We start from the raw sequence: 72,089 nt of genomic DNA on the forward strand, positions 1-72,089 counted from the left end.
AAAGGAATTCCGACGAGGGGGCTGGACCACTCCTCCCACAAGGCGTGCTCACAGGCGAATGACGTCACCGACAGGCGTGAAAAAACTCTTGCACGCCCACGAGGGTTCAAGCTTGGCTGATGTAATCACACGTGATTCAAATCCATATGGTTTTTTACAAAAATAATAAGGTCGGATACTTTTCTAATAGACCTCGTACTTTACTCAATACATTCCAGAGTTTAACACCATCTACAGAGGGATACTTCTGTTCTTCGAAAATTATATTTTCTTCTATCCCTTAGCAAAAAGTAGTATACTTAAAGTTCATTTTATTAAGTATGCTTCAGTATAATTATAGGTATAGCAAGTAAACTACAGACCGTGTACTGTTAGTATACTAGAAAGTACACAAATTTAATACTTTTTTGGACTAAACTGGAACATTTCAAGTTCATAAAAGTATATTTTAAAGTTTGTTTTAAGTTTGCAAAAGTACACTTTAAAGTATACAAGTACACTCATCTATATACTATCAATGTACTTGGTATATCCCTCTTGTATGCTTAAAGTATACCACACGTACACTTATCAGTGTACTTGATATATCCCTCTTCTATGCTTAAAGTATACCACAAGTGCACTTTCAATATACTGCCATTGTACTACTTGTATACTTTGAGTCCCTATTTTTAGTTTATTATCAAATACTTAAAGTATACTGTTATACACATTGGTTATTTCACTATTTTACTTTTTATACTTTAATTTTGCTTTGCATATTACTTGTAGCTTACTATTTATATACTGAAAATATACTCCTTAAAGTATTCTTAAAGTTTACTCATACTGTATGTACACAAGAGTGTGATGCATTTAAAAGATCACAAGACAGAATGGTGAAAACAAGCTTGATATACGAGGTCTGTGATGAAAGTAATGGACCTTATTATTTTTTTCAAAAACCATATGGATTTGAATCACGTGTGATTACATCAGACATGCTTGAACCCTCGTGGGCATGCGAGAGTTTTTTCACGCCTGTCGGTTACGTCATTCGCCTGTGGGCAGTCTTTGAGTGAAGAGTGGCCCACCCTCTCGTCGTTTTTTCGTTGTTTAGGAATGGCTCGGAGACTGCTGCTTTGTTTGATAAAATTTTTTTCAAAAACTGTAAGGCACAACTGAGTGGACACCATTCGATAAATTCAGCTGGTTTTCGGTAAAAATTTTAACGGCTGATGAGAGATTTTGGTCTGGTAGTGTCGCGTTGAGGATGGCCCACGGCGCCTGAGGGCGATCTGCGCTTCGAGGCGGCAGCGTCTCACCGTTTCAAGTTTAAAACTTCCACATTTCAGGCTCTGTTGACCCAGTAAGTCGTCAGAGAACAGAGACCTTTCAGAAGAAGTCGGCATCAGGAGTTTATTCGGACATTCCATTGTTAACGGACATTTTGTAATGAAAGAACGTGCGAGCAGAGTCGCATGTCGGGCCGGACCCGACTGCGGGGGGTCGCGACAGGAAAAACACCTCCATTGGAAACCTTAATGGGCAAGTTGGAACATGCCCAAGCTGTTAAACAATTTCTCAGTTACTCACTTGTTGAAAGCCATCAAAAGCCGCCTGAATTTTACAAATGGTTTTCAACACGGAGGTGTTTTTCCTGTCGCGGCGCACACAGATTCGCTGAGTCGTCACGGAACCAACTCGGCGAATTTGCGCGCACGTCTTTCATTACAAAATGTCCTTAAACAGTGGAATGTCCGCATAAAGTCCTCATGCCGGCCTCTTCTGAATCTTCTCTGTTCTCTCACGACGTCCTGGGTGAATTAAGCCTTAAATTAGAATGTTTTCAGGTTGAAACAGGCCGACGACGGTGCCTGGAAGCGCTGCGCGACGTCCCGCTCCGTGGGAAGTCCTTACACTGACAGAAACACCCCATAATCTCTCATCAGCCGTTAAACTTTTCACCGAAAACCAGCTTAATTTGTCGAATAGTGTCCACTCGGATATCCCTCACAGGTCCAGAAAAAATGTTGGTAAAGCAACGCGCGCCGTCCGCAGCGGCTATTCAGACAAAGAGATTCCGACGGGCGGGGTGGAGCACTCCTCACTCAAGGCCTGCCCACAGGCGAATGACGTCACCGACACGCGTGAAAAAACTCACGCATGCGCACGAGGGTTCAAGCTTGTCTGACGTAAAAACATATGAATCAAATCCATTTATTTTTTGAAAAAAATAAAAAGGACCGCTTTTTCATCACAGACCTCGTATTTTCAAACATTTCAAAAACAAAGACCTATGAAATCAAGTCCTTCCTTTGTGAAGAAAATTAAAGGAAAAAGTGGATGTAAAATGTAAACATAATGGTTTCTCCAAGATCAAGTCCTTAATTGTAAAAATATAAACATAGCTTCTTCAGCAGAGAACTGAAGTCCTTCCTGGTCAAAAAAGGTAAAAGAACCTTTGGAACCAAAAATAAATAACTACATAGAAAAAAAAAATCTGTACTTTTATGACTTCTTTTCAGTTACTTGAGTCAATGGCTTGACTTAGTATATCTTGCCCCAAGTGCATAATAAGTGTTAGTACTTTGTGGCAGAAAGATAGTATAGAAAGTATACTAAAGTATAAGTATACGTTTTAGTATTAAAGTAAGTGTTAATATTAATGTACTTAGACTTAGACTTTTGTTAATACTTTTCAGTATAAGCCAAGTATACTTCACTATACTATTCTTAAGTATATAAAACATAGTTTATAAAACGTCACCTTCAAGTATACTTCCTCAATTTTAGTAAAAAATAAGTACGAGAGTACAGTAACACTCCTTATTCTCTACCAAGCCCGTAACATTTTCACCGATAGCCAGATAAAATTTTCTAATGGTTTCCAGCTGCCAGTCTCTAACAGTTTCTGAAAAAATTCTGATGGAAAAAAAGCCCAAATCATTCCGCCATTTCCTGACAATTAAAATCCGCTGAGGGGGCTGGACCACTCCTCACTCAAAGCCTGCTCACAGGCTAATGACGCAACCGACAGGCGTGGAAAAACTCACGCATGCGCACGAGGGTTCAAGCTTGTCTGACGCAATCACACGTGATTCAAATCCATATGGTTTTTGAAAAAAATAATAAGGTCGGATACTTTTCTAATAGACCTCGTATATCATTTCTTCTCTTACTCTTTCTGTTATATCCAACAAGTTACTTTCTTAGTGATATATACTGGCATCGTCAGCAAACAACAAAAAATTTTACATGTTAGATGATTCACCAATAACATTAATAAAATTTAAAAAAGCAAAGGCCCTTAAAACGGACCCTTGTGGGACTCCCCATATAACCTCTCTATGATCAGAGGTTAACCCATTAATATGTACATACTGTTGACAGTTTGTAATGTAACTTTGGAGCCACTGCTGTGCTGTTCCCCTAATACCATACTTGTATAGTTTTATAGTAACAATTCATAATTTATGGTATCAAATGCTTTATGCAGATCGATAAACACTCCCATTGCATACTCTTTTCTTACAATTGCAGCTTTAACTGTTTCTACCAATTCTATAAGTCAAATTAAGGCAGAAGAACTTGTCAGTTGTTGAGATCTGAATACAAATTGTTTTTTGTGATATAACTTATGTTTCTCTAAAAAAATTGGTTAGTTTGTGAGAGAATAATTTCTCAAAAACTTTAGAAAACTGTGAGAGCTGCGACACAGGTCTGTAGTTGTTACATTTTTGTTTGTCCCCATTTTTGAAGATAGGGATTATTTTAGCAACTTTCATTTGTTCTGAAAAACACCAGCTTGTATGGAAAGATTACAAATGAAGGTCAGTGGTCTACCAATGCAATCAATGGTTCTTTTAATAATTGTCATATATAGGCCATCACTGTCCATAGGTGTAAATGTTTTACTTTTACATTTCCTTACAATAGATAAGACTTCCTGGTCACTGACCTCATAGACTGCATGATTCTGCTTCCCATTACAGTTGTTTTCATTTGGGTGGTTGTATTCATGGAATTAGCAATATTAGCTCCAATATTTGTAAAGAACAACTTCAATTTATTAGCAATATTTTTGCTGTTGATATACACACCATCATTCTCAATAAAATAATCCAGTAGCTGTTTATGTTTAGAGTTTAATCTCATTGTTTTATTTAATACATTCCATGTTGCCTTCATGTTTCTGTGATTTTCCCTCGGTTTTCTATTATAATAATCCTTCACAGCAATTCTCATAATCGTTGCTACTTTGTTTTTATATATTTTGTATTTTATCTCACTGTTGGGTGTCAGTTTTTAAAATAATTTCTATACAGTTTGTTTTTCTTTTGGCATGCTCTCATCATTCCTTTCCAATTTTAGAGATATTCTTATATGGTTTTAGCAGACACCATTTATTATAATGTAATAAATAAGTGCTTATTAAAGATTTGTAAGCTTCACTCACATCAACCACATATACTCCAGACCAGTCTTGCTTTAAAAGTTCACTTCTAAATTCATAAATTGTTTTCTCAGTTCTGACTCTGAAGTATGTGGGCTGTTTTAAGCTCTCATATTTTGTAGACTGCAAATCAAGGAAAGTAAAAACAGGCAAATGATCATTATGTCATTTGTCAATAAACTGCTTTGAAGAATATGCCCTATATAATTTGTAATGATATTATCAATTAATGTGGCACAAGACGTGATCCTGCTTGGATGTGAAATCAAAGGAAAAAGGGACTGAGTGAATAATGCATCTAAGAAATCAGAAATAACCCTATATTTGAATTGGTTGGAAAAAATCAATATTAAAGTCTCCACCTATTAAAAGTATCTTCTGGTTATGTTGTGTATCTAGTAAACTTTAGATATTGTCCCGAAACGCATCCACATTTGAGCCTTGCACTCTGTAAATACACGCAGCAATCACATTCCTGCCTTTCAACATCTCAGTTTCAACTGCCACACCTTCCATGATTCCATCTACAGCAACATACATTGTTTCAACTAGTTTGCATTTCAATTTACTATCAACATACAACACCACGCCTACCCCTCTCTTTCCTGGAGGGTTTGTATTTTACAGATTATATCCTTCAATTTTAAAATCTGCATGTTCCCGAGCAGCGCAAGGACATTTTTAAATGTTATGGGAACTGATCATTGATTAAAAAAGAAAACAATAAACTTTCAATCATTGCCACATACGAGGTCTGTCCATAAAGTAACAGTCTTTTTTATTTTTTTCAAAAACTATATGGCTTTCATTTATATGTTTTTACGTCAGACATGCTTGAACCCTCGTGCGCATGCATGAGTTTTTCCACGCCTGTCGGTGACGTCATTCGCCTGTGAGCACGCCTTGGGAAGGAGTGGTCCCGCCCCCTCGTCGGATTTTCATTGTCTGGAAATGGCGGAATGAAAAGGACTTTTTTTCCATCAGAAGTTTTTCAGAAGCTGTTAGAGACTGACACCTGGAAACCATTCGAAAAATTTGTCTGGCTTTCGGTGAAAATTTTACGGGCTTCACAGAGAATAAGGACTTTAACTACAGCTTTAAGGACCCCTTTAAGGACGGTCGGTGTGCCGCGCTCCGAGCTGCGACGACGAGGCACAAACCACTGGATCATTTCTAAGCTGATGGCTCTGTGGATACGAGACCGTCGTGTGTTCTTTCTCTGGTTATCACAAGAGCTGGACATCAGCTATTTTCCGGCAGATTTCACTTTTAACAAGAGATTTTGTCATGGAAAGCCGCGCGGAGGCTTCGCACGTCACGACCGATTCGCTTTGGAAGCGAGACAAAGGAACACCTCCGTTTAGGAGTGTTAGAGGACAAGTTGGGACATGCCTATCTCGGCTTTCAGTGCTTACCAGTCAAGTGAGTATAAGAGAAATTGTGGAGAGCTGGACATGTCCCAACTTGTCCTCTCATGCGCATGAGGGTTCAAGCATGTCTGACATAAAAACATATGAATGAAATCCATATAGTTTTTGAAAAAAATAAAAAGGTACATTACTTTATGGACAGACCTCGTAAATTCAGTATTATTTCATCATAAAAGATGGAGGTAGCGATCTGAGCACACAGCTGACGTGCTGCTGCTGCTCCTACAACATTTCAGGGTTTCAGCTGTGGTTCATCGATTATCGCCTTGTTTCTGCTTAAAACGGCCTCATTTCTGCTTAAAACTGACATTAGAATGATTTAAGAGGTTTTACTTTGTCATCTGATGGTTAATAATCACATTAATCCATTTGATTGCTTTGGGTGTAGAGTCAGTCTCAGACTCATTGTGGTGGTCTGAAATGATGCATGTGCAGTGAAGGCAGGGTGGGCCGATTTTTAGGGGGGACCGTTTGGTTGGCGACACCGGTCTGCAGCCATGTTTCTTGGGAACCCCTGCCATAAATTAATAAAATGTACAACCTGAAGAATCTCTTAAGAGACACATTGGAGCAAGCATATAGCCAACTACTGCCAGTTTTAATGGAAACTAATATAACAGAATTTCGGGTGTTGTTTCTGTTGTTGTTCTCCTTCACACTCCAGTCCACTATGAGGCGATACTACACTTATCAGCTGGTTTGTCAACTCTCATTCAAGCTAAAAGAAGAAGAAGAAGAAGCAGCAAACAGAAACAGCTCGCAGCATCAGTAGTTTGTATACTGATTTATGCTCCTTTTTGAAAATGTTATCGGTCCCTTTGCTGAGAGCTTTTGTCACCCAGAGGCTGACTCTGGCAGCTGACGACATAATTCAGATGTTTGAAAGGACAATAGCAAGTTACGAGGAGGAAATTGATCGGCAGCGAAGCCTTCTGGGAGCCGAGCAGCCGGTGGACATCAAAATGATTTCACACAATCAAACAGGTTCGTATTTGTTCTTTTCTTTTCTTTTCTTATTTGCCCTGCCCTGCTTTAGGTCTCCTACGAAGTAATGTGTGGTTATAGTTTTATTTATTTTCGTGACGTAAAGTGTGGATACTACGGAGTGCTGAACATAGACATCTCGCGGTACACAGAAACACTGACAGGCAGAAAAGTAATCTGTGTTGTAATTAAGGAAAAAACCTGATAGTGTGGAAATAATCCCTTTAAAACACAAAAGACGAATAATTTCTGTACTATTTAAAGGCCCAGTGGAATAATTTTACATCCCTTTTGTTAGAGGGCACTGAGATTGAACAGAATAAAAGTGGATTGACTACTAGTTGTATGTAACTAGGTTATAGTTGTAAGTATGAATATCTTTCATCTTCAGTCTACTGAATGGGATCAGTTATGACCCCAGCCACATATCTGTGATATTTTTAATCACAAAAATTCTACCATAAATTTGTCAATCTATTTCTCTGACAAGCTTTCATACACACACACACACACATATATATATATATATATATATATATATATATATATATATATATATATATATATATATATATATATATATATATATATATATACGAGGGCTGTCCATAAAGTATAGGTCCTTTTTATTTTTTTCAAAAACTATATGGATTTCATTCATATGTTTTTACGTCAGACATGCTTGAACCCTCGTGCGCATGCGTGAGTTTTTCCACGCCTCCACGTCATTCGCCTGTGAGCACTCCTTGTGGGAGGAGTCGTCCAGCCCTCGTCGGAATTCCTTTGTCTGAGAAGTTGCTGAGAGACTGGCGCTTTGTTTGATCAAAATTTTTTCTAAACCTGTGAGACACATCGAAGTGGACACGGTTCGAAAAATTAAGCTGGTTTTCGGTGAAAATTTTAACAGCTGATGAGAGATTTTGAGGTGATACTGTTGCTTTAAGGACTTCCCACGGTGCGAGATGTCGTGCAGCACTCCCAGGCGCCGTCGTCAGCCTGTTTCAAGCTGAAAACCTCCACATTTCAGGCTCTATTGATCCAGGACGTCGTGACAGAACAGAGAAGTTTCAGAAGAAGTCGGTTTCAGCATTTTATCCGGATATTCCACTGTTAAAGGAGATTTTTTTAATGAAAGACGTGCGGGCGGATTGCAGCGTTGGCTCGCAGCCGCCGCGACGCTCCGCCACAGGAAAAAGACCTCTGTTGGAAGCCTTAAGGACAAGTTGGAACATGTCCAGCTGTTAAACTATTTCTCATATACTCACTCCACTGAAAGCCATCAAAAGCCGCCTGGATTTTACAAATGGTTGTCAACACGGAGGTGTTTTTCCTGTGCCGCCGCACCGCGCCGGCTGCGTCCTGACCCGTGACCCGTTGTTGATCAAACAAAGCACCAGTCTCTCAGCAACTTCTCAGACAAAGGAATTCCGATGAGGGGCTAGACGACTCCTCCCACAAGGAGTGCTCACAGGCGAATGACGTCACCGACAGGCGTGGAAAAACTCATGCATGCGCACGAGGGTTCAAGCATGTCTGACGTAAAAACATACGAATGAAATCCATATAGTTTTTGAAAAAAATAAAAAGGACCTATACTTTATGGACAGCCCTCGTGTGTGTGTGTGTGTGTATATATATAAATATATATATATATATATATACGAGGTCTCTTAGATAATAAACCGACCCTTTTATTTTTTTTTTTTAACTATATGGATTTGAATGACATGCAATTACACCAATCATGCTTGAGTTTTTTCACGCGTGTCGGTGACGTCATTTCCCTGTGGGCAGGCCTTGAGTGAGATGTGGTCCCGCCCTCTCGGCTGAATTCCTTTGTTTCACACGCTGCTCGACGGCGCGCGTTGCTTTATCAAATTTTTTTCTGGACCTGTGAGGAATATCCAAGTGGACACTATTCGAGAAATTAAGCTGGTTTTCTGTGAAAAGTTTAACGGCTGATGAGAGATTATGGGGTGTTTCTGTCGGTGTAAGGACTTCCCACGGAGCGGGACGTCCTGCAGCGCTTCCAGGCGCTGTCGTCGGCCTGTTTCGAGCTGAAAACATCCTAATTTAAGGCTTAATTCACCCAGGACATCGTGAGAGAACAGAGAAGATTCAGAAGAGGCCGGCATGAGGAATTTATGCGGACATTCCACTGTTTAAGGACATTTTTTTAATGAAAGACGTACGCGCAAATTCGCTGAGTCGTTTCCGTGACGACTCGGCAAATCTGTGTGCGCCGCGACAGGAAAAACACCTCCGTGTTGAAAACCATTTGTAGAATTCAGGCGGCTTTTAATGGCTTTCAACAAGTGAGTAACTGAGAAATTGTTTAACAGCTTGGGCATGTTCCAACTTGCCCGTTAAGATTTCCAACGGAGGTGTTTTTCCTGCCGCGACCCCCCGCGGTCGGGTCCAGCCCGACATGCGACTCTGCCCGCACGTTCTTTCATTACAAAATGACCGTTAACAATGGAATGTCCGAATAAACTCCTCATGCCGACTTCTTCTGAAAGTTCTCTGTTCTCTGACGACTTACTGCGTCAACAGAGCCTGAAATGTGGAAGTTTTCAACTTGAAACAGCGAGACGCTGCCGCCTCGAAGCGCAGATCGCCGTCAGGCGCCGTGGACCGTCCTTAAAGCGACACTACCAGACCAAAATCTCTCATCAGCCGTTAAAATTTTTACCGAAAACCAGCTGAATTTATTGAATGGTGTCCACTCAGTTGTGCCTTACAGTTTTGAAAAAATTTTTATCAAACAAAGCAACAGTCTCTGAGCCATTCCTAAACAATGAAAAAAATCGACGAGCGGGTGGACGACTCCTCACTCAAAGACTGCCCACAGGCGAATGGCGTAACCGACAGGCGTGAAAAAACTCTCGCATGCCCACGAGGGTTCAAGCATGTCTGATGTAATCACACGTGATTCAAATCCATATGTTTTTTGAAAAAAATAATAAGGTTGGATACTTTTCTAATAGACCTCGTATATATATATTTCTGGGCGAGAAAAAGAACATAAACTCTGCATAAAATAAAATATACATTTAAAAAAGTGATTGAAGCCCTTGTGAACAGGAAGTCAACGTCTTTACTGTTTTGATTTTTTTTTTTTAACGCTGAGCATCACGTGTCCTGTTTGATGGACGGTTTGACAGGATTGTTTTTTAACCTTTATATAAACCAGGTTAGTCCCATTGAGATCGAGATCTCTTTTGTAAGGGAGACCTGGACAATTCTGAAGTTTCCAATTCACCTAAACTGCATGTCTTTAAAGTGGATATGACACTTAAAGGAGACCTGCATTGAAAAAAATGCAGTCAGATTTTTTGAACAAAAAATGACTTACATTTACACATGAGATCCTTCTGAATGTAGTAAAGTAAATCTGCAAGCCCAGATCTGTCATTCAACGGAGAAATCTTCATTTGAAAATGACAAATTTACAGCTAACATTTAGCAGACCCTCTCCCAGCATGCATTGCGCCAATTGTAATTTGTGGATTTACGTCAGTTTGCATTTGCACCTTTTTCTTGTCTTATACGGAAGGATCTACTTTTTTTAAAACTTCATATTGTCTTGCGGCACGTTTGGTGAGTACACATTTCTTTTATTTGTGCTTGAAAATTATTTTGGGGGACTTTTTCATACACCCGTTTGACTGAGTGGTGTCACATTGAAAATCTATTGTCTTTCGCCTCCGGTACCGTCACGGGGTACGGAGGCAGGACCCGCAAAGAATCCAAGTCATTAAAAAGTTATAAACCTCTCTCAGCGGCCACGGAGCTCTGCAGCTCCGATTACCGAGACGTGTGGCGCTGCGGAAAGTCTGTCCTTGCAGCAACAGGTGTTACCGGCCGCTCGCATCAAAACAGCGAGCGTATTCTCTGGACTTGTGCCAAGTTGGCTGCACCTCCATTCAGTAGAGAGGGACGTGGTGCTGGCTGCACAACAGACACGGACGATGTGAGTGGCCCGCTTCTGTATTTACCGAGCACGACTCGGTAAGCGCAGCGGAGGCAGAAAGCGAGGCGTCGGTGAAGAACGGCGCCCGCTGTCGATGTCGTTGCTGATCTGAGCACACAGATCTGTATCTCACATTCATTGCAGCTTACTTTTGGATGTTGAAACCAGGACGTGTATAAGTAACATTACTAACAGATAAAATCAATTTCAATGCGGGATCAGACTGAAGGCGGAAGCGCGTCGTCTTGTCCCTGACGTCATGGAAATGATACGGCTGTACAAACTGTTTTCACAGAGGGCTAAATTTTAGCTGCAAATTTGACATTTTTAAACGAAGATTTCTCCGCTGAATTACAAATTTGGGCTTACAGATTTACTTTACTGCATTCACAAGGGTCTTATAAATACATTTCAGCTATTTCTTTCTGAAATCTGACCACATTTATTTCAATGCAGGTCTACTTTAAAGACAACATAGTCTTATTACATGTAACAAAGGTTATATAATTCGGTCAACCTAAGCATTTTGGGAAAATGGACGCAAATTTTCCCATTATATACAACATTTGAACGTCCCGCCACTGAAAAATCTGCACACCCCGTGACCAGCTTCCCGCTAAGCACCAAACCTGAAATACGTCACTACGTGTAGACCGTATCGGCTTGCGAGCTTAGCGGCCATTGTTTACAATTTTTTTAGCGGCAGAAACTTTGATTAAACACAGCTCTCAGGGACTTGTTTGTCGATATGCCTGACCAGTGTGTCGCAGCATATTGCACAAACACAAGGGCGAAAGGTTTTAGCCTTTTCAAGTCCAGGCAGATTGATCGAAAGCCGCGGTGTTGTGCAATGCACAAAATGTCAGGCTGCCGCTCCCTCCGCTCGCACACCCGCATTTGCTCCCGACAGCAGACACTTTCCTCTACCGTCTCCATGTTCTCGCACTGCTCACAGGAACACCTAAAATGTCAACCCCAAATAATATGTTCACAATAATCTTGAAATAGTCAAGGAACTTGTAAAAATATCAGTGCAATACGGAGTAAATACGGCGGCGGCATGTTCACTGTTGTTTTTGGCAATCTTTTTCAAAACTTTCGCAGTTTATTTCCTATTATTTTGTGAAAATAACATAACTAAACACGGATGAATGCAATACCAGACACTCAAAAACGGCAAAAACCCGAAGGTAATGACGGTGGTCCACAAGTAGTAGCTACACTATCATGGCTCCAGAAAAATAACAAAGGCAGTAAAGATAAAACTAAAAAGATGAAAGATAAAACTTTATTGATGTCACAGAGGAGAAATTCACAAGTAAACAAAGTAAACAATTCACAAATAAACACGCTAGAATCGAAAATGCTATAATTATAGTGTTATAAACAGCAGCAACAAAAATCAAAGCCTCCCTTACCATTCCGTATTCTGCATCCTTTCAAAATCCATCGGAATTGGCACATCTCTTGCCTCTACTTCGGCTCTGCCATAAGCACCATCTGCATTATTTTTGCTGCCAGAATGCTCCTGGTTTGAATGTACATCCGAAAGATACGGCTCCGATCTGTAGGGTCTAATCACTACTGCAACATCCTCAGGATCGGAGTCAGTCTCTATTTCCTCACAGAAATAATCCACACTGGAAGAGAGGTCAGAAAAGTTCTCCATCTCGTCACTGTCCATGCTGAGGTCTATCTGTTCCTGTTGTCAATCGAACAGACTCTACACGCTGTGACGTCATGGCATCACGTGACCGCTGATGGAACGCTGCCAGCGCGCTTTCCAAGAAACACACTTTTGAGAAGCTGTACAAACTTTATTTCTCAGAGATAATGATTAAAACCACTTTCAGCTTACTATACTGTATGTACAACCCCTGGCAATAATTATGGAATCACCGGCCTCGGAGGATGCTCATTCAGTTGTTTAATTTTGTAGAAAAAAGCAGATCACAGACATGACACAAAAATAAAGTCATTTCAAATGGCAACTTTCTGGCTTTAAGAAACACTATACGAAATCAAGAAAAAAAATTGTGGCAGTCAGTAACAGTTACTTTTTTAGACCAAGCAGAGGAAAAAAAAACATGGACTCACTCAATTCTGAGGAATAAATTATGGAATCACCCTGTAAATTTTCATCCCCAAAACTAACATCTACATCAAATCAGATCTGCTCATTAGTCTGCATCTAAAAAGGAGTGATCACACCTTGGAGAGCTGTTGCACCAAGTGGACTGATGAATCATGGCTCCAACACGAGAGATGTCAATTGAAACAAAGGAGAGGATTATCAAACTCTTAAAAGAGGGTAAATCATCACGCAATGTTGCAAAAGATGTTGGTTGTTCACAGTCAGTTGTATCTAAACTCTGGACCAAATACAAACAACATGGGAAGGTTGTTAAAGGCAAACATACTGGTAGGCCAAGGAAGACATCAAAGCATCAAGACAGAAAACTTAAAGCAATATGTCTCAAAAATCGAAAATGCACAACAAAACAAATGAGGAACGAATGGGAGGAAACTGGAGTCATCGTCTGTGACCGAACTGTAAGAAACCGCCTAAAGGAAATGGGATTTACATACAGAAAAGCTAAACGAAAGCCATCATTAACACCTAAACAGAAAAAAACAAGGTTACAAAGGGCTAAGGAAAAGCAATCGTGGACTGTGGATGACTGGATGAAAGTCATATTCAGTGATGAATCTCGAATCTGCATTGGGCAAGGTGATGATGCTGGAACTTTTGTTTGGTGCCGTTCCAATGAGATTTATAAAGATGACTGCCTGAAGAGAACATGTAAATTTCCACAGTCATTGATGATATGGGGCTGCATGTCAGGTAAAGGCACTGGGGAGATAGCTGTCATTACATCATCAATAAATGCACAAGTTTATGTTGATATTTTGGACACTTTTCTTATCCCATCAATTGAAAGGATGTTTGGGGATGATGAAATAATTTTTCAAGATGATAATGCATCTTACCATAGAGCAAAAACTGTGAAAACATTCCTTGCAAAAAGACGCATAGGGTCAATGTCATGGCCTGCAAATAGTCTGGATCTTAATCCAATTGAAAATCTTTGGTGGAAGTTGAAGAAAATGGTCCATGACAAGGCTCCAACCTGCAAAGCTGATCTGGCAACAGCAATCAGAGAAAGTTGGAGCCAGATTGATGAAGAGTACTGTTTGTCACTCATTAAGTTCATGCCTCAGAGACTCCAAGCTGTTATAAAAGCCAGAGGTGGTGAAACAAAATAGTAGTGATGTGTTTGGAGCGTTCTTTTGTTTTTCATGATTCCATCATTTTTTCCTCAGAATTGAGTGATTCCATATTTTTTTCCCTCTGCTTGGTCTAAAAAAGTAACCGTTACAAACTGCCACAATTTTTTTTCCTGATTTCTTATAGTGTTTCTTAACGCCAGAAAGTTGCCATTTGAAATGACTTTAGTTTTGTGTCATGTCTGTGATCTGATTTTTTTCTACAAAATTAAACAACTGAATGAACATCCTCCGAGGCCGGTGATTCCATAATTGTTGCCAGGGGTTGTATATGTTTATATGTACGTATATCAGTTTTACCTCATTTTTTAGGTGTCATATCCACTTTAAATGTGGGAGGAAACTGGAGCACCCGGAGGAAACCCACGCAAACACGGGGACAACATGCAAACTCCACACAAAAAGGCCACAGGTGGGACTCGATCCCATGACCTTCTTGCTGTGAGGCAACAGTGCTAACCACTAAGCCACCGTGCTGCCAGGGAGGTGATTGATTTAGGAAGGTCATAGTCTAGTGGTTAAGTGTTGGGCTTCAGACCAGAGAATCCTTGGTTCAAAACCTAGCCAGACTGGAAAATCACTAAGGGCCCTTGTGCATTTTCCTTAATCTCCTAGTTGCGCCTGGGGTGTAGTGAGCACCTTGCATGGCAGCACCCTGATATTGGTGTGTGAGTGTGTTTGTGTGAATGGGTGAATGTGAGGCATTATTGTAAAGCGCTTTGAGCTTCTGATGCAGATATAAATGCAGTCCATTTACTCAACTGCACATGCACGAGCTTACGCTAAAATGTGGTCAAGCAGACCTGCAGTCATCTCTTTTTTCCAGACTCTTTTTAACCAGACTTTTGATTGCTATGACTGCAGCCTCAGCTTGTCGGCTCGACTGATGGCTCATCATTTACTAGCGAAACCATTCAGCTGCCATTCACCAACCAGATCCAATTTCAAATTATTTCTATTTATTTTCATTTATATAATGCCAAATCACAACAGAGCTGCCTCAAAGCGCTTCACACAGGTGAGGTCTAACCTTACCAACCCCCAGAGTAACAGTGGTAAGGAAAAACTCCCTCTGAGGAAGAAACCTCAAGCAGACCAGACTCAAAGGGGTGACCCTCTGCTTGGGCCATGCTACAAAACATAAATTACAGATACAATTCACGGACAAATATACAAGAAATGCTATTGGCGCACAGGACAGGAGGATCGCCAACAGGAATACAACTCCCATCTCTGGATGGAGCTGCACCTTAAACAGAGAGAAAAAACAGAATCAGGCATCAGAAATACAAAAAATACTTTATAATTTGCCAGCATTAAACAGCAAGAAAAACAGAGAAATGCTAAGGTGATCGCCGGCCACTAGCCCTAAACGTCACTAAAAGACCCAGAATTTAGGTAAAGTTTAGGCTGCAGCCCGCTCCACTTACTAATAAATGAATTAAAAGAGTAAAAAGCGTAAAACAAAACTGTACCAATATGCTAGCCATATGAAAGGGAAAATAAGTGCGTCTTAAGTCTGAACTTGAAAGTCTCCACAGAATCTGACTGTTTTATTGATGCAGGGAGATCATTCCACAGAACAGAGGCACGATAAGAGAAAGTTCTGTGACCCGCAGACTTCTTATTCACCTTAGGGACACAAAGTAGTCCTGCACCCTGAGAAGATAAAGCCTGGGCCGGTACGTAAGGTTTAATTAGGTCATCTAGGTAGGGAGGTGCCAGTCCATGAATAATTTTATACGTTAGTAGCAGAACCTTAAAATCTGATCTCACTGGGACAGGAAGCCAGTGAAGGGATGCCAAAATGGGTGTAATGTGGTTGTACTTTCTGCTTCGTGTCAAAAGTCTGGCTGCTGCATTTTGAACCAATTGGAGACCCCTAATGCTAGACTGCGGTAAACCAGAAAATAGAACATTGCAGTAGTCCAATCGAGAAGAGATAAATGCATGGATCAGGGTCTCAGCATCAGCCATAGACAGGATGGGACAAATCTTTGTTATATTTCGCAGGTGGAAGAAAGCAGTCCTAGTAATATTTCTAATGTGGAGGCCAAAGGACAACGAAGGATCAAAAATTACCCCAAGGTTCCTCACTTTGTCAGTGTGATGTATGACACACCAGCCGAGGTTGAGCGTTAACTGGTCAAATTGATGCCGATGTCTCACTGGACCAAGAACCATCATTTCAGTCTTATCAGTGTTTCAAAGTAGGAAGTTTCTAGACATCCAACTTCTCACTGCTGCAAGGCAATCTTCTAAGGATTTTATGTGAACGAGATTACCAGCAGTTATCGGTATGTATAACTGAGTATCGTCTGCATAGCAGTGAAAGGTAATCCCAAAACACCGCAATATGTGCCCAAGCTGTGCTATATAAAGGGAGAAAAGCAGGGGGCCTAAGACAGACCCCTGTGGAACCCCAAATTTCATGTCACTAAGATTAGAGGTAGTGTTACTGTACAAAACACAGTGACAACGACTGGTCAAGTATGACGTCAGCCATGCAAGGGCACTCCCAGTAATCCCAAATTGATTTTCCAGCCTATCAAGTAGAATTTGATGATCCATTGTATCAAATGCAGCACTGAGATCTAACAGCAACAGAACCGTAGTGGTGTCCGAATCCATTGTAAGCAGAAGATCATTCACCACTTTAGTGAGAGCCGTCTCTGTGGAATGATATTTTCTAAAAGCAGACTGCAGTGGCTCAAAGAGATTATTCTTAGTAAGATAGTCTATGAGCTGCCGTGACACCACTTTTTCCAGAATTTTAGAGAAAAATGATAGATTTGATATCGGCCGATAGTTTTTCAATACACTAGGGTCAAGATTAGGTTTCTTAAGTAATGGTTTAATCACTGCAGATTTGAAACATTTAGGAACAGATCCAGAAGTTAAAGAAAGATTAATAATTTCCAGAACAGTCGGCCCAAGAGTGGGCCACAGGTCCTTAAACAGTTTTGTTGGTATAGGATCAAATAAACAGGTTGTGCTTTTTGTTGACATTACGAGGTTTGTCAGCATGCCAAGTGAGATAATATCAAACTCTTTAAATCTAGGTAATACCTCAGTAATGGTGCCCACCTCAATAGCAGGGTGTAGTGGCTGGGTTAAGGCATGTCGGGATATGTTTAACCTGATGTCTTCTATTTTCTTCCCAAAGTAATCCAGGAAATCTTGTGCTGTAAAAGGAGAGTGAACTACAGGTGGTTGTCCATGCATAAGTGTTGCCACCGTGTCGAACAAGAACTTTGAGTTATGCTTGTTTTTGTTGATCAAATCAGAGTAGTACGTCCGCTTTGTAGCCAATAATGCATACTTATAGTCTAAGATAGCATCACGCCACGCAAGGTGAAATACTTCTAATTTTGAACGACGCCATTTCCGTTCTAGACCTCTTGCTTTATGCTTGAGGTTACGCAGATAATCATTGAACCAAGGTGACTGTGATTTGGGGGAGCGTGGTTTTAACACAGGTGGTGCAATCATGTCGAGTGTAGTTTTGAGCACTGAGTTTAAACTATCCACAAGTCTGTCTACTGACTGGGTATTTGTCAGATGTGAAGCTAAGACATCAGGCAGTCTAGCTTCAAGTTCAGTCTTAGTTGAGGAGTTGATGCATCGCCGTAATGATATACAGTGGTCCCTTTCCGTGATTCACCTTCCGCGGCCTCACAGTTTCGCAGATTTTTTTTGTGCAATTTTGCATGCTTCTTCTTTCTTTTTTTTAACAGCGCATTGTTTTCTGCGTCCTCATCAGGCAGGCCGGTCGGCATCACCGCGATTGCTCTCACTGCCTCCGATGCGCTTACTGAGTCTGCGGGCTCAGTAAGCACTGCAGCGGGCCACTCACACCGCCCCACTGTCTGCTGTGCGGAGTTGCCACCAAAATCTGGCAGCAGGTGCAGAGACTACGCTTGCTGTTTTGATGCAGAGCGCTCCAGCAGCACGCAAGGATAGAATTCTTGCGGAAAAATCCGCAGCACTGCATGGTCTCGGTAACCGTAGCCGCAGAGCTCCGTGGCCACTGAGAGAAGTTTGTATCTTTTTAATGACTTGGATTCTTTGTGGGTCCTGCATCCGTCTTGCAACGGTAACACCAGAGGCAGTGAGCGAAGGGAGAGCACGCACATTGTGTTCTGCGTGTGTCTGTTTATAAGAATCTTCTTGTCCAGAAGAAAAAAGAGCACCACACTACCCATAACTGTGTTCTTCACTCGGAAAAAGACACCTGTCACTCAGTGGAAAAAGGGGCGACAGTGGAGCGGTGCCAGGACGAAGAGGCGCAATCAGAGGAACTGTGAAATACTGGTCAGTCACTATTAATACTTTCTTATGTGTCCAACCTCGTAGGTTGATCGTTAAAATTAAATTCGTTAGTTCTAAAAGCCATCATAGTTATTTATAGGAAAACGTTCTATTTTTATTTCTCAAACAAATGTTTGTGCCTGAAAACAGGTTTTGAACTTTGGATTCATTCTATAATACTGGACTTATTTTCTACTAAGGTTTGAACTTTGAGAGTGTTTACACAGGAGAGAAAAGTGAGAAAATGTTAATGCCTGTTTGAGAAAAGTGTGTAGTGAGGGGTTTTACACCCTTAAAACATCTATAATAATTGTAAAAACTAACGCTGACTACTTCGCTTATTTCACCTATCGCGGGCTATTTTTAGAACGTAAATCCTGCGATAAACAAGGGACCACTGTATAAGGTTGTTGTTCCACTAAACACGGCAGCGAAACTGTAAACTTAATAAGTGAGTGATCAGACACCACTGATGTAAGAGGCATGATGTCAGTATTCGTGACAGCAATACCACGTGTGAGAACCAGATCCAGGGTATTTCCACTAATGTGTGTCGAATCCTGAATGCATTGCCGAAATCCTAATGCATCCACAATTTCCATAAATGATTTGCAGAGGGGATCAGAAGGCTTATTTATATGATTGTGAAAGTCACCAATGATCAGAATGTTATCTACACTAGTTGACAAGTTAGAGATGAACGCACCAGAATATGGGCCAGGAGGCCTATATACAGTGACAAAGTAATACGACTGATTTTTATTTGCCTGACCTTGGCAATGTGTAATATCCTGAACAGAGCGGAGAATCAGATGCTCAAGCAAGTTATATTTGTGACCCCCAACAGCTAATAAGCTACACCTTGATTTATAAATAAGATCAACACCCCCGCCTTGCTTCGCATCACGAGGGACGTGACTAAATGTATATGCTGGTGGGTAGGCCTCATTTAAGGGGAGGACAGCTGTAGGTTTAAGCCAGGTTTCACATAGTCCAATCATATCTAAGTGATGATCAATAATGGGCTGTGATTCAGGCCAACTCGGATTTCCACGAACCATGGCTCAGAGATGGAACCTACCAAGAAACAAACTTTGCCAAAATTTTTTGACCGAAAACCAAACAGTGACCTTGTCAGGGGTAATCAAAGTTCAAGGCAAAAATACGCAAAAACTGATATTTCATTAAATTCCCATCTTTCAAGTGGTGTAACATTCAGTGCCATCAAGTCCCCAAGCCAGTTTAACTATCAAATGACATAGGGAGGCAAACTCTTTCATGTTACATACATATTAGGATGGTGGATCGATGGAGTTGAATATAGGGGACACTCAAAAACTGGTCATTTTGCGAAATAAAGGCCCATAACCCTCTGCGCCATTAAGACCCAACCAGATTTCAATGTTATCAACAAATATAGGCCCTACTCTATCAAATAAAAGTCCCTTTGGCTGCTCCCTTGTTTTCACTCGGGGTCGCCACAGCAAATCCAAGATGGATCTGCATGTTGATTTGGCACAAGTTTTACGCCGGATGCCCTTCCTGACGCAACTCCACAGTACATGGAGAAACATGGCAGGGGTGGGATTTGAACCGGGAACCTTCTGCACTGAAACCAAGTGGACTAACCACTTGGCCACCACCCCTGCCTGCCCTACTCTATCAAATGCAACTGAAAAAACATTGGGGTCTTGATGGCGCTGGCCACCAGGGGACGCCAAGGTACTCGACTTGCCCAAAGTGCTGCACCCTCAGCCTTTTTTTTAACAAAATTTGCAGGAGTGGATAAACCAACATCTCTACTTTATATAACAGTTTGCAGAATTTTAGGCACTCCTCTTACACTGGTTTGATACCAGTATCAAACCAGTATACCTTTCCTTTCCACATTAAAAGCAGTTTTCCTTTTGTGAATAAGTCCCCTAATGTCTTTATAGAGCCATGGTTTGTTATTAGGAAAAATTTTTACCTCCATAGAAGGGGTCACAGAGTCTCTGCAAAATGAGATGTAGCTACACACAACATCAGTAAGTTCATCAATATCCGAGCAGTCCTCCTTGTTGTGAAAGTGTCGTGACACGGACCCACAACAGGGGGCGTTAATGAACCGACAATGGATAAGCCAAAAGTAACAATTTAATGTTGTGAATCGCACAACGACGTACAGACAATAACAATATGGTGGACTGTCAATCATACACCAGGTGACGTGTGGGCAGGCTCGACGATAGAAGACACCTGGCGAGAGAAGAGCCGGATCCCCACACAGCTTCCACCACCAACGGAGCTGAAGAACACCGGAGCCGCCAAGCCCTGCACCCCAGGTGGCCGCTGTCTTCAGCAGTCAGACCCGGTACTGCTGGCAGAAAACAGAGACAGTCCTGATGAGTGTGAGTTCGCACACTCAGTAATCCCACAGTCAGTGTTTAGTTAGGAGGGAGCACCTCCACCTCCAATCACACACTCGTGTAGCTCCTGTTTCACCACTTATCTGGTTTGGGGTGTGAGGCGAAGCCGTCGCAGATCACACCAAACGCCAATCCCACAGATAAGGACACACCAGGAAAACGGCTGCAAAGAAGTTCAGATTAATACTCAATGTGTTGAGTCAGCAGAGAAAATTACCTGAATGGTAGCTGATTTCTCGGCGGGGAGGTGGAGTTGCAGTCCGGCCTTTATGGTGGTGGTGATGAGTAGTGGATGAGTGACAGCTGGTATGGATGATGTGTGACAGCTGTCACTCCTGGTCGCTCCGACGCCCTCTCGTGCTTGAAGCCCGCACTTCAAGCAGGGCGCCATCTTGTGGTGGTGGGCCAGCAGTACCTCCTCTTCGGCAGCCCACACAACACTCCTGGAATAGAGACCAGTCTATGCAGTCAAAATACCCTTGTAGGGCAAGTGAACTGTCGTTGCTCCAGACTTTGACCTAATTTTTTGCAAGTCTTTTCCCTCCTCAGCACAGATTTATACGTGGGAAGGAGGTGAACAGTGTTATGATCTGAAGAGCCCAGTGCAGGTCCTGCCTCAGATTTATACGCCCCTTTAATAGATACATAACAAAGATCTAAAGTTTTGTTGCGCCTTATAGGACAGGTGACGTACTGATAAAAATTATTCAGTGATTTCTTAAGATTGCAATGATTTAAATCACCTAAAATAATATTTGGAGCATTGGGAGAAATAGATAGCAGGTCGTGTATCACTTTAAAGATTGTGTCTGAAGCATATATGATGTCAGCTTTGGGGTGGATGTAGACCACCATGACGAATATTTGAGGAAATTCCCTTGGGAGGTAGAACGGCCTCAGTGACACAGACAAAAGCTCAATATCAGGTAGACACAGCTGCTCACACACACTTACCTGACTGCACCATCTGCGATTTATAAGATAAGACTTTATTGATCTCACAATGAAAAAATTCACTTGTTACATCTGTTGTGTGGGCCGCCAGAAGAGGAGGTACTGCTGGCCCACCACCAGAGGGCGCCCTGCCTGGAGTGCGGGCTCCAGGCACCAGAGGGCGCAGCCGCCTCACAGGAGCAGCTAGGGTGACAGCTGTCACGCATCACCTGCAACAGCTGTTACCAATCAGCAGGGGTACATCAGCAGGACGATGTCTCCACCTCTTTGCCGAGATATCGTTCTACCTGGAAGGTAATATTCTCAGCTGACTGCTTGACAGTAACCTTTTGTGATTTTTGTGAGTGATAACAGACCTTTTTTCCAACGAGAGGTGGAGGTAGCTTTCCTGCCGTGCGGATTACTGGGTGCAAACGCACCCACCTTTAATTGTGTTTTTGTTCCTCGCCAGCAGTACCAGGTCCGACACGCAGAGGCAGTGGCCACCTGGGAGTTCGGGACTTGGCGGCTCCAGTATTCCCGGGGTCTGGTGGTGGAGGAAATCGTGTGGTTCCGGTTCTGCTTTGGACAGGTGTCTCCTATCTTCGAGCCTGCCCACACGACACCTTTGTGAATTGATTCTGATCTATTGTTGTAATCTGTTGTATTTGTTGTGCACATTCACAACAGTAAAGTGTTGTTATTTGACCTACTCCATTGTCCGTTCCTTTGCGCCCCCTGTTGTGGGTCCGTGTACCGACACTTTCCCAACAACATCAGCTCTTAATAAACACACAAGATGAGTGCAAGTAGAAAGGAAATGTGCATCAAACAGCGTGTGCAAAGATAAAGTAATAGTAATAATACTTGTAACAATACAATAAAATAAAATGAAGTAGAAATAACACACATATATATATATATATATATATATATATATATATATATATATATATATATACGAGGTCTCTTAGATAATAAACCGACCCTTTTATTTTTTTTTTTAACTATATGGATTTGAATGACATGCGATTACACCAATCATGCTTGAACCCTTGTGCGCATGCGTGAGTTTTTTCACGCGTGTCGGTGACGTCATTTCCCTGTGGGCAGGCCTTGAGTGAGATGTGGTCCCGCCCTCTCGGCTGAATTCCCTTGTTTCACACGCTGCTCGAGACGGCGCGCGTTGCTTTATCAAAATTTTTTCTGGACCTGTGAGGAATATCCGAGTGGACACTATTCGAGAAATTAAGCTGGTTTTCTGTGAAAAGTTTAACGGCTGATGAGAGATTATGGGGTGTTTCTGTCGGTGTAAGGACTTCCCACGGAGCGGGACGTCCTGCAGCGCTTCCAGGCGCTGTCGTCGGCCTGTTTCGAGCTGAAAACATCCTAATTTAAGGCTTAATTCACCCAGGACATCGTGAGAGAACAGAGAAGATTCAGAAGAGGCCGGCATGAGGAATTTATGCGGACATTCCACTGTTTAAGGACATTTTTTTAATGAAAGACGTACGCGCAAATTCGCCGAGTCGTCACGGAAACGACTCGGCAAATCTGTGTGCGCCGCGACAGGAAAAACACCTCCGTGTTGAAAACCATTTGTAGAATTCAGGCGGCTTTTAATGGCTTTCAACAAGTGAGTAACTGAGAAATTGTTTAACAGCTTGGGCATGTTCCAACTTGCCCGTTAAGATTTCCAACGGAGGTGTTTTTCCTGCCGCGACCCCCCGCGGTCGGGTCCAGCCTGACATGCGACTCTGCCCGCACGTTCTTTCATTACAAAATGACCGTTAACAATGGAATGTCCGAATAAACTCCTCATGCCGACTTCTTCTGAAAGTTCTCTGTTCTCTGACGACTTACTGCGTCAACAGAGCCTGAAATGTGGAAGTTTTAAACTTGAAACGGCGAGACGCTGCCGCCTCGAAGCGCAGATCGCCGTCAGGCGCCGTGGGCCATCCTTAAAGCGACACTACCAGACCAAAATCTCTCATCAGCCGTTAAAATTTTTACCGAAAACCAGCTGAATTTATTGAATGGTGTCCACTCAGTTGTGCCTTACAGTTTTGAAAAAAATTTTATCAAACAAAGCAACAGTCTCTGAGCCATTCCTAAACAATGAAAAAAATCGACGAGCGGGTGGACGACTCCTCACTCAAAGACTGCCCACAGGCGAATGACGTAACCGACAGGCGTGAAAAAACTCTCGCATGCCCACGAGGGTTCAAGCATGTCTGATGTAATCACACGTGATTCAAATCCATATGGTTTTTGAAAAAAATAATAAGGTCGGATACTTTTCTAATAGACCTCGTATATATACAATAATTGTGATTAAAAATAGGAGCATCTTATTTACAATATGTGAAGTGGAGTTTAGATGTGATAAGGTGACACTAGTGCTGGAATAAGCGAAGTGCGCAACGCATCTGCGCATGCGTGGATCAAACAGGGACAAAATCCCAACTACCAAACTCACACCGCTCCCATTGAATTTCTTAAACAGTAGCATTAGCGGACTGTAAAATTTAAGGCTTTTACAGGGATTGTTTCAAAGGCTTTAAGCCTTAAGCGAAGCATACAGTAATGACAGGTGCGCATTGTGCTGTTTTCAAATGCTCAATCGGAATTTATAGGCTTGAAAGTTGGCTGAAAACACACGATTGCAAAGCTCCGACAAGTCCACCCAAAGATGGAAAGAAGAAGAAATGTGGTTGTAAACCTCCGTTCATTCTACACAATTTCCCCACAGAAAAGAAAGATCCAGACGGATGTAAAAGACGGAGTAAATTGTAAGTTTCTTGCACACATTTATTTTGTCAATATCCTGAAACTGTACTGAATTATAATGTGGCTGATGACGCCGTTTTCGTGCATCAGCTTATGACTGTAATGTCGCACCATGAATGACGTGGCGTGTAATATTGTAAAATTGACATGTTCTATAAACGAACCAAGAGCATGCACATATCATTGTATGTCTGTCATCTTATCAAAAACGTGACACCAAAGAAGTGTAGTCATTATGAAGCCGGCGGAGTAGCGATTTCTCATCCCTGCTTAGCAAATATTCTGCAATATCCACAGTTTCAGTCTCTGGACTTCGTCTAACAATCCATCAGTTGCCTTCAAGGGGTCAGAAATTTGTTTGTCTCCAACTATCAACAAGGACCGGTCATTTTCGACAGCAGCGCTCTCTTCCTCCTTTGTCAGCACTAACGGTAGTTTCTGTACAGATGCAGCACATGCAAGCACAGCCAGCTCTTCTTTCCATTTCTGTCCACTGCCGTACATAGTCCTGGTTGTAACAGGCAATCCACGGAGCTGACAAAAACGCTTTAAATCATCAACTTTCCAGTGGTTGAAATCACTTCGCTTATTCATAAACAAGTTGTTATTACACATGATTTGTAGACAGATTAATATTGCACATGATTTGTGGACATATTATTGCATGTGGTTATTTCACAGTGTTATTGTGCAGCCTGACAGCAGCAGGGAGGAACGACCTGCAGTATCGTTCCTTCTTGCACTGAGGGTGCCTTAGTCTGTCACTGAAGGAGCTACTCAGCTCCACTACAGTCCGGTGCAGAGGGTGAGAGGAGTTGTTCATGATGGATGTGAACTTGGTTAACACCCTCCTCTCAGCCACCTCCTCCAAAGAGTCAGAGGACAGCCCAGGACAGAGCTGGACTTCCTGACCAGCTTGTTCATTCTCTTTCTGTCTCGCTCTGTGCTGCCCGGGTCGCAGTCTGCATCAGACAGCCATGTCTCAGTAAATGCCAAGACACGTGTATCCTTGAATTATTGTAAGTGAAGAACATTTCCCTGTAGTTCATCAGTCTTATTCCTCAAAGACTGGACATTTGGCATGATCATAGAGGGCAGAGGAATATGCTTCTTACTTTGAAGTTTCCTGATGGGCTGGCGCACACTGCCTCTCCGTCCGCGTTTTCAACATTTTGGCTTCCCAAAGCTCTCCTGAGTTGCAAAAGATAAATGTTTTATAAGCCTTTTGACCAGCCAGGAGTGTGTAGGATCATTCCCGGCTAGGTAATGCCGTCTTAATCCTATGAGAGCCTTCCGTGTATATGTGATTGTTTGGGAGTGCTTGTATCTCCAGGTAAAGTTCAAAATGAACGATACGAATAAAAGATAAATCATCTCCATTACAGCAGAGACTCAATTAAAACAAATCACAAATGTCCGGGTTTCAGACCAAACACTTTAAAAAGAACATAAAATAGACAAACACAGATTGTCAAATTTAGGGTGTCCTTTTCTATTTTCCTGGGTAATTATTTATTTTTTCACATCTTTACAAGTTTTGAATCTTTCCCGGACTGTAAGTGCATGTGGTCGGTCCTCAGTCAGTCAGGCTGCACCTGAACATGAGCACAGCCTGTGAAAAATTGGGCTCTGGAGTGGAGCTTTTCCACAAAAGCCACACTGATAAATCTGCTCTTCACCCTGTCAATGAAAAGAATAAAGGTGGTGTTTGAATAAACTTGATTGACTTAAAGTGCATGTAGAGCGGAGAGCAGCCAGCAGACCAAATTGTGTCAGGGTTCTCCCCAGACAATGGAACAACGGTGTTTCACCATCATAGTGTTATCACAGCACCGTTATACTGTGCTCTGCTCTCAGGTAGTTTTCTAAAATCCAGCCAGGCTGTCTGTTCTGTACTACCTGTTCGCCCCTCCCCTGCCAGCAGAGAGCCGAACAGAACAGCGCTGCAGCTCAGAGAGCACACAGTGAAAAAAAACAACTCCGTCAAAGTCTTCCAATAAAAAGAGCTCCTTCTGCTTGCGTAGCCCCAGAAATTCAGGAATTTATTTATAGGCTTTATTTTACAGTCGAAAGCCCTCATGTTTCCAAAGTTTGCTCAAATATGGTGTGAGAGTGAAGAGTCTCTCGTTCCCTCACATACACACACACACACAGAGAGGTGTGAACAGCGGACACTACATGCTGTAAAAAAAGCAGCAAAGCAATTTCAGCCTCATCTTGTCCCAGGAACTGTGACTGTCAACCTTGTTATGGAATCATGAGGTTGCTGGAGAGAGGTGTTTAGCAATGTCAGTGTCTTTTCAGAAGAACGAAGGTCCGTGTCTTTAGGGTTTTGGTGTTAACCTTTTTACTTGGGATGGCACTGATCCGATCCCAAATCGGTTCGGTCAGATCTGGTTCTGATACTGATGTAATTCACGTATTGGAAAATACCGATCCAACCCGCAACATTTTCTGATACTGAAGAAGAGCCACTGTGAATCCTCTCAACTGCTGTTGTTTGCTCTCTGCTTGTTTACTACCAAGCGGGAAGAGGGGAGGAGGGGGGAGGGTATCTGAAACCAGGCTGTTTGAGAGAGCTCTCTTCTGTTCTAGCTGCGGTTAGTGGCAAATTTCTGCTCAGCTCTCGGGTTCAAATTGTCTGTTTGTTGAGAATGGTTTTTCAGACAAATTAACTGAACTGTTGCTGAAAATGTGTCCTAAAAAGTTAGCCACTTCACAGTCCCGATGCTGTAAAACACCAGCGTGCAGCCAAGGAGGAGCTGAACAGAGATTCTGTCTGCCGAAAGGGGAAAAAGTCTCCATTAAAATCCTGCACGTGAGTGCCAATGATGATACATTTATTTTACAGTTGAAAGGCTTAGTGTTTCCAAAAACTTCGAAGTTTGTACAGGACGGAAACCGCTGTTTGAGAGGAAGAAAAAGAGAGAGATGGAGGGAGAGAGAAAGCGAGCGAGAGAGAGAAAGAGAGAGAGTGAGTGAAAGAACGAACGAGCGGGAGACAAACACAGAAGGCGAGACAAGCAGAGGGAGAGAGACAGGCAGAGAGAGTGCTGTCTTTTATCTTTAAGTCTATAAAAATAAGGCTATAAAATAAATGGACTGCATTTATATAGCGCTTTTCCATTTGTATCAGACGTTCAAAGCGCTTTACAATAATGCCTCACATTCACCCCTATGTCAGGGTGCTGCCACACAAGGCGCTCACTACACACCAGGAGCAACTAGGGTATTAGGGACATTGCCAAGGACCCTTCGTGATTTTCTGGTCAGGCTGGGATTTGAACCAGGGATCCTCTGGTCTCAAGCCCAACAGCTGAACCACTAGACCATCACATCCCCTAACCATAGAAGTCTATACAAAAATAAAAGTACTTAATTCTTTCACCAAAACATCATATCTAGGCTTTCATCTTAGACACACCTTCTGGCAAATTGTAGCTCAACGTTCAGGTCTCTTTTTTAAGAAAATCCTCATATAAAATCAACAATAATGATTATAATAAAAAGCAAACAGAGCTCTTGTATCAGATCCGAAAAGTATTGTATCGGCAGATATCCAAATTCAGGTATCAGGATCGGATCGGAAGTGAAAAATTGTGGATCGGTGCATCCCAACTTTTTACTATATGTTTGTAAGACTTGCTAAACAGTGACCTTAGGTGACAACTGGATGTCTTTGGTACGTGATCTCTTTGGAGGATCCTTGGGTAAAGTTGGAATGACTTTGTATCAAGCAAGTAGGGAGATTAAGATGAGTTGGGATCAGCTTTTGACATGTCCATGTGGTGTGTTTATCTATGTAAGATCCAGCATGCAGGTGTTTTGAGGACCCTGGTGGGTGGAGAAAGCAAAGGGGATGCCCACTTTTCACCTGGATAGATGGCTATTGTAGAGATGAGGGGATGTATGCCTGGGTGGTTGCCATCTAGGACCAGTATTTTGCCTTTTCAAACACCTATTAAAGCAATTTCTTGCAACTCAAATTGGTCTGTACACTTCCTTGATGCTTGTAATTAATAATTTTAGATAAGATGGAAAGCTGAAGTTGCAACTAATGGCTTCCATTGGTATTTGAAAAAAGTAAGATGCTTGAGCTTGTCCCAAGCGTTGGGGGGGGGGTGCTGCACCTGACCTGATGTCGAGCACCATCATGCCCTATATATCTGGGGAGAGCCCTGACTGGGATAGGCTGCAGCTCCCCCGTGACCCTTAATTGGAATAAGCAGATATAGAAAATGAATGAACACTTTCTAGGATATCTCCAAAACCAATTCAGTATTTTAACATTTCCCATAATCCCCCTGCGCTTCCCAGAATGCACCGCAGTGACAGCAGCGTTCCGGCAACTCATAGCGAATGTAAACAGTGACAAAGCGAGGATGTGGATGGTGGCGATTCAGCGAGTTCATGAGTGATTATGATGACACGTTCTCTCGAGCTGAGAGGGTTATCTAGAAGAGGTGTAGCACCTGTGATAGATGTCTGCCGTGCCCCGATGTTGTTTTATTGTCCACGTTTCACGAGGTGTGTTTACATTGTGTCCTAAAACATAACTCTGCTGAAACCGACCTCTCTGTGAGTCACGGACTGCCAGATGGCACGAGATTAACAACTGCGAAACGGCGAATAGTCAAAAGCTCATTTTAATCAGCTAATCATTTGTCATTATGTGGTATGAGACAGAGATGTCATGATGATATCACTATCAGAATCAGAAAAACACATGATGTGTGTGCAGGTTATGAGTAACCCCTCCAGTGCCTTTCATTATTATTTTGTCTGTGTTTCAGCCTTGCCTCAGGATGTCCAGCAGCAGACTGTCGATAAAGACAAAGTCCTTAAACAGCTGGACTGCAGCTCCAGTTTAGAACAGGGGGACATTCAGCTACTTCACATTAAAGAAGAACAGGAGGACCTCTGGACAAACCAAGTGCAAGAGCATCTTCAAAGTCTGGATGAGACTGTTATGAATGATCTGTATGAAAACACTGAATCCTCACAAATTCAGCTCCAAACTGAGACCACAGCACTAGATCCTGGATCCAAGAACTCAAATGAATACATGCAAGATGAAAAAGGAGAAGGGTTTAGAAAATCAGAGCCAGCCTTTGACACGGATGTAGTGGGTTTTCTAAAAGCAGCTCCTGAAGGCGGTCTTTTTCTTCCACGTTGTTTTAACACTGAGACAAAAGAAATTGAAGACTCTGGCAAGAAGACAGCTGCCCAGTCCAGTTTAGACACACAAAAAGACAATGAACCTGTATCTCATAAGCATAAACTTTTTAAATGTGCAGTCTGTGGCAGAGTATTTACACAAAATGGGCCTCTTCAGAGACACGTGACCTGTCACACAGGAGAAAAACCATTTGAGTGCACTGAGTGTGGTAAAACATTCAGGCAGAAGGGAACCTTGAAAAAACACATAAGAAGTCACACTGGAGAGAAACCATTTGGTTGCTTAATTTGTGGTAAACACTATACCCAGAATGGATCACTAGTTGCACACATGAGACTTCACACAGGGGAGAAACCATTCAGCTGCTCAGTATGTAAGAAGAGGTACAACGAAAGAGGGACATTAGTTCGACACATGAGGGTCCACACAGGAGAGAAACCATTTACCTGCACTGTGTGTGGTAAAAGCTTCAGTGAAAAAGGGAATCTGAACAAACACAGGAGGATCCACACAAGAGAGAAACCATTCAGTTGTGGTGTATGTGGGAAAAAATGTAGTTTGTACTCGCATGTCAGAAGTCACAAGTGTTCTGGTAACAATAATGGTACATAAAGCAGCAGTGCTAGGTGTAAACGTAGTTTTTGCAGTTGTTCCAATAACTTTGACTAACAGTTTTTGAATAACTCCAACCTCCACTTCTCATGCCTTGAGTAAGCGAAGCAGTGAAAGATCTTTTTCTTCTCCTCAGTGGTCCAACTTACAATGGTACAGTTTCCTTTGTTTCTTTTGGCCCGCTGATGATGTTGTTGCCGGGGTCCAGGATCAGAACTATGCTATCTGGTGGATTATCCAGCTGAATGCTGCCACAGGAGAGATGTCTCCCTGCAGCACTAGGAGAAGTTGCGCTATTGCTCTCCTCACTCCCTGGTGTTTTGGCGCTTTGTGGAGATTTTAGCTGAGGTTTGTTTTCTTTGAAACATTCTCATACCACGATCTCTCCTGGCAAACCCCTTCATAGTGGGACCGAGGACACTCAAGGCTAGTGTCCAGTAGAAACTCCAACCCACCAAAGAGAGAAACCATTCAGTTTTGATGTATTTGGAAAAAGATGTAGTTTGTACGCACATCTCAGAAGTCATATAAGTGTTCTGGTAAGAATAATGGTACATAAAGCTGCAGTGCTAGGTGTAAATTTATTTTTTTTTTTCTAGTTGTTCCAAAACTTTGACAAACAGTTTTTGGCTTTCTTTGTGGAGATAACTATGAATTTGTGATATCACTGATTAGTGCTGTCTGATGTGCCGCTGCAATAATGATGTGAAATTGAACCTTTCATATATTACAATGAAAGTTTAAAATCACAAACCCAAAGTGAGAATACAGTTATAAATGAGTGAAATAAATTCACAAGTCTTACTAAAATGCAAATGAAGTGTGCTTTTTACTTATTTAATATTCACTGAACTCACTTAAATGTTTTTTTGGGGATGTTTACATTAATAACTATATATACCTGCTCATGAAGTCCTTTTGACATTCCATTGTAAATTCCCATCAGAGGACTAACATGCAAACTGGTCCTTGAACATTCTGAGTCTCTCTCTGTCTCTCTCATCTTCAACCGCTTAGTCCAATTAAGAGTGGCGGGGGGCTGGAGCCAATCCCAGCAGTCATAGAGTGTGAGGCGGGGTACACCTAGGACAGGATGCCAGGGCCACAAACAGACAAACACAGACACACCCACACGCACACCTACGGACAATTTTAAGATTCCAATCCACCTAACCCGCATGTTTTTGGATGTGGGAGGAAACAGGAGCACCCGGAGGGAACCCACGCAAACACAGGGAGAACATGCAAACTCCACACAGAAAGGCCACAGGCGGGAATTGAACCCATGGCCTTCTCTCTGTGAGGCAACAGTGCTAACCACTAAGCCACCATGCTGCCCCACATTCTGAGTCATGTTTTTAAAATCTATTGTGACTGAGGCCGGGAATCCAGAGTAGAGCCTGAATGATATGGATTTGTCAGGGGCTGATACCGATATTGTGATGTAATAAAAGCTGTGATACTGCTATAGCTGATGTGGCTGTATGTCGAAAACATTGATGACATCATGAAGCTCTGAGTGAGACTCTTTCTGTTCCTACTGGTTGTTATACACCATGTTAAGTTTCCTTTTTTTCTGTGTATTTCACATCAAGGTCCAGCTCTTTTTGTAATACCACGTGGTGTCAATAGGTGGCAGTGCTGTCACGTACTGGTGAGTGAAAGCGCCTCACGTTTCGAGTTTATTAGCGCTGTGGAATGTTTTAGGCATTTCAAATAGGATTTTGTGCTTTAAAAAAATACTTGGTTAGAGTGTTTATTATAGCACAGTGTTGCATGGACGTTATATGTGAGGTCGGAAGTTGGCTTTAATTTGAAGGAGCTCGTCAAGAACTACTGCCAACTTTGGGCGGGGGGGGGGGGGGGGGAGCTCACAGAGGCACGCCGTTGCTTAGCTACGGGAGAAGACAATAATCTTCCGGGAGTTTGAGTGTTCTTGTTGCCTAGCAGTAGTCAGTCCATGTAAACGACTTTTCAGAGAATTTAGCGGCTACGACAGCTGGTGTGAAGATCCAAGATAAATTCCAGCATCAAGGTAAATTATGGGTGTTTTACAGTATGTAGTCTGTGGAGCTGTATGCTTATAGATTGGTGATATTTAACAGATTAAAGGATTATTTTATTTTATGTATATGTTATCCATGTAAGGGTGATTCTTTAACTACGGGCACTATTGGCCTTGTAAATGTAATTTCCACCACACCATTGCCTTACAATATAAAGCGCCTTGGGGCAACTGTTTGTTGTGATTTGGCGCTATATACATGTGCTCTGATGTCACTGTTTATCTCCATAGAAACTACCCAAACAATCTTTCATACAAACTGTTTAGGGACATTACAGTGTTGTGGTGGAAATTACAGCAATAGTGTGGGACAACTACATTTTGTTTAAAAAAAAATCAACAGTTGTATGACATTGAATACCCCAATTATGTTTTGATTATTTTACTGATATTTTATTCAGAGATATTTTAAAACATTAGAAAAAACGTTTCTTTACCATTCATTTTTATTATTGAAGATCAAAAGTCGGTGTGGGACAAGCACAAAACGGCAATATTTGCATATAATGATGCTGAAAAAAGGTGAAAAAGTCATCATAGACTACTAGAACAAATTTCTCAACACACTTTCATTGTAAAGATAACTATAAAAGTGTGAAATTTCCCCTTTTTTCTGTTTTTCATACAATATGATCAAAGGACATAATAAGTGCCCGTAGTCTAAAAATCACCCGTAAATAGCACTTTGCCACTCGTCCTAATTTTCAAGCGCTAAATGTCTGGTAGCTCAAAAATGGACTGAAATTTGTTCCATCTGCATCAGATGCTCAAAGCACTTTACAATGATGCCTCACATTCACCCATTTACACAAACAGACACACACACATCTATGTCAGGGTGCTGCCATGCACGGCGCTCACTACACACTGGGAGCAACTCAGGGATTAAGGACCTTTCCCAAGGGCCCCTAGTGATTTTCCAATCAGGCTGGGGTTGGTCTCAAACCAAATGCTTAACCACTAGACCATCACCTCCCCAAAAAATGATACTGCCTTGTCCTTCATCACACTTATTGTAAAGGAAGAAGCAGACTACATCATGCTGTGTTTGTGGCAGTCTGCAGCTATCGATCTTGCAGACCTGACGTCACACTGTGTCAGTGATTTAGTTAATCACACCATAGCTGGTTGTTGTTTTGTAAGCTGTAAGCTTCTCTGTTCCTGTCTTTTTGCAGTGATTAGCTAAATTCTCACCTTGATATCTTGTTTCCACAAAGCCCAGGAGCATCTCCTAAGGGTCTTGGCCCAAAAAAGGAAACAATCTTCACACTAAATCATATTATGCATCCAGTGTAAATGGAGATACAGTATTATTCATAGTATTTGAGACAATGGTACTGAATCAACTGTTTAGAATTGTCTTTAAAATGTGGATCTGAAGGAACTCCTCCAGTATCTAGTAAACATTGATTTTTTTTTTTTTTTTTTTTAATCACTTAACACAGACACGCTGATATATGAGTATATTTATTGGATCAGTTTAAAGAAGTTAATCAAATTTTTTGATGAACTTTTTTTTTTTTTTTTTGCAGTTGGTCAAGTTTTGAGTTGCGACTGGTGGAGAGGAGGCAGAGACAAAAAAAAAAAATCATACCCAAACAGGTGACAACTTTTTCATGTAGAATCTCACTGAATTTTCCTCTCAACACATTCACATATGGCGGCCGATTGCCAGCTCAATGCTGTATGTAGTGGCGGTGGAAATACGGCCATGAATCTCGAGCAGTTCACAGTCATACATAAGGCAAGGAGCCAATGACGTGCCACGCCACACACAAGTGAGAGCTGAGTGGCACTGGTGTGGTCTTTGCAGGCGCAAGAATTTGAGTGTGGATGCCGCATGGCACTCTCACAGATGTTGAGCGCCAATGATGTGGCTGAAATGATGATACATTTGCACACGCAGTGCTCAGGATGATTGTGGACCATTGTTATTATGTGACAGAGGCTATGAAAATTCCAGCGACTTTAGGCAGAAGAAGCACTTTAATGCATTGGGAAAGTATTCACAGCGCTTCTTTTTTTTTTTTTTCCAACATGTTCTTATGTTATAGCCTTATTCCAGAATGGAGTAAATTCATTTTTCCCCCCTCAAAATTCTACTAACAACACCCCATAATGACAACATGAATAGAGGTTGTTTGTTTGTTTTTAGTAAATTTATTAAAAATAAACAACAAATAAATCACACATTCATAAGTATTCACAGCCTTTGCTCAGTACTTTGTTGGTGCACCTTTGGCAGCAATTACAGCCTCAAGTCTTCTTGAATATGATGCCTCAAGCTTGGTGCACCTATCTTTGGGCAGTTTTGCTCGTTCCTCTTTGCAGCACCTCTCGAGCTTCATCAGGTTGGATGAGGAGCGTTGGTGCAAAGCCATATTCAGATCTCTACCGGAAATGTTCGATCAGACTCAGGTCTGGGCTCTGGCTGGGTCACTCAAGGCCATTCACAGAGTTGTTCTGAAGCCACCCAATATCCACTTAACATTTATTGAAGGCACCTGATATCTTGGCTGTGTGCTTATAGGCTCATTGTCCTGCTGAAAGATGAACCGTCGTCCCAGTCTGAGGTCAAGAGCGCTCTGGAGCAGGTTTTCATCCAGGATGTCTCTGTACATTGCTGCATTCATCTTTCCACTGTAAAAGACAGTTCCTGCCACTGAAAAGCATCCCCACAGCATGATGGTGCCACCACCATTCACTGTAGGGATAATGCAGTAGTGGAGACTTCAGAGTACTTGATCACCAGATGAGAGTTTAAAGGGACTTTCACACTGCAAGTGTTGAGGGCGTTAGACGCATCGCAGATCGCTCTAAAAACCATTATTTTCAATGCAACACTTCGCGTTTTTGATGCATAGCACCATGTCTCATCAAAAACCGAGCTAAAGCGACACTTCACAGGGAGTGCGCGTTGCCACTTGTCAAGTTCAAACCCAATCCAACTTTTGCCACTGTGCGCTGTGACGTAGCTTCACGCTGTCCAATAGAAACCAGGCATCAGGCCAAAACGCGTAAGACAGTGCAGAATCACAGAACTGCTCATTCATACACAGCAGTTTTCTGAAGAAAATCCTTGCAAATGTTTTTTTTAACCTCAAAATTAATTTCTGATTACAAAAAAGTTTATTATATTAGAACACTTGTAATTAAAATAGTAAAAAATAGAAACCTTTCTTCATCTGTAAATTAAAACCACAACTTAACCTATTGTTTCAGATGAGATGATTTCTTGATTAACATTATAAGGAACCTTGGACATTTATTTTTAGACAAACAAAATAGCATGGAATATGTACATTTTTTTAAAGTCTGGTAGATTATTCATATCTGCATTTCAACTAGAAAAAGAGACACCGTAAATAAATACAAATGTTTATTACTAATACAACAAGAGATGATTTAACAATGACTGCAGTGTGATTAAATTAGGATTTCTTATTGAAACACAAACCTCATGATGAAATCATTTTTTAATTGAGTAATTTCAACTTGTAATTACGTCAGAATATGTGATTGCCTTTAATATTGTGATCAGGACAAAAATCATTTCTAAAATTTTAATTTGGCTCGTGATTGTGAATGTTTTAAAATTGTGCACAATAGGTATGGGGCTTCTTCTACCTGTGCAAATGTCTTTTTGACTGAACTTTGACTTTATGGACATGTTTAATGATCCATTAATTTAACATTAAAATACAAAATGAAACAGGTTTTTTTAATTAATAAAATAGTTGCTGTTTCAAGAGCCTTTGTTTTATTTATAAACATAAAAGTAGGTGTTGGTTTGCTGGACTACTGGGACATTTAATCATATGAAAGTCTCCTCTGCAGCTTCGACCTCTGGTGAAGTTTTTGAAGACATTTTTCTCCCATTTTGAAGAGCAGAGATGTTTTCTTCCAACTGGACTTCAGGTTTTGGTGTTCACCTCATCACTGGAAGTTTTTGAAGTGCATCTGTATTTAGGTTGTCTGCACACCAATGTTCCTGATTGTGGGAGAAATAAAAAAAATTCTTAAAATATAAAGAAACACTAAACAGTTAAAAAAAATAGACAACCATTTACAAATTAAAACGTTCACTCAGCTTGACTGAGTGATTCTGCAGCTAAAAGGCTAAGCTAACAATAGCTGAACATTAAACCTTCAACAGTGCAGTAACGTTACGTTTTATTTTTAATTTATTCTCAGCTCAGACACATTTGCAGAACTAAGCCTAACTAAACTAAACTGGGTGTTTGTTTATATCCAAAAGTGAGGAATTTCGGATTGAGTGGGTCTGCTCCATCACCCCGGCTGCAGTGTCTCGCTCTGCCCAGGAATGTAGCCTGAACCCCGGCTGCTCTGTGTGGCTCTGTGCGCTGTCGCGGTTTGATCGATACCACCATCTTATCAGTCCTCCCTCGACTCAACGTCACTCCGAAAAGTCGCTGTAAACAGCTTTCCCCAGCAGGGTGATGGGAGACTTGGTCTACTGCTGTTTTTTTTTTGTTTTTTTTTCATCTTTTTTCTTTTTGTGGTTTTGGCAGACACAAACCCAAGACAGCAATTGTTCAGCTTTTTCGAGCTGTGCACAAGCCAAATAGTGATATAGGAATCTCCAACACGTCGAACGCCCCCAAATCGTCTGATGCAGCCAATGCTTCCAAATGCTTGAGACACAAAATGATGTGTTATCTGAAGCTGATAAAGCATTCAGTCTGAAAGGCCCTTAAGTGTTTTAGCTGTTCGCAGTTGTTCAGAAAGATCTCCTTAAAGATGTCGAGACAAAGTGTCAAAGCAAAAAATTTTATTTTGCCGGCAAAGGAAGCAAAATTCACAGAGTCATCAAGAACATGGAAAATACCATTAACTAGTCTGTGCAGAAGAGTATATACTTATCCTTCTAAACATCTGTTAAATGTTATCAGTACTGTGTTGTGTTATCATTGGCTTGGTCACCTCCCTGATGACGGCCCTTCTCCCCGATTGCTCAGTTTAGATGGGTGGCCAGCTCTAGGAACAGTCCTGGTGGATCCGAACATCTTCCATTTACAGATGATGGAGGCCACTGTGCTCATTTGGACATTCAAAGCAGCAGAAATGTTTCTGTACCCTTGCCCCAATTTGTGCTTCAAGACACTCCTGTCTCTGAGGTCTACAGACAGTTCCTTTGACTTCATGCTTGGTTTGTGCTCTGACATGCACTGTCTACTGTAGGATCTTATATGTAGACAGTAGGCATGTGAATCTCATCACTAACAATGATTTGATACGCATCTCGATACACTACCAGCGATGCGATACATAACGCGATACATGACGATACTGATGACACTGACGATACAATGCCGTAGGATTCACCCATGTTCCCAATTCAATGTGATTTGATATGTATTTGATGGCGATTCAGTTCTTCACAATGTGATACGATACGATGCAATTCAACATGATGCAAAGAAATTATACCAAAAATCTTAATACAAAATGAGAAGTTCCATTTCAATATGGTACTATGGTATTCTACTGATTCTACTAGAGGCAGAGGATTTGTTTTACTCCTTATAAGCAGCAAATTTAGCAGATGCAACATTATAGAACAGGAATCAGTTCACTCATATGTGGAACCTACTTCATCACAAAGTCAGAACTTAAACAGCAAACAATAAGACAACATCACTCTCAATGAGTGACTAAAAGTGAGTCACTCATTGACAGAGTACTAGCCTTGGCAAAAGTCATTTGAGATACTTTTCTCACCAGAGTTTTGTTGGAGATTTATAATCTGAGGAATATCCGAGTGGAGCAGCAGCGGCTGTATGGTTTAGCAGCACAGCATTCTTTACAAACCTGTGTCTTGTGAAGTTTCCCATCTTTTTTAGAACAGCCAAAGTATCTAAAAACACCTGATTTAAATGTTTTAGGTGTGTCAAAAATCTCCAACCGCTCGCGGGCCTCCATTTTATTGTGGTAGAAATATGCTTTCTGACTTCCGCCCCTTTTTAAAACAAAACACGCCTCTGAAGAAATCGATGCAAGCACGCTGTGAGCGATGCAATCACGATTTCACCTGTCAATTGAATCGATGCACACTGAATGAATCTATACACTCGTATAGCGCACATTTGTATATAGATACCGATTTGTATCAATTAATCTCCACATGCCTAGTAGACAGGTGTATACCTTTCCAAATCATGTCCAATCAACTGAATTTACCCCAGGTGGACTCCAGTTAAGCTGTAGAAACATCTCAAGGATGATCAGTGGAAACAGGCTGCACCTAATTATTAGCTTCATGGCAAAGGCTATGAATGCTTGTGTACATGGGATTTCTTAGGTTTTTTATTATTAGTTTTAGTAAATTTGCAAAAAAAACAACAACTTTTTTCACTTTGTTATTATGGGGTATTGTGTGTAGAATTTTGAGGGGAAAAAAGAAATTTCATTAATTTTGGAATAAGGCTGTAACATAACAAAATATGAAAAATGTGAAGCGCTGTGAATACTTTCCGGATGCACCGTATCTTGCAGCATCACTGTATTTGTTGTATTTTATAACAGGATTGAACCCCAAAATACAGACATGGACCAAACAGGTGTAGGAAAAAAGACAGTAATTTATTTACCAGATGTTGAGGAGTCCAAAGCTAATGAGCAGTCCAAACAGACAAAACCAGACAGTAACGCTATGAACCAGAAAAACCCAGCGACTGAGAACCACACAATGACAAACTTAAGTACTGACACAGAAACCAGTAGATGAGCGAGAGGTGGTGTGATTAGGAATATGAAACAGCTGTGAGCTGACCAGGACAGGCCTACAGACACCCACAGAGACTGACAGAGACAGAGTGAAACAAACCACAAAGAGCACTGTGAGTGAGTAGAACCTAAAACACACCATAATTAATTACCAAGACTAACATGGAACTACAAAGTAACTAAGTACAAAACCAGGGAAGAAAGTTTCCACAAAGTAACTAAGTATAAAACCAGGGAAGAAAGGCAGAAAACTAACATGGAACTCAAGAATGGCTAAAGTGCAACACAGGAAAATACCACAACCATCAGATAAGACACAGACACGGGACAGACCGCAACAGTCAGAGGTCGGAGGAGACTGGGCAGACTGGCTGAATGGATGACTGCGTGATGCCATCATGTCAGTATGGACCAACATCTCTGAGGGATGTTTCCAACACCTTGCTGAATTTATGCTAGTAAGAATTAAGGCAGTTCTGAAGGCAAAAGGGGGTCCAACCAGGTACGAGCAAGGTGTACCTAAGAAAGTGGCTGGTGAGTGTATACAGCCCAAGCAATGTTAGCTCCAAGATACATACATTGATTTAAACATTGAGTAAAACCAAAAGGGGGTCAGCGTTACAACCCTTGCAGTTTTTTAAGCTGATATATGGGTGATTCTTAGACTACGGGCACTTATTATGTCCTTTGATCATATTGTATGAAAAACAGAAAAAAGGGGAAATTTCACACTTTTATAGTTATCTTTACAATGAAAGTGTGTTGAGAAATTTGTTCTAGTAGTCTATGATGACCTTTTCACCTTTTTTCAGCATCATTATATGCAAATATTGCCGTTTTGTGCTTGTCCCACACCCAGGGTATTGGGGTATATTGGGGTATTCAATGTCATACAACTGTTGTGATTTTTTTTAAACAAAATGTAGTTGTCCCACACTATTGCCGTAATTTCCACCACAACACTCTAATGTCCCTAAACAGTTTGTATGAAAGATTGTTTGGGTAGTTTCTATGGAGATAAACAGTGACATCAGAGCACATGTATATAGCGCCAAATCACAACAAACAGTTGCCCCAAGGTGCTTTATATTGTAAGGCAATGGTGTGGTGGAAATTACATTTACAAGGCCAATAGTGCCCGTAGTTAAAGAATCACCCATATACAGTGGAATACCTAAAAGCTCACTCACTCATCACTCATCTTCAACTGTTTACTCCAATTAAGAGTCATGGGGGGCTGGAGCCTATCCCAGCAGTCATTGGGTCTGAGGCGGGGTACACCCTGGATAGGACGCCAGTCTGTCACAGGGCCACATGTAGACAAACAAACACATTCACACCTGCACCCACATCTACAGACAATTTAAAATTTCCAGTCCACCTAACCTGCATGTCTTTGGATGTTGGAGGAAGCCGGAGCACCCGGAGAGAACCCACCAAACACGGGGAGAACATGCAAACTCCACACAGAAAGAACACAGGTGGGAATTGATCCCATGATCTTCCTGCTGTGACACAACAGTACTAAGCACTACACCACCATGCTGCCAAAAAGTTGTACTGTGGAAAATTGAAAAATATCTAAAAAAAAACAAAAAAACAAATGCTTTCACACAGTTAAGGGTGATTCTTTAACTACGGGCACTATTGGCCTTGTAAATGTAATTTCCACCACACCATTGCCTTACAATATAAAGCGCCTTGGGGCAACTGTTTGTTGTGATTTGGCGCTATATACATGTGCTCTGATGTCACTGTTTATCTCCATAGAAACTACCCAAACAATCTTTCATACAAACTGTTTAAAGGGACATTACAGTGTTGTGGTGGATATTACGGCAATAGTGTGGGACAACTACATTTTGTTTAAAAAAAAATAGTTGTATGACATTGAATACCCCAATTATGTTTTGATTATTTTACTGATATTTTATTCAGAGATATTTTAAAACATGAGAAAAAAACGTTTTTTTACCATTCATTTTTATCATTGAAGATCAAAAGTCTGGGTGTGGGACAAGCACAAAACGGCAATATTTGCATATAATGATGCTGAAAAAAGGTGAAAAAGTCATCATAGACTACTAGAACAAATTTCTTAACACACTTTCATTGTAAAGAAAACTATAAAAGTGTGAAATTTTCCCTTTTTTCTGTTTTTCATACAATATGCTCAAAGGACATAATAAGTGCCCGTAGTCTAAGAATCACCCTTAAATTTAAAGTTAGTATCATGGCCAAGTAGTTACAAAGGTGCTGCTGGAAAAGCAGACAAAGAAATGAAGCTGCCCATTTGAAATAGTTTCTAATCAAGTAAATGAATTAATGTATTAGTGTGTTAAAACATTTGAAATAAATTTCCTGTTCTTATTTGCACAAAAGTTTAATGTTTGATGAAGTTGCGAATAATAAATAAGTATTCTATACTTATTATTAATTCAATACAGAATTTGGTAATGTTAGTTGCAACACTTTGTTTTTTCTGGGATCTATTGATCTAGGATCTACTGTTGATGCATGTGTGCGTATGGTTGATGTCTGTGTCCTGTCACAGATTATGGAGTTTGAATGACGATAGTAAAGTTTGTGCAGTTAAAATATTGTCTGTAGCCTTTTTGCATGTGGTGTTGTCGGCTAAGCGTGACACCTCACTACAGCACCCCCAACCCAAGTCCTCTTCCCACAGCCATGAGTGCTTTTTGCACTTACTTTCAAAGCAGAAGGTTCCAACTTCAAGACCACCTGTGCTTATTCTCCATTTGATGTGGAGTTGTGTCTGGAAGGTCATCCGTCGCATAGCCTATGTCAAATTAATGTGCAGATCCTTGTCGGACCCAATGTTGTGACCTAAAGCAAAAAGGGACAGCTTACAATTAAATATTGACATAAAATGACTCTGTGATGCCGTTATTAGCATATTTTTGATTACATTGCAACAAATCAGTACTTTTAGAGACAGTTTGGTAAATCTGTAGATAGCAGACTCTTTTCAAAAATTGAGTGATCGTGCAAGGAGATGAGTGAGAGAAGCCACCAAGACACCCACGACAACACTGAAGCACCTGGGTTGGGAGACTGATGCCCCACCAGCCACACCGACATGGTAGAGTTTAACAGAGAAGAATTTCAATTCAAGAAAAGAGCTGAAATTTACTCTTCCGTACCCCATATGCCTTCTGGAAAACTACAGCTGAAATTTAACATGTTTTTATGAAAGTTCTTCTGCTCCACTTGAAAACTAATGCTGCATTGTGATCCAACAGACAATATTTGTGCTGCAGGTGTATCTCCAAAAATTTGAATATCATAACAGATAGAAGTGAAATTTTTATATATATTCCAGACTCAATATACATATAAACTAAAATGATTCAAGCATTTTTGTTCATTTTCACAATTACAGCATACAGCTGCAAAAAAGCTAATATCACAAAATATTAGAATATTTCATAAGATCATTCCAAAAACAGGCTTTATAATCTATAACTATCAGGCATTATAATCTATAACTATCAAACCTATGTTCATTTATGCACTCAATACTTGGTTGGAGCTAGTTTTGCATGTATTTTTGAGCATATTATACTTTTGTGTGTAAACTATCAGGATGCCAGTAATTCTGACGAGAATTAACACTAATTTACATGAATTGAATTTTACATGACTGAGAACCTTTTCATCCACTCACCGTTTTAGTAGTTTCACATTTGTTTATGCTTATCCACTGTGCAGTCTCTTTGTGCACAGTTTTAATTTAAGGAGCTGTATTTTTATTTATAACACCAATTCCAATGAAGTTGGGACCTTGTGTGAAATGTAAATAAAAACAGTATACGGGTGATTCTTTATCTACGGGCACTATTGGCCTTGTAAATGTAATTTCCACCACACCACTGCCTTACAATATAAAGCGCCTTGGGGCAACTGTTTGTTGTGATTTGGCGCTATATACATGTGCTCTGATGTCAGTGTTTATCTCCATAGAAACTACCCAAACAATCTTTCATACAAACTGTTTAAAGGGACATTACAGTTTTGTGGTGGAAATTACGGCAATAGTGTGGGACAACTACATTTTGTTTAAAAAAATCACAACAGTTGTATGACATTGAATACCCCAATTATGTTTTGATTATTTTACTAATATTTTATTCAGAGATATTTTAAAACATTAGAAAAAAAACATTTCTTTACCATTCATTTTTATCATTGAAGATCAAAAGTCTGGGTGTGGGACAAGCACAAAACGGCAATATTTGCATATAATGATGCTGAAAAAAGGTGAAAAAGTCATCATAGACTACTAGAACAAATTTCTTAACACACTTTCATTGTAAAGATAACTATAAAAGTGTGAAATTTCCCCTTTTTTCTGTTTTTCATACAATATGATCAAAGGACATAATAAGTGCCTGTAGTCTAAGAATCACCCATACAGTGATTTGTAAATCCTCTTCAACCTATATTCAACTGAATACACCACAAAAACAAAATATTTAATGTTCAAACTGCTAAACTTTATTGTTTTTGTTCAAATTTGTGCTCATTTTGAAATGGATACCTGTTTCAAAAAAGTTGGGACAGTGGTATGTTTACCACTGTGTTACATCATCTTTCCTTCTAACAACACTCAGTAAGCATTTGGTAACTGAGAACACTAATTATGAGTGTCATGACTGGGTATAAAAGAAGCATCCCCAAAAGTCTCAGCTGTTCATAAGCTGAGATGGGGTGAGGATCACTACTTTGTGAACAACTTGTTATGTGTCGACGCGGGTTGAGGAGCGGACCTGCGTCTGACGGAACCCAGCGCCAAAACAACCAGAAAGCGGTTCCAATAACAAAACAATTTATTTTCCCCCTTCTGTGCAATACAAAGTGTACAAACGTAAATGCGTCTGTCTGGCGGAGTGAAGGAAGGCGCGCTCTCCAGCGCCCAAAAGGATCAAAGCCCGGCGCTTCTGGACCCACGTTCACCGCCAAACACCCCCCAGGTGGACACGACAAACCGACTCTGCGAAGGATAGAAAAGGTGAGGTAAGTCAGCAGCTACAACTAATATCCTTCAAAGGCACACACTATCAGCAACACATTCAGGTCTGAATTTAAGCTTTATGTAAATGAGCAGCTTCTCACAACAGGTGGAGGATCATCTGTCCGCACGCCACGGCAGTGAGAAGCGAGCTGCACAACTATCATCAATATTCACATATACTGCGTAACAAAATACCAAATTACTGTTAACAATTATTCAGACAATCAAATCACCTCTGATGTGTGCTGACAGCATGTGTCCCTCACCCGTCCTCCTTCACAGGCACGATGTGTCAAACCCAGGTGCGGTCCTCAGCGTCTCACAAACGAACATCACAAGGTCGAGTTCCCAGCAATTCTGCTTAAATCACACATGGCTTAAATGCAGAACGCCATCTCATTATCTGCCTCAGCTGAAAATCTTTAAGGTTGCACGTGAGCACCATCCACAGGTGCTGCACATTACGTTGATGAGGGTGAAGGACTCTTCTGCCAGCACCCTCTCCACAGACAATAAATCAGTTTGCATACCACCTGGAGAGCAAAGAAAAGAACACCAAAATGTCCAGCCACACCCCCCACCACACAACACAACTGCGTGAAAAAATAGTCCAACCGTTTAAGAACAATGTTTCTCAATGTTCATTTGCAAGGAACTTAGGGATTCCATCAACTACAGCCCATAATATAATCAGAAGAATGAGAGAATCTGGAGAACTTTCTACAAGTAAGCGGCAAGGCCGAAAAACCGACCTGCATTAAAAACCGACATCATTGTGTAAAGGATCTTACCACGTGGGCTCAGGAACACTTCAGAAAATGATTGTCAGTTAACACACTTCGTCACTACATCTACAAGTGCAACTTAAAACTCTACCATGCAAAGCGAAAGCCATACATCAACAACATCCATAAACGCCCAAGCCCAGTGGCCCGAGCTCATTTGAAATGGACAGACGCAATGTGGAAAAGTGTGCTGTGGTCTGATGAGTCCTCATTTCACATTGTTTTTGGAAATCATGGACATTGTGTCCTTCGGAAAAAAGAGGAAAAAGACCATCCAGACTGTTACCAGCGCAAAGTTCAAAAGCCAGCATCTGTGATGGTATGGGGGGTGTGTTAGTGCCCATGGCATGGGCAACTTACACATCTGTAATGGCACCATCAATGCTGAAAGGTACATCCAGGTTTTGGAGCAACACATGCTGCCATCATGCAACGTCTTTTTCAGGGACATCCCTGCTTATTTCAGCAAGACAATGCCAAGCCACATTCTGCGCGTGTTACAACAGCGTGGCTTTGTACTAAAAGAGTGTGGGTACTAAACTGACCTGCCTGCAGTCCAGACCTTTCGCCCATTGAAAATGTGCGGCGCATTATGAAGCGCAAAATACGACAACGGAGACCCCGGACTGTTGAACAACTGAAGTCGTACATCAAGCAAGAATAGGAAAGAATTCCACCTACAAAGCTTCAAGAATTAGTGTCCTCAGTTCCCAAACACATATTGAGTGTTGTTAGAAGGAAAGGTGATATAACACAGTGGTAAACATACCACTGTCCCAGCTTTTCTGAAATGTGTTACAGGCATCCATTTTAAAATGAGCAAATATTTGCACATAAACAATAAAGTTTATCAGTTTGAACATTAAATATCTTGTCTTTGTGGTGTATTCAATTGAATATAGGTTGAAGAGGATTTACAAATCATTGTATTCTGTTTTTATTTACATTTTACACAACGTCCCAACTTCATTGGAATTTGGGTTGTAGAGCTGACTTATGCATCTTTTTGGGTTATTATGTATAATGTTATCTGTGTTTGATCTATAGCTGTGACTGCAGATGATGGCGAACTCACAGCGTGACATTATCGATTTCACCGCACTGGAGAAGGAGCTCCGTATGGTGGTAGAAATCGAGCAGAAGTACTGCAGACAAAATGATGCTAAACTTCGAGCTGTGAGCCAGAAGGTGAAGTCCTACCAGGAGTTCAGAGACTTAGTCCTGGCCTGCCACATGAAGCCTCTGCACAAGAACGACAAAGAAGGAGGACCTCACAAACAACCATGGAACCCGCTTGTTGCTCCTGACAACAAACATCACATGACCTCTGATTGATCATAAGCCTGAGTGTCACATAACATTTTCAGTTTTAAATGCAGTCCTGTTTTTACTTGGAACAAAGTGACAGCAACAACAGTACCCACAGTGACTGAATGCACTGATTCTCAAAATTTTGGTCAAATAAAACTGATTCACAATCATGCAGTGCTGTGTTGAGGAACCGACAACAATGTAACACATTCATTTGCACTGTAACCACGCTGGAGACAGGAGAAAAAATAATTAGCCCATGTGAATTTTTTAAAATAATTCTTTACTGTGTGCATGCACATATAATTACCAACATGCTATTTGTGTGCACCAAAGGTTCGGTGTCTTACGTTCATTAAATCTTGTGATGCGTAAAATGGCGCTAACAGTGGCTGCGTTAGCGTTGTTAAAGCACCTTGCAAATGGTGCAATCTGACATGAGCGTGTACTCAGGGACGTGACGATTTACTTGCAAATGACGATAACTGGCTCATAAGCTGATTTTGATTACCAAGGCCACCGTTACTGGAGTTGCGCACAGAGAGTGCAATACGGCGACGAGCCAGTGTTGTCTGTGCCCGCACAGGTGCTAACCTCGCTGGACATCCTGGCATCAGGGGCATTCCAACATGAGCTGGATGATCCGTCAGGCGTGTACCAGTCAACTATGCGCTGAGTCATGCCAGCTGTGTGGAACGCAATCATCCAAATCTCATCCAGGTACATTCTAACATTACAGCGCATTTTGCAGCGAGAGCCGGTTTCCTGAATGCAGTCGGAACTGTTAACTGCACACATTTTGTTCTGAAGACGCCATCACATGATGAATTTGTTTCTGTTAACAGGAAACATTTTCATTCCATCAATGTTAAAATCATATGTGATGTGGACGTCAGGCTGGAAGCTGTGTGATTGGGGGTTTACAGGCTTCCCGTGGTCAGTATTTGGCAATAAACGTGTGTGTAAACTGTGAGTGTCACACTGTCAGCAGAGGCGCACCTCACCTTTTTTCACATCAGTGTGTGCATCCTGTTCTGCATGTCGGTCTCACACACTCACGCTCCGTTGCTCCCACAAACATTTTTCCAGTTTCATGATTAATCCATTTAACTGTACCAAATAAGAAACTACTCCTGTGTGTCTCCATGTAATTTCCAGTCATCTATAGTATAATTTCTTTGCTGTGTTCATGTTGTCTGACGTGACATCATGGGTGAATCCCTGCTGTGAGGGCCTGTTTACATGAAATTGCATATTTTAAAAGGGGGTGGCCAGGGAGGAGTTTGGTTTCACGCTTAGTTCCACATTCAGTGGGATGTACAAACGGAATGTGCGTGATTCATGCCCACGCACACTTTTACAACCCCTGGCAAAAATTATGGAATCACCAGCCTCGGAGGATGTTCATTCAGTTGTTTAATTTTGTAGAAAAAAAGCAGATCACAGACATGACACAAAACTAAAGTCATTTCAAATGGCAACTTTCTGGCCTTAAGAAACTATAAGAAATCAGGAAAACAAATTGTGGTAGTCAGTAACGGTTACTTTTTTAGACCAAGCAGAGGGAAAAAAATATGGAATCACTCAATTCTGAGGAAAAAATTATGGAATCATGAAAAACAAAACGCTCCAACACATTACTAGTATTTTGTTGCACCACCTCTGGCTTTTATAACAGCTTGCAGTCTCTGAGGCATGGACTTAATGAGTGACAAACAGTACTCTTCATCAATCTGGCTCCAACTTTCTCTGATTGCTGTTGCCAGATCAGCTTTGCAGGTTGGAGCCTTGTCATGGACCATTTTCTTCAACTTCCACCAAAGATTTTCAATTGGATTAAGATCCGGACTATTTGCAGGCCATGACATTGACTGTGTGTCACTAGCCTATAGCAGTCTGCCTCTCAGTAGGAGGGGTCTGGTTAGGTTTAAAACTCCAGCTTTTGTTGGCTTCTGTTCATTCATCTCTACAAGAGTCAGACAGAAGTCAGACTTCCAGAGCAAGAATTTTATCTGAGGAAGATTCTGCGATTTGAAGCGAAACGTCCTCGCATCATGCAACCCAGTCCAGTCGAAGATTCAAGCTTCTCTACTATGGAAACCACCTGGACAACTGAGAGCCTACACAGAAACATCAATGACTGTGGAAATTTACATGTTCTCTTCAGGCAGTCAACTTTATGAATCTCTTTGGAACGGCACCAAACAAAAGTTCCAGCATCATCACCTTGCCCAATGCAGATTTGAAATTCATCACTGAATATGACTTTCATCCAGTCATCCACAGTCCACAATTGCTTTTCCTTAGCCCATTGTAACCTTGTTTTTTTCTGTTTAGGTGTTAATGATGGCTTTCGTTTAGCTTTTCTGTATGTAAATCCCATTTCCTTTAGGTGGTTTCCTACAGTTCAGTCACAGACGTTGACTCCAGTTTCCTCCCATTCGTTCCTCATTTGTTTTGTTGTGCATTTTCGATTTTTGAGACATATTGCTTTAAGTTTTATGTCTTGACGCTTTGATGTCTTCCTTGGTCTACCAGTATGTTTGCCTTTAACAACCTTCCAATGTTGTTTGTATTTGGTCCAGAGTTTAGACACAGCTGACTGTGAACAACCAACATCTTTTGCAACATTGCATGATGATTTACCCTCTTTTAAGAGTTTGATAATCCTCTCCTTTGTTTCAATTGACATCTCTCGTGTTGGAGCCATGATACATGTCAGTCCACTTGGTGCAACAGCTCTCCAAGGTGTGATCACTCCTTTTTAGATTCAGACTAACGAGCAGATCTGATTTGATGCAGGTGTTAGTTATGGGGATGAAAATTTACAGGGTGATTCCATAATTTATTCCTCAGAATTGAGTGAGTCCATATTTTTTGCCTTTGCTTGGTCCAAAAAAGTAACCGTTACTGACTGCCACCATTTTTTTTCCTGATTTCTTATAGTGTTTCTTAAAGCCAGAAAGTTGCCATTTGAAATGACTTTAGTTTTGTGTCATGTCTGATCTGCTTTTTTTCTACAAAATTAAAAAATTAGGCCGGTGATTCCATAATTATTGCCAGGGGTTGTATACATCTGAATATATTTGTGCTTACACCAGATTCAGGCCCCTGGACCCTTTTTTCCCCTCTCTCATGCACTGAGAACCTGCAAATGTAGTGACAGTCAAGAGGCCGTAGAGCATGTTCATACACAGTTTCCAAAATACCAACAAAAAAGACACCTACTGTCCATTCAGCTGCAGGGAAGATAAGTAGACATCAGCTTACAGAATATACTTAAACTAGTTTGGTGGATCTGATTTAATTACTTTTACGACTGAAGACTACCGGATTACTGCAGATGTTATAAGTCTATGGTTATACACATATACGAGGTCTGTGATAAAAGTAACGGACCTTATTATTTTTTTCAAAAACCATATGCATTTGAATCATGAGTGATTACATCAGACATGCTTGAACCCTCGTGGGCATGCGAGAGTTTTTTCACGCCTGTCGGTTACGTCATTCGCCTGTGGGCAGTCTTTGAGTGAGGAGTGGCCCACCCTCTCGTCGTTTTTTCATTGTTTAGGAATGGCTCAGAGACTGCTGCTTTGTTTAATAAAAAATTTTTCAAAACTGTAAGGCACAATTGAGTGGACACCATTTGATAAATTCAGCTGGTTTTCGGTAAAAATTTTAACGGCTGATGAGAGATTTTGGTCTGGTGGTGTCGCTTTAAGGATGGCCCACAGCGCCTGACGGCGATCTGCGCTTCAAGGCGGCAGCGTCTCGCCGTTTCAAGTTGAAAACTTCCACATTTCAGCCTCTGTTGACCCAGGAAGTCGTCAGAGAACAGAGAACTTTCAGAAGAAGTCGGCATGAGGAGTTTATTCGGACATTCCATTGTTAACGGACATTTTGTAATGAAAACGTGTGGGCAGAGTCGCATGTCGGGCCGGACCCGACCGCGGGGGGTCGCGACAGGAAAAACACCTCCATTGGAAACCTTAACGAGCAAGTTGGAACATGCCCAAGCTGTTAAACAATTTCTCAGTTACTCACTTGTTGAAAGCCATCAAAAGCCGCCTGAATTTTACAAATGGTTTTCAACACGGAGGTGTTTTTCCTGTTGCGGCGCACACAGATTCGCCGAGTCGTCACGGAAATGACTCGGCGAATTTGCGCGCACGTCTTTCATTACAAAATGTCCTTAAACAGTGGAATGTCCGCATAAAGTCCTCATGCTGGCCTCTTCTGAATCTTCTCTGTTCTCTCACGACGTCCTGGGTAAATTAAGCCTTAAATTAGGATATTTTCAGGTCGAAACAGGCCGACGACGGTGCCTGGAAGCGCTGCGCGACGTCCCGCTCCGTGGGAAGTCCTTACAGCGACAGAAACACCCCATAATCTCTCATCAGCCGTTAAACTTTTCACCGAAAACCAGCTTAATTTCTCGAATAGTGTCCACTCGGATATTCTTCACAGGTCCAGAAAAAAGTTTGATAAAGCAACGCGCGCCGTCTCGAGCAGCGTGTGAAACAAAGGAATTCAGCCGAGAGGGCGGGACCACATCTCACTCAAGGCCTGCCCACAGGGAAATGACATCACCGACACGCTCACGCATGCGCGAGGGTTCAAGCATGATTGGTGTAATCGCATGTCAATCAAATCCATATAGTTTTTTTTTTTATAAAACTGCCGGTTAGTTTTATAAGATACCTCGTATATATATATATATATATATATATATATATATATATATATATATATATATATATATATATATATATATATATGTGTGTATATATATACAGTGTTGCCACAGTTACTTTGAAAAAGTAATCCAATTACTGATTACTGATTACTCCTTGAAAAAGTAACTTAGTTACTTTACTGATTACTCAATTGTAAAAGTAACTAAGTTAGATTACTAGTTACTTTTTTAGTTACTTTCCCCAGCTGCCGACAACAACCCATGTCAACATGACAATGATACCTGTTTTGCCAAAACTCACTTTATAGTCACCCTTTCTTGACTTCAATGAAAACAAATACTTGTTTTATAAAAAAGTAAAATAAAGACCTCTTTCTTGACCTCATATTTAACTGTTGACAGCACTGTAACAGTAAAACTTGCAATTTCAAACCTACATTGTTTATAAATGTAACTATTAAATTCTAACATTTTTCTAACATTTAAATTCTCTAAACATTTTACTTGTCGAAATTATTATTATTTTAAGCAGTATTAGTAGTTGTAGTACAAAACGGCTTCAAAACTGGACCTTTAATCTAGGGGTGTTGTGGGGGGGGGGGGGGGGCACATCCTTGCCCCACGCCCCCATTCCATCTGGATTCGCCCCTGCTTTGGCGTTTGAGCACAAAGAATGGATAACATTTATTTATGCAGAAAACAGGACCAGATTTACAGGTAAGAAAGTTTTATTGCGTTTTCACATCATGTGGTCCTCAGAAAGAGAGTTTAGGTGCATTTGAGTGGAAAACAGTGTTAGTTGTTGACGCGTCGCGGAGGATCAGCTGTTTTTAGCGAGACGATACGGAGCAGCTCAGCTCAGAATTCTAAATAAAGGAGGAAAAAAGTATAAAAATGTCTTTGTAAAGCTCAGTGCAGGTGTGCTGATCACCGCGCTTTAAGAGGTGAGGACGAGTCGAGCAGCTGCAAAAAAACGCGGATGAAAAGCTCACAGCTCGCTTAAAGTGGGCAGTTCAGTCGAACCCCGACCTCCTGCCCACGGACCAAGTTTAATGCTGCTATCGACCCACAATGCAAAAATAATAGTAACGCACAGTGACATGGAGAAGTAACTTTAATCTGATTACTGATTTGGAAAGATTAACGCGTTAGATTACTCGTTACTAAAAAAAGTGGTCAGATTAGAGTAACGCGTTACTAGGCATTACTGTATATTACTGTATATATATATATATATATATGTGTATATATATATATATATGTGTGTGTGTGTGTGTGTTTTGGGGGATGTTAGCCTCCTGACCAACATCCATCCATCCATTTTCTTCCGCTTTATCCGTAGTCGGGTCGCGGGGGCAGCAGCTCAAGCAAAGCCACCCAGACCTCCCGATCCACATCTCCTGACCAACCCTCCAGTCCAATTGGTGGCGGTAATGCTCCATGTAAGCTGGTTGCCAACCGCCATTAAACACGAAAAAGAACTGTTCCCTGTTAGCATCCGCGGCTAACGCTAGTTAGCTTCACACGCTGGAAATCTCGGAACAGAACAAACTTCATGTGATCCTTGAATATGTTTTTGACGAGCTCCAGAAGAACAGAAGTCGACAATAAACCGGAAGAAGAAGAAAAGGTGGAACAGCTGAGAAGGTTGTTGAAACAGCGGCTAACTGCTGCTAATGTCGAGATGTTTGAGTTGTTAGAAACAGATCGCAGAGCAGCAAGAAGAAACGAGTGGATTTAAAGAAGAGAAGAAACTAGTCAACATGCTGGATGCTGTTTTCAAGCCTGAAGTTCGTTGATTCAGAGCAGGTTTGTCCACTAAACTTGATTTCAGACCAACTCCACTGTTGCTGTTAGTTTGTGTTGGAGTTCTTATAGACTGAACACCAAATATCAGCAAAAATAAGACAAACTGTGCGTTATGATGATAAATGAAGGACAGTTCAGCTTTGTTTTGAGTTTGTAGGGGGTTCCCCGAACAAACTCAGAAGACTCAAACTAGGGAAAAGCAATTATTTATAGCCTGAACACAAAAAATGCGTCCTTTTGATAGTTCAAGAACCACTAAAGACGATAAAACATCTACAGAAAACCTTGTTTTTGTCGTGGCTTTGACATCAACCGACTGCCGCCTTTTATGCAGGTCAGACAGGTGATGTCACTGGTTAAGGGGAAGATGAGCCTCGTTCTGAGATTCCTTGCCAGAGGCACCAACAAAGAGGTTATACATGACTACTAGAGTCCGCACTCCCAATGCTGCCCACTAAATGCGAATGGCCCTTCGTGGACAGCGACATGACGCCTAAAGGTTCAGTCACACGGCACACAGCAATTCCTGAACAAAAGGAAAAAAGTAAAAAAAAAAAAAAGGTCACAATTCGTTGAGAAAAGGTGGATGAAAGAGCTTTATCACTGAACAGCCTGCGAAGCAAGAGTGCAAAAGGGACGAATGAGGAACTAAACAAAACCGAAGCTAATGATCTTGACGCTTTAAACAAAACGCGCCTGGAGCCACAGCTGGAGCAGCGTGTGTCTACATCTCTTGAGTTCCAGGACTCTGCGCTGGGACGGAGCTCATAGCGCCTGAGTCCTGGAGAAACTGCAAACAAGCTGTGGAGATCTGTGTGCACGTTGGTGGACCCATCTGCTTTGGGTCCTTGTCCAGAACAAAAGAGGGATCATCTCCTTCATCATCAGAACCCTCACTGTCTGACGACACACTCCGCACTTTGTCTTGCTCCAATTTAAAAAAAAAAAAAAAAAAAAAAAAACTGGTGTGCCGTGGTCGCTGCTGTATCACTGTATTATGTTACTAAGCTATCTATATATATATATATATATATATATATATATATATATATATATATATATATAAAAGAGAGAGAGATAGATTTATAATGGAAAACTGTCAAAATGGGAAATAAATAGTGTAAAGATGATTGACTTTATCAGAGCAGTAAACTGATCAGTCTGTGTGAACGCTGCGCATTGACTCCCCATGTGCGGTTATTTCCACGAGCTGCAGCTGATCAACAACATGAATTCTGCCTTCCAGAACAGCTCTTTATATAATCATCTGAATCATCTACCTGTTGCCACATGTACATAACGGCTGGATTGTCATTCCTACACTCATATTGTTATATTTTATAAAACATATTAAGCACATGCAGGAGCTACAGCTGCCGCTGTGTTCAGTTACTGGCGGAAATTACACAACTTTTTTGTTGTTTCAAATTCAGCAGTTGCTTGTAACAAAATAATTAATTGTGTCCACACAAAAGATTAATTATTCCCTATATAAGGTGCCTGAGCCCATTGAAGCTGACCCCCACCCAGATGAAAAAAAATCCAAACAAGCAGGCTCGGTTTGCCCTGTAATTTCTGATGGTACATGAACCCAGCAGAAGCAGCTTCTGTACTGTGTGAAAGCATCAGCTGGGTGAATGAAGTCAAACTAAACACTAATGTTACAAAAACTAAGCAAACAATTAAAAACCATCAAGAACGACAGCAAAACAAAACACAAACGAATTGAGGTTTTCGTTGCCCTTCGTTCAAGTTTTTCAACAGTTTAATCATCCTGATGAAGCGCCAGCTGCAGGAACGAAGCTTAGCAAAGGTTAAACGATGCCAACGAAAGTCCAGATTTCTTGTTCCTTAAGGCTTCGTTGCCCTTTAAGTGCCGTGTGACTGGGGCATAATCGGGCAAAATTTGACAAAGTTCACGGATGTTAATGCATTTTCAATGGGGATTCGTGACTGAACACACTAAAAAAAAAAAAAACACTCGCAAAATATGTGTTACAATGCTATTCTGCAAAACATGAATACTGAAAAAATATCTCACAAAATGTCAACGGGGGCCTCGCAAAACGTGAATATCATTCATAATACATATGTTTTTCAGTTTAAGTAGTTTATGGATTTCAGTTTACGGCTCAATTACTGCAGGAAATCTTGATTGCAAACCCGATCACTGCAAAAAAGATTTTTTTTTTTTGAGGACGGCTCATATGGCTAAAAATAAGGTTGTAACTCGTCTGCCTTCCTGAGGTTAGAAACTAGTGGTGTTTGTTTTTCTATAACATTTCTCTTAAGATTATTGAGCCGTTTACCGGAGGGGGAGGTGTCTGTCCTCTGTGAGTTTGACAGGTGGACCGTCCCAGTCAAACTCCTCACCTGACACCGTCCCCGGAGTGGGACATGCCCAGCAGGACCGGGCGTGTCACACCATCAAGAGCTGCTTGGATCACCTCTTCAGTCTGTAGTGATCCCTGCAAAAATAAAAAAATAATAATTTTTGCATATATATATATATATATATATATATATATATATATATATGTGTGTGTGTGTGTGTAAAATCATGAATGATATTCATCTTTTGCGAGACCCGCGTTCACGTTTTGGGAGATATTTTTTCAGTATTCACGTTTTGCAATTAACGGTTTGTGAATAATTCAAGATTTGCAGCTGATTCACGTTTTGGGGGTTAACAGCCAGTAAAATTAATTAACATTAAATCATGTCAGGAAAGTATTAAACTTACTCTGACACCCACATATTCTGAAATATTAGTGTTGAAAGTTACACAGCTCTGCGCTGTTAAGCTGTGCTGCTGGGCTGAACCAAGCTGCTGCTTCAGCATAGCGCGGCTCCTAAAACCATTATGAAACATTTATTTATATATATATATATATATATATATATATATATATATATATGGGTGATTCTTAGACTACGGGCACTTATTGTGTCCTTTGATCATATTGTATGAAAAACAGAAAAAAGGGGAAATTTCACACTTTTATAGTTATCTTTACAATGTAAGTGTGTTAAGAAATTTGTTCTAGTAGTCTATGATGACTTTTTCACCTTTTTTCAGCATCATTATATGCACCTCATCCACAATTTCTCGGATAGTCACACGACTGAAAAGCCACCGAAAGCTGTCTGAATTTTCCGAATGGTGCAAGAGCTGGGCATGTCCCAGCTCTTGCACCATTCCGGAAATCACAATGTATGATTTTTTTTTTTAAATAATTTATTTGTATGTTACTGCTGCAAATAAGTATTTGAACACCTGTGAAAATCAATGTTAATATTTGGTACAGTAGCCTTTGTTTGCAATTACAGAGGTCAAACATTTCCTGTAGTTTTCACCAGGTTTGCACAGACTGCAGCAGGGATTTTGGTCCACTCATCCATACAGGTCTTCTCCAAATCGTTCAGGTTTGGAGTTTCAGCTCCCTCCAAAGATTTTCTATCAAGTTCAGGTCTGGAGACTGGCCAGGCCACTCCAGGACCTTGAAATGCTTCTTACGGGGCCCCTCTTTAGTTGCCCTGGCTGTGTGTTTGGGGTCATTGTCATGCTGGAAGACCCAGCCATGACCCATCTTCAATGCTGTTACTGAGGGAAGGAGGTTGTTTGCCAAAATCTCACAATACATGACCCCATCCATCCTCCCTTCAATACGGTGCAGATCTCCTGTCCCCTTTGCAGAAGAGCACCCCTAGAGTATAGGGCTGTCACGATTAGGAATTTGTGGAGACGATTAATTGTCAGACAGATAATTGCGATTGACGAATATATTGTCTATTTTTTTCCTTTTTTCCCTTCTTTATATTCTACTATCGTAGTACAAGGCTACACAACTCTGGAAAAACGTTTGGCTTCTGTGAGTGGAGAAACTGGGAATAGTGCAACATTTTTATTTTTATCTTTATTTTACATACAGTCCCAACCTTTTTCTGATTTGTGGTTGTTTTTGTTGCATTTCTGAAATTGTTCCTCCTCATCAGTCACGTTTTGTGCTTAAACACTATATTAAGCTCAAGATTGAACAAATAAATACCTTTGGAAAATAACAGCTGTTAAAGTTCAGAGTTCTCACCTGCTTTTTGTGATCTGTGCGTCTGAACATCACCACAGCTTCTCCATGTCAGGTTTTTTTTTTTTTTTTTTTGCTCAGCTCATTCATATATTCTCATTTTTTAAATAAGTTTTTAAAGATATTTGACCGATTTCATCTCATGATCTCATAAATTCAGTATACGACGCGCACATGGTGTGAACAGGAAGGAGGACGGTAACGGCAGAATCACATCGGGAGAGAAAGTTAAGAGAGAAGTAAAAGCAGCTCCACATTTTGGTTTTGTTTTTTTAACATGTTCACTCAGGTTAAAATTCTCTCACTGCTCCGCGCTCGCTGTCTCACGTGCACTGATGGTTCAGACTAACGTGTCGTGCCTCCATTCAGGAATCTCCCTCCCCCACCCCCTCCCTCGCAGTCTGCAGCCTGTTGACTCCGCATGCACACACACACACACACCGACAGCTCCATCTGTAAACTCCGCATTTTAGACGGCTTTTGAAGAAAACAGTCACTGTTTTAATCGCCCGTCTTATCCAAACGGCAGGACGGATCGCTCCTCACCCTCCATGTTATTGTCCTGCCTTAACAGGAGAGCGAAACAGTGAGCGAGGCTGCAGCACAGTGACGTCAGATTCTGAGTCGTTTTATGCTTTGTGAATAAAATTAATAATTCACGGTAATTGCGAATATGAAAAATAATTGCGAATATGAAAAATAATCGCTATTGGTGAATATTGTAATAATTGTGACAGCCCTACCAGAGTATGATGTTTCCACCCCATGCTTCATGGTTGGGATGGTTTTCTTGGGATTGTTCTCATCCTCTAAACATGGTAAGTGGAGTTGATTCCAAAAAGCTCTATTCTGGTCTCATCTGACCACATGAACTTATCCCATGCCTCCTCTGGATCATCCAGATGGTCACTGGTGAACTTCAAACGGGCCTGGACATGTGCTGGCTTGAGCAGGGGGACCTTGCTGCCTTGCAGGATTTTAAACCATGACAGCATCATGTGTTACTAATGTAATCTTTGTGACTGTGGTCCCAGCTCTCTTCAGGTCATTGACCAGGTCCTCCTGTGTAGTTCTGAGCTTTCTCAAAATCATCCTTACCCCACAAAGTGAGATCTTGCATGGAATCCCAGACCGAGGTAGACTGACAGTCATCTTGTGTTTCTTCCACTTTCTAATAAATAATCATAATAGTTGTTGTCTTCTACCAAGCTGCTTGCCTGTTGTCCTGTAGTCCATCCCAGTCTTGTGCAGGTCTACAGTTTTGTCCTTGGTGTCCTTAGACAGCTCTTTGGTCTTGGCTATGGTGGACAGGTTGGAGTGTGATTGATTAAGTGTGTGAACAGGTGTCTTTTATACAGGTAACAAGTTCAAACAGGTGCAATTAATATAGGTAAAGAGTGCAGAATAAGAGGGCTTCTTAAAGAAAAATTAACAGGTCTGTGTGAGCCAGAATTCTTGCTGGTTGGTAGGTGTTCAGATACTTACTTGCATCGCTAACATAAAAGTAAATTATTAAAAAAAATCATACATTGTGATTTCTGGATTTTTCTTTTTTTTTTTTTTTTTTTTTTTTAAATTATGTCTCTCAGAGTGGACATGCACCGTAAGATGAAAATTTCAGACCCCTCCATGATTTCTAAGTGGGAGAACTTGCAAAACTGCAGGGTGTTCAAATACTTATTTTCCTCACTGTCATATATATATATATATATATATATATGACAGTGACACACCTGTTTATCAACCAAATGTCACGGACAAAGTGACAAGAATAACCAAAACCACTTACTTTTGGAAGGATATATTGTCTCCCTTGTTCCTCCGTTTGTGGCTTTGCCAACATGCGCAGCTTTCTGGCATATTCCACCTGTTTCTTGATGAAACTAATAGAACTTCAATGCTTGAGCTTAGTAAACTGCCTGGAACACCCCAACCAGTGACGTCAACCGGAAGTGCCCTCTACTGACTTCAGCCAATGGCGATTTATATGTCAATTTAGCGGCAAATTTGATTCAAATAATATTATCTACACTGCGCTCAAACATTCTGCAAGTGTATGAATAACACGTCAGTTCTATCAAGGAATGCACAAAGAAATTCTCAAAAAGCATTTCTGTTCCCCTTTAAGATTTAGTTCACTCCTATTTGCATCACCCTCATCTACACAAATTTAATGTGTAATATTAAATGCAATATGGCTTCCTCTGCTCTTCCCGGGTCAAATTCGAAAAGCCTTCTGATAAAGTCAGATTTCACAGCTAAATATTTGATCCAAACTAGCAATATTTTTAAGTTTCCTACTGCACAAACCCGTGTGCCTTGATAGAGAGAGTGCCGACATGACGAGTCGAAAAAAAACGGTTACGTGACTCATTTTGAACCCATCTTGGGTTCAAAATAGTGTTCACTGTTAATATGTCTACATGGAAATTTAGCTATTTTTTTTTTAAGTTATTCGCTGAAAAATGAGGGGTTGTTGTACATTAGGAGGCACAAATAGACACAAGGGCTTCAAGATGGAGCCCGACCGATATGGATTTTTTGAGGCCGATAACGATATTTGGATGAAAAAAATGCTGATAATCGATAAATCGGCTGATTTGCCGATAACCGATAAATCAGCCGATATATATATAAAATTTTATTTATTTTTTAAATGAATAAAATGTTCTTGTTTGGACCCTTAACAAAAAAGTATGAGCTAAAAGCTTTGTCCTCATATTGATTAACTTTATAACAGAGAAGAATTTTCAAGTTCAAAAAATGCAATCAAGAATTAAACCTTTGTGAAATTAGCTAATACATATCCTTAAAAAGAGTTGTGAAATACATCTGATCTTACTACATAAACTCAGTTAAACCAGAGAAATGCGGGGTGAATGTAATCGCAAAGTTATTACAAACAACATTCTTATAAACTTGCTTTTGTCAGCCGATCAGTGCAGTGTGACTGTGAACTACGGGGACTGGTGATGAACACATTTAAGGGTGATTCTTAGACTACGGGCACTTATTATGTCCTTTGATCATATTGTATGAAAAACAGAAAAAAGGGGAAATTTCACACTTTTATAGTTTTCTTTACAATGAAAGTGTGTTAAGAAATTTGTTCTAGTAGTCTATGATGACTTTTTCACCTTTTTTCAGCATCATTATATGCAAATATTGCCGTTTTGTGCTTGTCCCACACCCAGACTTTTGATCTTCAATGATAAAATGAATGGTAAAAAAACGTTTTTTCTCATGTTTTAAAATATCTCTGAATAAAATATCAGTAAAATAATCAAAACATAATTGGGGTATTCAATGTCATACAACTGTTGTGATTTTTTTTAAACAAAATGTAGTTGTCCCACACTATTGCCGTAATTTCCACCACAACACTGTAATGTTCCTTTAAACAGTTTGTATGAAAGATTGTTTGGGTAGTTTCTATGGAGATAAACAGTGACATCAGAGCACATGTATATAGCGCCAAATCACAACAAACAGTTGCCCCAAGGCGCTTTATATTGTAAGGCAATGGTGTAGTGGAAATTACATTTACAAGGCCAATAGTGCCCGTAGTTAAAGAATCACCCTTAAGCAGAGGTGTAAGCAGCTCTCTGTTGAATAGAGTCAGAGCTCCATCTACTGGACAAACGGTGCAAGGACATTTTACATTGCCGACACAAACATTATTTCAGTAATTGTTCTGTTTATGAGAAATTATCGGCATTCTGTTGGCAAAATTTCAGCTCCAAAACTCTTTTGATTTGAAACCTGAAAAGGGTGAATTCCACCCTTTTCAGGTTTCAAATCCCACAAAACTTCAAAGAGGTCGCTGCGCTGCGAGATCTCAGTAACATTGTTAACTGCATTGAGGCTCTCTGATCAGGCTGCACTTTAACCGCTGCACATGGACAACGCCATTAACATCACAACATAAAAGTATTTTTATATTGTGCCTAAAACTCTCGTGAATATATTCTCTGGGTTTATAGACGTTATTGTGTTCGTTTTATGTAAACATGCGAGAATCACAGGCTGTCTCTCCGTTATTTTCAATGGGAGTTGCTGTGAGCTACGCTCGCTTCCTGATCATGTCATTCTGGGGGAAAGTGAAGTTTGCTCTTTAATGTCTTGATTATTGTCCTTTACAACACTGCTTGTCCTCTTTGTTCCAGACTAATATATATATAATATGTCTGAAATTCGGTTTACATTTATTACAGACACGGATTATTCGTTATAATTGTTTTAGCAAGTTTTCAGGGTATCATGCATGCGGTCTCTTATTAACGTGATGAAAAGCATAAAAAATTACATTTTTGTAGTATAATATTCATTTACAATTGTCATCATGTTTTGACTGCAGCGACTCTCTGGCGCGAAAGGGATTATGGGATACATGAAAACCCTGAAAGAGAGCGGGAACACCTAAACTTAAAAATCTGCATGATGGCACAGCAACAATGTGCCACTGCGTAGGGAGAGCCCTGCCACTACTGATATTGTTTAAAAACACAAAGGTACTTTTTATCCGATTACTCGATTAATCAATAAAATAATCGATAGAATATTCGATTCCAAAAATATTTGATAGCTGCAGCCCTAGTAATTTGTGGTGGTGTGTCCGGACTCAAGACTGACAGGAACCAGACTTCAGTTTTAGATGTCGTATTGAAAGATGCCTTCACTAAACAGAGAGTTGCTACAACAGCTTGCAAGCTGCTCACGCAGCACTCTCCCTGCCTCTTCCGCCTGCACTCGACCTGCACCCAGATGGGCGGGCTGTTGCCTTGAGCTTGAATCAGTAAAGTTATGTGATTGGTTGAAAAATGTTGCATTTGACATTTATATGCGGTGACTGCGCACGTTGTATATTGTCTGTGTAACGTAGTAAGCACAAGAACGGTATGCAAGACATATGTAGTTATCAAATAGAGTGAGGACAGGGCCATGAGACATACTGTCCAATAGGCTGAGGAAGCTGATCAGTCGATACTATCAATTACAGTTTTTCCTCATTTTATACACACAAAAATGGAACTATGCACACAATTTATAAAATCTGAAGCTCATGTATCAACATCATCATCGATGTCAGGGTGCTGCCATGCAAGATGCTCACTACACACTGGGACCAACTAGGGGATTAAGGACCTTGCTCTGGTCTCAAGCCCAACACTTAACCACTAGACCATCACCTCCACAGCGATGGGGAGGTTTGCATCACAGTGATTGTAGAAACACTGAGCATCAAAACGTAGCACCCTGATAACCAGTTAGAATCAGAAGACTTAATTTATCCTGAAGGAATCTGCTGATGTTCCTCATGTACAAAGCGTGCGTACACCTGTCTCCACGCTCACATTCAGATGCATCAAAACGTTTAAGGACCGTCAAAATGTGCGGTGCGTCACACAAAAATCCTGCCTGGCATTTCAGGTTTACTCCAAATAAACTATCCCTGCGTGTCTCCACTTCATTTGCATCGTCTGTAACTCACACTCAGTTTAATTTCTTTTCTGTGTTCATGTTGACTGATGTGACGGTGTTGGGAATTCCACCTCCAGGGCCCTATTTACATGGATTTGCATATTCATATAGGGGTGCGGAAAGGGAGGAGCATGGAGCATGTGCATGTGTGCTCACTTGCACGATGATTGGGATGTACGTATGAAACGTGTGAATCTATGCGTAGGCACACTTCAATACATTTGGATGTTTTTGTGCTTACGCCAGTTTCTGGGTTTTGGCGTATGCCATGTTTTAGTAGAAAATCCATGCAAGTTTTTGTACATGAGGCCCCTGGATACTGGATAAGAACAATAACCATCTGAAGTTCTTTCAGTTTCTCTCTTTTTGCTCAAGTTTTGATAGGGATGCACCGATCCACAATTTTTCACTTCTAATCTGATCCCGATACCTGAATTTGGATATCTGCTGATACCGATACTATTCCGTTACCAGAGCTCTGTTTGATTTATTATTATTATTGTTGTTGTTGTTGTTGGTTTTATATGAGGTTTTTCTTAAAAAGAAGACCTGAAAGTTCAGCTACAATTTCCCAGAAAGTACACCTAAGGTGCAACCCTAGATTTGATGTTTTGGTGAAAGAATCAAATACTTTTATTTTTTATAGTCTTATTTTATAGACTTAGCAGGGGTGCTGGCCAAGTGGTTAGTGCACTGGTTTCGGTGCGGCAGGTTCCTGGTTCAAATCCCACCCCTGCCACATTTCTTCATGTAATGTGGAGTGATGTCAGGAAGGGTATCCCAGGGCTGTGAAAACTCCACAGATCCGTGAAATTCCACCAATTTCATCATGGGGAGGGGGGTGGGTGGGTGTTAGTGTTTAACTCTGTGATTGTGATCGTCACTGAGTTTTTAAAAATTTCTATCGCAAAGTGTTCTTTTTTTTTTACGACATTGTGCAGGTTTTATTAGACCTCGCCAGTCCGCGGACACTGATCTGTGTGTTATAGATACAAATCAGTTTCCTCGGATCCACGGAGTTTCGAGGAGAAAAAAGCCTGGCTGTTGCAACAGTTGTTGTAAAGTGAGACTGGTTGGTTGCTGCGGTGATGCTGTGTGTCTCCTGCGCGAAGCTAAAGCTAAATGTAGCATTTGGACATCGCAAACCTTTAGAGCTCTAAAGTGTTTAAAAGAAGACTTGTGCAGCCCATCTGTGTCACGGACTGACGTCGGACAGAGAGAAGATGTGAGAAAGACGGTTTGACAAAGTCTGATAAGGACAAGAATCCGTGGAATCATCACTGGCTTCATCAACACATCTGAAAGATAAAAGAAACGGGAAAAGTGAACTGTGCCCTCAGGAAACACGGTAAGAATTTTTCTCTTTGGAAAATAAACATTGTGCTGTTCAATCAGGATTTTAGACAAGATTATGTGACTTTTTTCATTTATCTAGACTTTCTTTCATTGGGACAAAAAGACTGGCTTTGAATGGATTTACATGAATTTACACAAGAATGTAAATTTTTATTAATGTAGACTTTTTTCACGGGAAAAAGACACTGTGGCTTTGAGTAGATTGACAGGAATTTACACAAGAATATGTGGCTTTTTACTATAATGTATATTATTGATATTTTACCATGATTTTCAAAATATTCTCTAAGCTTTAGCTGTGGTTTTTGAAATGCTTTAACAGCCTTTTCAGTCTTCATGAAATTCATGGAGTTTAATTGTTCTGAGTTAATGCATAATTTGGTTTACAGTTAAAAGGAAAATCATTCCAGGTCCTACTTCCATGTCATATTCTGTTATTTCAACATGATCGCCTGCTGGTTCAAATGAAAGGTTGAATACAGGGTCTTTTAAATATGCACTAATTTTGAGACTTTTTGTTCTAGGAGATGCTGAAAAATGTATTATTAGATTAAAAAAATTTATTTGGTTTCTGGGATGCCACGGGGCCCGAGACCCCGGCTCCTGGGGGCCTGTGCCCCCCAGACCCCCTGCAAATTTTCCTCGGATTTCACAATTTTCATTTCACAGTCCTGGCATCCGGTGTAAAACTTGGGCCAATTCAGCATGCAGATCCAACTCGGATTTGCTGTGGCTACCCCGAGTGCAAACAAGGGAGCAAAGACAGCGTTTTCTCTCTCTCTCTCTCTCTCTGTGTCTGTCTGCCTGTCTCTGCCTCTCTCATTCTCAATTTTCAATTTCAGTGAAGCTTTATTGATATGGGAGACATATGTTTACATTGTCAAAGCAAGTGTTAAGACTAAAAATTCATAATTAAGTCCTCTCTCTCCCTTTGTCTCTCTCGTTTGCTCTCTGTCTCGCTCGTTCATACTTTCTCTCAAACTGTTTTCCTGCTGAGCAAACTGGGCACTTTTTGGAAACAGAAAGCCTTTAATAAATTGTAAAATAAACCATAAATTTCTAATTCTAATCCAGTTGCATTTGTTCCGGAAATCTGATTGGTTAATTGTGCGAAATTTCCTACCATAAAATATCGCGTTGACGGTGGCAAAATATTTGACCGTTTTTACATTTGATGTATTACTCCGCGCCCCGACCACATAGCTATGCAGATGTCAGTACTAGCACTGTCAACTGAGAGCGAGAGAAACAACGCTGTTGCAACAGTAAGCTTCGCCGACCAAATTACTTATAGGAAAATAAACCGTGGAAACGATGGAATTGGATTAGAATGGGAATAACCCCCTTATGTCTGATGATTTTCGGACGTTAATGCTGGATTATGGTCGCAAATATCCGTTTTACTGGCTCCGCTAATGCGTCACCGGTAAAACTCAATTTGCAACCGTAAAATCTGGCATTAACGTCCGCAAATCATCAGACACAACAGGGTTATTCCTTAAATGTATCATCAGCAACGCTCACGTGAGAAACTCTACATTAATACTGAAGGATATTGATGGAGATTTTTTTCCCTTTCAGCAGACAGAATCTCTCTTCAGCTGTCCTCCTCAACTGCACAGCTGCCGTTTCATAGCATTTCACAGCCTCGGGACACCGAAGCATTTGACTTTTCAGCACACATTTTCAGCAACAATTCAGTTCATTTTTCACAAAATCCATGCTCTGCGGCACAGACAATTTGAACCCGAAAGCCAAGCATAAATTTGCAGTTACCTGTGGCTTAGAATGCTGTGGAAGAGATCTCTCACAAACGGCTTGGCGTCAGAACCCTCACCTCCTCCCCTCCTCATGCTCAGCAGCAAACAAAGCAGAGAGCAAGCAGCAGTAGTTGAGAGGTTTCCCAGTGGCTCCTTTCTGGTATTAGAAAATATCACAGGTTTTATTTTCTGATACTTGAATTACGTTGGTATTGGAAGCTTATACTGATACTGGATTGGATCAGTCACATCATTACTTACTGACACAAGTCCACATGACATGGAGAATGGGCACGCGTGGTCTTGAACAGGTGACCTTCTGGTTTGAAAGCAAGCACCACCCCCCACGCTCCCCTATACCAAAAATTACCACATTAGAAGAAAATAAAATTGGAGATCTATCCAGATAAAACTTCTAACACTAAGGGTGAATTATGGCTCATGATCATATCACACTTACAAATGATTTATTGCACATTCTGAAAGTGGAAGAGTTCTTGGACGTGAACACCTGCAGACATGTTATCATGGGACATTTGAGAAGCATAAAAAGGAGAACTGGTGGGACACAGTGAGATAGGAAGGGGACACCTGTTACATTAATTAGTGTCAGAGGGAGGAGTTATAGCATCTAATGTCTAATTTTGATTATGATTGGCTGTTGCATTTTATTGCTGTAGGATTTTTCTGTGTGCTTCGTTTGTTTTTCTGCCTGTGAATGTTACTGTGCTGTTCAATGTTCTGTTCTGTATTTAGTGTTCTCCCTCAGCAATGGAAACATGGCACAGTGCCAGGTTGTTACATTCTCAGCGCCATCAGGGATAATTTTTGCTTAAATTGATTGAAGTTTGTCAGATTTCAGCCACATGGAGTGATTTCTCTTGTCTCCATTGATTACCTGTGTAAGCTCATCAAGCAGGCATCTCCCGACAGTTCAACATACAAGACTCACATGTCATTGGTCTGGTTAACCGTCTCCAAAAAAAATAAAGCGTTACTATTCATGGAATATAACGCAGTCGTGTAAGGGCACCGTTTCTGTGGGGAAAGTTCAGCTTCCGCTGGCTTTCTGCATGAACTCTGATGAAGCGCAAACAGGAAAACAAAGCCTGCGGATCATAGGAATGTTTTTTGTACCATCTCTGGCGGTACATACTGTCTGTGAAACAGAATCTTCGGAACCTCCAGGATGCTGGGTTCAGTGACCGCAGTGGGGAGGGGGGAAGATAAAAGCTCACTGTGAATAAAGACATTTTTGTCTAGAAAATGACTCAAAACAAATTTTAGATGGTTTGGATTTCCAGATAATATGACTGCATAAGACATTTTTGAGGAAAAGCAAGCAAATAAGTGTTTCTGGATGGGAATTTTGTGCTGAATATGAATATCTTGTTTGCCTTCCCCAAAAATGCTTAATTATGTCATTAAGTGCAAATTTCATGCCTTGACAAAAAATTATTTTATTTTGGAAATACAATGGTGAAAACTATTTTTCACACCAAAACTGCTACAGCATGTCAAAATGTCAGAATTAATGTGAGTTCTTAAAGAAATAATAACTTATTTTGGCCATATCTCCTTAACTATTTTTTCACTTTAGGATAAATATACACTTGATTTTCACTGCTAAATGTATTATTGACCATGGCTCTATGGCGGCTGCATAATATTTGATAATTAGTGCATTAATTAGAGCCAACTATTTATGAGTGCAAGACAACAATTTTGTCATTCTGCACTACACTATGCATAAACACACCTTTTCCAAGTGTAACAAGTATTTAAAACAAATGGAACATGAATCCTGAGAATGTAACAAATTTCAGTCTTGTTTGAACTCGGTGTCAGTTACCAAGGCAGTAATTTGTCCCTACTCTGTATTATTCTGCTGACAGAAGGTGCCTCCAGGTAAAAGCCTCCACCATGGCAAGACACTTGGAAGAACATGGTGAAAGCCATTAGTTGGTCTTATTTTTGCAGTCCACAGTACCCAACTCTACATTTGCATGCCTCTGTGCATTGCAAGTTCCATTTCCTGCAGCTACACCTGTTGCTCACACAATCATTCTTGCAACTACATGACACAAGCCTCTGGAATTTGGGGGTAGGGTTGTGTGGATAAGTGTCAAGAGTCCATCAGCCAGCTTCCATTCAGAGTCCAGTTGGGGAGAGAATAACTGGTTTGGGATGACAGGCCTGTCTCCGCACAAGTCTTTGGTAGTTTGCATGCTGTTTAGGTTACATTAGATAAAACTTTATTAATCCCTTGAGAAGACTCCCTCAGGGAAATAGAGGCTCAGGATATCTGTATCACGAGTTGAGACCACTATAGCTTGTGCATTGCTGTTAATACAGTCAAATACAATTTGTGTATCCACTTCTTCATGATTACATTCCAGCAAAGCTGTGGCCATGTTTGGATCTGTACTTAGTACATCTCCACCAACCACAATGGTCTTATCAGTAGGAGATCCAGCAATCAGGGCTGAAGATAGAAATAAACACACAGGTCCCTCTTGTTGTCCGTAGATGCCAGGAAGTCACTCCACTTCTGTGGAAGGGGTACATTTCCATCCTTAGTCAGTTGTTGGATTGGCCTGAACTTCTTGGTATGTTTTGCTCGTGTACCAGCTTTGATTAAGAAGTCCCTGTAATGATCGAAGATGGCATCAGTTCTATCATAGGCTTTGAATGTGTCTCACGAACTTGCTGGCATATTCTCCAATGGTACCAACATCACTTGGCTTGCCCAGGGACATCACAGTGTCCATCAATGATGAGGCATGAAGACTCAGTAATGCTGATTTTTGGGGGACAGCTGACACCTTTGGTTAGCACTTTGAACGGAATGATTTTGGTATGATTTGGGATCGTCCGTAGTGTGCCTGAGGTATCAGAGATACTCATTGGTACTTTCATCAATTCATGGTTGAGGATGTCTGCCAGCTCGATATGTCGTGATCCGTCTCTGTGTAAAGTTACTGTCAGCTTTCAAAGTTTTCATCTTTCCCTTTGCAGTCTCTGTCCCTGTACTTGCATCACGTGACCACGGGTCATGTGACCTACTCAAGCGCGACGCGTGTCAGCCATGTTGGCGGTGACTCGAATGCGGTAAATAAGTCTTTAATGTGTGATAAATCTTCAACGATCGGCGATGACAACACATAGTTTAACACTCTCCAGTGATGTTAGTCATCTGCAAGGTGTATATCGGGACAGGTACATCGAGAAACTTTGTCAGGGAGGCCTGGAAAACAATGTTTACCTTTTGCCGAGTGGTTTGTTTACTGACGTCATCAAATGCAGCGCTGCATGTCTTCCCAACTTCACACCGCACGATCTGTATCATTATGTGATTAACAATGTCTCAAGATACACTGGACAAGATCTGAAGGCCTACAAGAGTCTGGATGCCTATCAGTACTTCGCAATAATGTTTTCATTATCGGATTATCTTTTTAGATAAATTTAAAAACCATCATCTAATTATCTTTCAATGAATTACCTTCCGATAACTTTTAGACCGATAACGTACTAAACTAAGCTGAACAGTGAAAAACATTTTCAGAACTGTTAAAGCTGTTGAGACCTACCTGTTAAAAGTTTCCTAATAAGCATGTTGTTCTACCCTCTGCAAACAGAAACCACTCTATTGTCTGTAAGCAACGAAGAACTGGTGACCAAAAAAAAAGTCATTTCCTTTAACACCATACGAGGGCTGTCAATAAAGTATAGGTCCTTTTTATTTTTTTCAAAAACTATATGGATTTCATTCATATGCTTTTAAGTCAGACATGCTTGAACCCTCGTGCACATGCGTGAGTTTTTCCACACCTGTCGGTGACGTCATTCGCCTGTGAGCACTCCTTGTGGGAGGAGTCGTCCAGCCCCTCGTCGGAATTCCTTTGTCTGAGAAGTTGCTGAGAGACTGGCGCTTTGTTTGATCAAAATTTTTTCTAAACCTGTGAGGCACATCGAAGTGGACACGGTTCGAAAAATTAAGCTGGTTTTCGGTGAAAATTTTAACGGCTGATGAGAGATTTTGAGGTGATACTGTCGCTTTAAGGACTTCCCATGGTGCGGGACGTCGCGCAGCACTCCCAGGCGCCGTCGTCAGCCTGTTTCAAGCTGAAAACCTCCACATTTCAGGCTCTATTGATCCAGGACGTCGTGAGAGAACAGAGAAGTTTCAGAAGAAGTCGGTTTCAGCATTTTATCCGGATATTCCACTGTTAAAGGAGATTTTTTAATGAAAGTCGGGACGCAGCCGGCGCGGTTTGGCAGCACAGGAAAAACACCTCCGTGTTGATAACCATTTGTAAAATCCAGGCGGCTTTTGATGGCTTTCAGTGGAGTGAGTATATGAGAAATTGTTTAACAGCTGGACATGTTCCAACTTGTCCTTAAGGCTTCCAACAGAGGTGTTTTTCCTGTGGTGGAGCGTCGCGGCGGCTGCGAGCCGACGCTGCAATCCGCCCGCACGTCTTTCATTAAAAAAATCTCCTTTAACAGTGGACTCCTCCCACAAGGAGTGCTCACAGGCGAATGACGTCACCGACAGGCGTGGAAAAACTCACGCATGCGCACGAGGGTTCAAGCATGTCTGACGTAAAAACATATGAATGAAATCATATAGTTTTTGAAAAAAATAATAAGGACCTATACTTTATTGACAGACCTCGTACTAATATAATCGCAATGTCACCAAGTCATCCAGAGGCATACATGTTTAACTTATGGTTCAAATTTTAACCACTCATTTTAGACAAGTTATTTAAAATTATTGTCATGTCTGAAGTTTATAAAGTGAAAACATCAGATATATGTTTTCGTTTTAAAGTAATGTGCTAATTTTTAAGGTTTTGTGAGCACATGCTGTGCCAGGCAGCAATGCATTATGGGTAGCATAAGGTAATCTCAGACGTTCACGACAGGACAAATACATTTCAGACACTCTGTTCAGGGTCCACAGATAACAGCATTAAACTCTAGTGCCTAAAACTCTCATGAATATATTCTCTGGGTTTATAGACGTTAGTGTATTTGCGTTTGTTAAATTCCACGCATCTTAAATGTAGCAGACACGGATTATCTGGAATTTTGTTTGACATTTTTTTCAAGGCCGCTACTGCCATCTACTGGCCAGGAGTGTCCATGGCAGTATTAAACGTCTGGGTACCTTGCTGCTCTCAAAGTGTTGGTATTGTCCATTGTCCAGGCGCTTTTTGTGTGCATATATTTGTTAACTTTGTATTCTAAAACTACGGTTAGAAGTAATTCCGACTACTTATCGGTCCTCACGAACGAGGTTGGCGCCATGTTTTTAATTTTTGTGGAAGTGACGACAAGAGAATAAGGCTCCTGATTGGATAGAATTTTAATCAGTACCGCCACCCAAAGGTTTGGCAGACTAATTACAACACATTTATACGGTTCGATGTGGATGGATTTTTTTTTTTAAACGACGTAGTGTGGATGAAGTTTTTTCCCCAAACTGAAAGGGTAAGATATTCGGTTTTACAAATACCCGACAACGTGTGTACATGGCCTTATGTCTGTGAAAGGCACTATATAAATAAATTTACTTACTTACTGATATTGAGTGAACGTTTTACAACATCATAAAAGTTTTAAAACATGCAATTGTGATGACACTTCCAGGGCTCCGTAAAAATCCCTGTTTTTACAAATAAAAATGGAATATTTTAGAAAAGCACATTTATCTTTAAACCAACACACGTCACATTAATGTGTTGGTTTACATAATGGATTACTGAACCAATCACTGTTTAGCACTTTTACCCAGAATGCTTTGCGGTCTGTGTTTGTTACAAAACCTCAGAATTAGTGCCTTATTCAACATTAAAAGATATATGTTATATTTTAACTTTGTACAAATGACAGAATTGACATTAATGGAGTTATTCTATCAGTATTTAAAAAAAAAAACATAAGTTAGTATGACTATTTTTCAAGACCTCCGCCTGACCGGAGTGTTGAAATTGATAGGGAGCTGGCCTTATGGCTGCTCTTGGTGTGCTTCTGTGGTGGGAGCGCTGTTGTAAACAAGAGCTTCCAGCAGGGGCAGAATGTTGAAAGAAAAATGATTATGATTAGTAAAGAGTTGATTTCGTGGGTGCCCTCAGGATTTGTCTGTGCTGTTTCCTGCAGGGGGCAGCATGGTCAAACATTCTTGGTTATTCTTTAGGTCTTTTACCGCTTTTGATGCTTTCAAAAGCGATCGTGTTAAAAATCAATTTCAGCTCTTTAGTAACTGCAAATGTCTCATAGACAACACCGGAATTTATCGGTTATCAATTATCTGTAACTTCCGATACATTTTTGGGTGGTTTATCGGTTTATCTTTATCAAAGATAACTTTTCAGTTATTTTATTATCTGTTATCGAAGTTAATTTTTTGGTTATCTGTGCCCACCACTGGTACTTCGTGTCAGGATGGGTGACTAGCCTCAATCAGTGGATTCTACCAGCAGTTTCAGGTCGTCATCTCATCACAGCAAAGGTTTGTTTATTTACAAATTCATGAGAATTTAGTAAGGTGTGTATATATATATATATATATGTATATGTATATGTGTATATATATATATAT

At 40.9% G+C, this 72,089-nt stretch overlaps 2 protein-coding genes across 2 annotated transcripts; both read left to right on the plus strand.

Annotated features, from left to right (window-relative positions):
* The first annotated feature begins 6,592 nt into the window (after positions 1-6,592).
* Positions 6,593-31,159, plus strand: LOC117507558 (zinc finger and SCAN domain-containing protein 2-like). The gene is made up of 2 exons (XM_034167421.1): positions 6,593-6,849; positions 29,346-31,159. Exons 1-2 carry the CDS (start codon positions 6,669-6,671, stop codon positions 30,341-30,343), a joined length of 1,179 nt encoding a protein of 392 aa, XP_034023312.1. The 5' UTR covers positions 6,593-6,668; the 3' UTR covers positions 30,344-31,159.
* Positions 31,160-46,017: 14,858 nt separating this feature from the next.
* On the plus strand, positions 46,018-46,370 carry ccdc103 (coiled-coil domain containing 103). The gene has a single exon (XM_034167724.1). The coding sequence runs from the start codon at positions 46,035-46,037 to the stop codon at positions 46,308-46,310; it is 276 nt and encodes a 91-aa protein (XP_034023615.1). The 5' UTR covers positions 46,018-46,034; the 3' UTR covers positions 46,311-46,370.
* Positions 46,371-72,089: the final 25,719 nt, after the last annotated feature.

The sequence above is a fragment of the Thalassophryne amazonica genome, chromosome 3, assembly GCF_902500255.1.
Source record: "Thalassophryne amazonica chromosome 3, fThaAma1.1, whole genome shotgun sequence".
Classification (NCBI taxonomy): Eukaryota; Metazoa; Chordata; class Actinopteri; order Batrachoidiformes; family Batrachoididae; genus Thalassophryne; species Thalassophryne amazonica.

What these genes read in the sequence shown, in the direction of transcription:
- LOC117507558 (XM_034167421.1), top strand. Translation starts at nt 6,669, where the DNA reads ATGTTATCGGTCCCTTTGCTGAGAGCTTTTGTCACCCAGAGGCTGACT. An exon ending in GATTTCACACAATCAAACAG is followed by an intron (nt 6,850 to 29,345) that starts GTTCGTATTTGT and finishes TCTGTGTTTCAG; the next exon opens with CCTTGCCTCAGGATGTCCAG.
- ccdc103 (XM_034167724.1), top strand. Translation starts at nt 46,035, where the DNA reads ATGATGGCGAACTCACAGCGTGACATTATCGATTTCACCGCACTGGAG.